The following is a 72,089-nucleotide window of genomic DNA, read 5'->3' on the forward strand; positions in this document are numbered from 1 at the left end:
AAGTAAATTGCTCTGACAGACTAGCTGCCGTTTAATTATACAGTGTCCTCTTTGGCCTCGTCAGAGAATTCTAAAACTCAGTGATAGCGCTTTGTCTCTCCCCAGCTGAGATAACTTCCAAATACGGATCTGTGGGGTTAGCATCACTTGATTAACGACAGGAAGAAACAAAGGTCAAGAAAGTTGTGAGTAAGACCATGTGAATGGCAAGCGCCAACCTAAATCCCAGTCCCTAACCACCCTATCCCACCTCCCTAGGATCTCATAAACACAGGGATCATTGCTGGTTCAAGGGCACTGTTTTTCATTAACAATTAAAGGACACTCAGTACCATATGACTTAGGATCTGAGGTTTCAGTTAGAGCTACCCTACCTACATAAGGCTCTCCAGTATCGTTTGCATGTGCCTTATCCTTGGATTTCTTCAGTCTCCATAAAGCCACCAAGTTCCTTGTTTCCTGTGTCTTTTTCAAAGCTACCAGGATGGGCAGCTTCCTGCTCACACTGCAAGAGAGAGCACAGCGCCCTTTTCCACATTCCAGCCACTGAATCACATCACTCCGTAATGAAGGGTAATTTGCACTTGTCCAGTAGAGGCCAAATTCAATGAATTATTGAGACTGTAATCACAAACCACTTAAAACCACACTGTTCTCTGAGTATTTCTCCATTTCCAAAATACCACTCATGTTTCACTGAAGTCCTATGTTGTTAGTATGGAAGTGTTAGTATGGAAGAAATTATTTCCATATTTTGTATGTTAAACACACAGGCACACATATACAGAGTCTGGTTTTTTATTATTATTATTTTAATCTTTGTATATGTGTGTGAGTGTGTACAAGTGCTTATGTAGGCCAACAGTGTCAGAGCCTCTTGGAGCTGAGCTACAGACGGTTGTCAGCTACCTGATGTGGGTGCTGGGAATTGAACTCAGGTCCTCTGGAAGAGCAGTACATGCTCTTAACCACTGATCCATCTCTCCAGCCCACAGATGCTTGTTTTTGTGTATTGGAATTCATAAGTTATCTGCAGAATTTTGACATAGTCCTGGGCAACAATCTGGGTCGGTTCACCAACGGTAGAGGGCATGGAAGAAAGTGGGAGTCTTTAGGACTCATCCTAGGGTCACTAGGAACAATTTATGCTAAATTAACCTGACCTTGTTTCACAGATAAAAAACAAAAAATGCTAAGTGGGAAAATTATGGAAACATAGGGGGCGATTTAGATTTTAAAAAGGATATATAATAAGATTTCCATGACTTTTTTCAAGGTAGGATGGCAAAATCAATACCAGCGGATTTTAATTCATTTGTTTAGAATATTAAATATCTGTTCTGTAATGGGCATCCTTCTAGGCACTGAGGATAAAAAAAAAATAGCAAACAAGATAGACATGGTCTTGCTTCTCAGGAGAGAAAGTCACTACTCCAAAGGCCAAATAAGGAAGGCACTGGCGAGCTTTTTGTCATGAATACTACGAAGAAAACGAAGACAGAGCAGAGATAACAATGGAGGAATATCTCCTTCAGTGGGCGTGTCCAGACCTCTGAAGAATTCTGAGGGATGACAAGACTCTACTTCTGAGAAAGAGCGGGAGATGAGTTTCAGGAGGGGACAGGAGGGGCAAGTCCTTGGGGTAGGAAGGTCCTGGAGTGCTGTCACTTGGAAGACTGAGGTAACAGGGCAGCAGTAACAGGGAGAGCAGGGCCAGATAAACGGGGAGAAGTTGGAAGGGGCACTCCAAACCACAACATGGAGAGTATGAGTGAAGACTGTCATGGCTTGCCCTTTTGACATGTTTCTTGATGGTTTAGAATCTACTTTTATCTGTTATTTAGAAAAAAATCTATTGTTGGGCTGGAGAGACGGCTTGGAGGTTAAGAGCACTGGCTGCTCTTCCAGAGGTCCTGAGTTCAGTTCCCAGCACCTGCACGGTGGCTCTCAACCATCTGTAATGAGATCTGGCGCCCTCTTCTGGCCTGCAGGCAAAACACTGGTATACGTAATAAATAAATACATCTTTTGAAAAATCTATTGTCATCTTGGGATACAATAGAAGAGGACAAAGGGGAGAAATACTAAATTTGAATTTAAAAATTAAAAAAACCTCCACAGTTTGTAACAAAGAAGAGGTTGGCCTCTGGCCTAGACTCATGTTTGAAGCCTGTCTCTGGCATTCCTGCAGTGACCTTGGACAAGGTACTTAGCTCCTCTAAACCAGGTATGAAAGACAAGGAGAGGATTAGACACAGGTAACTCAGATAAACCTCTGTGTCACACGAGGATCTGCCTCTCTGTCAGGTTATAGATGGTTCGCTGGGCCAGAAACTCAGCAGCTTCCCGGCTTGGTCTTTCCTTGAACACTGCCAGCTTCCAAGAGAATTGGTTCTAGACCAAACCTAGGTCCTCATTCTTATTTTGATATTACTAATAAGTGATACTCTCAGATCATCTGATTACCCAAAAGACTGACAAGTTTAGGACAGCCAAATTCTAGAAAATAATTTGAGATGTTTAGCTCTCTTATCAGGAAAGAAATTGCTAGAAGCTGATACAGTATTTCGATGGCATGATTTATGAATTCCCAGTGTTAGAATTAGTAAGCCAAATGTTTCTTTACTCTTCGGGTGTTACTAAAAATTCAATGGTCTCAATTATACTTAAGGGCACAAAATGTTTGTAAGATAATAAAACTAAAAGTATTACAGTTCAACTGTCTCAAAAACAACTTAGTTTTAAGACAAGTACAAGCAAAATAATTTATCCTGTAAAGAGAGTCAGGATAAAGGTTCCGTTTAAGTGCACAATCGCACCCATTCCACAAAGATGGAAAAAAATCAACATAATGACAAATTTACGTTGTTAAATGACAAAAACAGACTGCCTGGTAACCATGCACCAGCCACCAAGCACAGCTTCCTGGACCAGGCCTACTACAGCTCCCGGAATTCTGCTCCAGGGCCCAACCTTACACAGGCTCCTGAAGCAAGTGGGACCTTGGCATCCCTATGCCACCCGGGAAGTTCCTACATCAGCCCCACAGGGGAAAAGGGACATCTCTACCCCACCAAGACTTAGTCCTTCCCTGGCACTGGAAACACCTCGACTGAAAGAAGAGGAATTTGAACAAAAAGACAAAAAGTCCTTTCCTAACACTGGAAACACCTCTACTGAAAGGAGAGGAATTTGAACAAAAAGACAAAAAGTCCTTTCCTAACACTGGAAACACCTCTACTGAAAGGAGAGGAATTTGAACAAAAAGACAAACGGTCAACCAACAAACTACTCTAGATCGGAAAATCCAAGTCCAGAAACAAGGACAACATGAAAAAAAGCAAGACTTGGTGCCTCCAAAAGTGACTAATCCCATAATAATGGCATCATCTTGACTCCACTCAGGGCAATTTGTTTTTCCTTGTCACAAGTCTTCAGTTTGTAACTACTTTTTACCTCGTGTATTCCCTCAGTTTTCATCATATTTAGCCATATCCTACTCTCGGTGACATTCCTCATCTTTTCACGTCTTATTTCCAAAGGCCCCTCCATAACTAGACAGTAGAATCATTGAATGACTTGCCCATGACCTAACAATGACATAAAACCTAAGACTTAGGGCTGGAGATGGCCCAGTGGTTACGAGCACTGGCTGCTCTTCCAGAGGACCTGAGTTCAATTCCCAGCACCCACATGGTGGCTCATAGCTAATCTGTAACTCCAGTCCTGGGGAATCCTGTGCTCTTCTGGTTTCCAAAGGTACCAGGTACACACATGGTGCACAGACATGCATGCAGGCAAGACGCCCTGCATACAATACACATACAATAAAACAAAACCAAAAACCAATCCTAACCCCCACAGAAGATGCTGATGTGCAGCGTAGCAGAGTACAAGTGCTCTGAAGAGTGGCTCGGGATCTAATTGTTCATCTTCTATTTATCATGTCACATATACTTTATTAACTTCGCCTTTTGGTCATTAAAAACACCAGGAAGCCATGGATGGGAGTGTAACACGTGGATGTTGTGGTTATCTCTGAAAGATTATAAAAATAGGAAGGGTACAGCTGTTCGGAACCTTTCAGGTTTGTTGTTTTTTTACTTTCTTTGAGACAAGATCACACTATGTAGTCCTGGCTGGCCTGGAACTCTCTATGTAGACCAGGCTAGCCTCAAATTCACAGAGATCAATCACAGGCTTGCCCCTGCCTCCCAAGTGCTGGGACTAAAGGTATGCGCCATGCCCAGCTTGTTCAGACTTACACAAGCTTGTATTTATACTGTAAAAATTTGTGGTAGATACATAAGCAAACCTGACATGGAGTTAAAATCAATGCAAGTCTTGACTGTACTTTTTGAAAACAGACTCTATTGAAGGTATACGGTTTTAAAGGAAAAAAAAAAAAAAAAAACCCCAAAAACTGAATAAACTGATACCTTTTATCAAGAAACGAAGATGTTTCTGTAATTACTTCCCTCAGAGAAATGCTTCATCCCATGGAAAATCCCTGTTGCACCTTGCCCTATGTCCTAGATAACTATCTCCCCGGTGTTTTTATGGTTTTCCTTAAACTACATTCAAGTAACCAACTGTGCATGCAGTCTCCATTGGGGTCATAGGAATCTCAAAAATGTATACGCCAAGGCAAGATGTGATCCCTGCCCAATTTGTTCCTGCTTTCCTAAGTCTCAGCCAATGGTGTCTTCATCCTTGTTCCTATCAAAATCTGAGTCACTTCCTTTTTCAGATTGTCTGCTGACTTGCCACAGAGCACTGGCAAGACTTGAACTCATCAAAATCCTCCTGCCTCCACCTCTCAAGAGCTGGGAAGATAGGAATGTGCCACCACGGCCTGCTTCTCTTCTGCACATTCAACCATCACCAAATTTGGTCAGTTTTTGCCACCAAAAATACACCCGGACCCTGACTTGTAGCCATGATCACCAACCCTCCCAGGCTCCCAGTCAAACCTAGTAATAACGTTTCCATCTTGCTCCAGGGCCTGTTCTCCATCCACCAAAGCAATGGAATGCAGACCATGGTGCTCCCCTACCCAGGATCCATCACATCCGGAAAAAAAACCTCACTTCCTCACTCTAAGTATATAGTCCTAAACAGGCATCTTGCCAACTTCATGTCTTACATTTTCCCAGCCACTTTGTGGGTACCTTCTGTGCATATAAACTCACTCCGGCTTTGGGGATATGGGCTTTGTCTTCTAGGTGCTTTTTCAGTCTTGGTGGGTTTTTCCCCCATCAGTCAACGTTATTAATCCTATAAACGGCAGCACTCTGCTCTCACCGTCCGCCTTATCTCGCTCGGTTTCTGAGATCACCTCTTCACTGCCTTCCCTGCTAACAAGCAGTAAGCCTGAAAGCAGGAGTTTTACCTTGTATTCTGATGTTTACCCATTACGACTGGTACATGAGCCTTTGGTGAACACTGATGGATGAAAGGCTCAAGTATGTAGTCAATATTCTCAGGCATGAATACAACTGCCTCAGCTGGTGCAAACCTTTGTCATGGTAGACACCCCCACGCGGCCTGCCACCTATCAACCGCCTCCCACAAAAAATCTCCCTCAAGACTCCTTGGAACATACCTCTTGAATTCTATCGTCCACGGCAGCTGCTGTAATATGATAGGAGAAAACCCAGGTCTCTTATATATCGGTGATATCCCCATCCCTCTCCCCATTCCCAGTTCTCTGGTACTGAACGTTTTCCCTTCTCCTGCTCGTCAGCCCTGTGTGCACATTCTTACTGTTTTTGATGGAGTATGGAGTAAGTGGATGAGCCTGTGTGACTGGTCTTAGGTGAACACACTCTTGGGAGATGGATCTGCTCTGGGTCTTAGGATTCTGACTCACTCTTAGGCTTAGCCTATCAAAGAGCCAATTTTTGCTATTTGCTATAAAAGATTTAGGGCCAGCCTTAATTAAAACAAAAACAAAAAACACATTACCAGGCTAGTTGCAGTGCCAGGAAGCAGAGCGGCCTTGAGATGAGAATGAACAGCAATCAGATCAAAACGTTGAAGAAGTTTCAACTTTGGATTCTGTCAAGCTGAAGCTTGAAGTTTAAGTATCAGTTTTTACCCAGCCACCATCAGCCTTATAAAAATGTCTAAGCATGTAGGAACAGACTGGTTTGTGGAGGACGATGACTTGGACTCGATATTTTATCTAAGAATATAAATGTAATTTGACTTATAGTTGTATTTAAAGCAACTATTTCTTGAAAAAAGTTGTGTTTTTTTTTTAACTGCTTCAAGCCAGAAAATAAAATACTGGTAAGTTCTCTCTCTCTGTAAAGCCATTGTATTATAGATAAGACAACAGAGCCAGGGTCAACCTTTAGGGGCCGATAACAGAATCTGAATGGTACCACCCTCCTCAGTATCTACAGAATAAATGATCTTAAATGGGACGGCAGTATCCTTGTTTAAAAAATCACCACCCGTCAGTGAATAAACATGCATATGTGTAATGCATATTATAGTGTATGTAAGTATGTATAATGCATATACGAACAAAATGAGGAACGGAGAAAGGAGGGTAGGAGGGAGGGAAAAATGAATGAAAGAATGAGGCCACGAACCAAGCATCCCCCTCAACGTAATTATGTCACCGCAATGGAATTATGTCCACCCCCTTGATGTAAAAATGAGCTGCAACTTCTGAAGCATTTCTTGGTTTGGAATAAAATGCACCACCCCAAAATCATAAAACACAAATTTAGTCAAAAGGCTAAGACAGGACTCAGAAAAATACACAAGGAAGAAAGACTTCGGTGCACTTTCATGCTGGTGATTTTTCTTTTTTTAAATGTAAGCTGCTAATATTTTAACAAAAAAAAAAAAGAACCCCAAAGTTGCATATTTATATTGTACACAAACTGAAACATTAAGTGCCTTTTAGCACAGTGTACACATGCTCACAAAACTCAAGTTACACACTTAAAACAATCTGCATAATAACACAGGAAAAGTTCTGAAATACATAAAAGCATTAATATTTTCTATAAAACTATAGTGAGAACATCAATTTGCTACAAGCATATAAAAACATCAAGTGCTTTCTGGGAGTTTCAAGTTCTCTTCACAGCATCACTTGCTCACCAACGTCCTCCTCCAGTACTCAGTATGGACTTTTGCCTTAAGAAGTTGGTTTACTTTGCAGGTACATTAGAAGCTCAAGAAAACAGACCCAACAATTATGCAATAGAATTACGTCATAACAACTTAATTGCACATTATGCTTTGAAAGTAGGTTTGGATGGAGTTCTCAACCACTTTGGTATATGTTCCTCAGGGACTTCTACTACAAATAACAGAAAATCTAAGTTCCTTCAATCCCCGTTCTGCATTAAAATGGACAAGTCTTTGGTTAAAGGTCCACATTTTGGGCATTTATCATCAATTACAATGGTCCCCAAACCGCTAAGTGGTGCTGTGTCCTGGTTCACAGACGTCACATAACCTGTTTCTGATGCAGCTGGATGCTCTGATGTTCATCTGCTAGGTTACGGCCTGCGTCAGTCTTTTGCTACCAACAGAGAAATCACCAGCGTTTCACTTCTGAGTTTTCTGTCGTAAACTGTACACCAATTTGCAGTTAACTACAGACACTTTCACAGAAGGTGATTAAGATTAGAGAGCTAGAGAGCATTCAATTTAGATTTAGCTTATCCTGACAGGTCAGTATTAGGTTGTAGGTGAATCTGCATTAACTACAGTAAGTTGCCAGATAATGCTTATTTAAAAACCCCAAACCATTCCACGTACAAGAGAAACTGTGGCAAATGTATAAAACAGCAGCTATACAAGGCGAACACCAAACATACTTTATTAGCACGAAAAAGCAGCCAGAACAAGGCACAGCAAGCAGAAGCAGACGTTAGCAGTCAACGGGTTAGTGTTGCATACAAATATAGCGTTTCTTTTCAGTAGCCTGGCAATAGCCAGGGGGTTGTAAAATAACCTCTGCAGCAGCTGGCGTGGACCCAGGAGCGCTCACCAGCGGGCACAGAGCACAGTGACAGACAACAAGAATGGACTTGGCTACTGTAGTGCAAATGTCTAGGACAGAGCCGAGAACTCAGTCCGACACTGAGGAGGCAACACTAGACTCTGACGGTACTTCCCGAAGCGGTCACTCAAGTTGTATTACGTACTAGTCTAAGTGACAAGAAGGTGCCAAGGAACGTTATTTACAGACATCATGGTTGTACAGTACCTTTAAATCTGCAATGTAGGTTTTCTGTGAAGAATTAACTGCACTAAAATGCTATAAACTGTACTTAAGTAATTCGGCTATGAACTTACAACAAAGAGATAAATACTGCTGTCCAAATGACTAAGTAGAGTTTAACATAACTCAACATCAGCAACCAGTGTAGTCACTATTATCTGATGTGTCTGGGCATCTTCTGGTCTCCTTTCCCTCTGGGTTCACAAACTCAAGGGCACAGGACAAGATCCAATTCTGATGAAACAATGTGTGGACTGCACATGTCAACTTAGGAAAACAATCCCACTCCAACTGCATGCCTGTCTGCAGTCACGGCGCTCATCCCAGATGAGGACTGAGGGCTTGGAAACACACTCTACCACTAACTCTAAGTCTGAGGTTTTAAGAACTATCCTAGAGACCTTGGCTTACTTCCGAGTCTCCTTCTCTGAGGAGAAAAGGAGACTGACCATAGACCACATCGACAATGCACAATGCCCCGTGGCCAGAAAAGTTGCGTTTTTGTTTTGTTTTGTTTTTCTCAAAAAGGAAGGCAGTCTTTTCTTATTTGTTTTGGACTTTCAAAGCTTGATTTATAGTTAACTACAAACATCACTACTTTTGGAAGGTTATAGAAAAATTCTTAGAAAAAATAATTTCAAACATTAGTCACACTGTTGAAATACCCATCCAATATTAATAATTTGTTCTTCAGTAAGAAATAGAATTCTTCATAGCAAACGCCCCCGAGCTGCCTCCCCACTCGGGCGTCACTGCCGTCTCAAAGCACACTGCTCACTAACTAGCTGTGTCCCCCGGCCCTGGACACCCGCAAACCCTGCTGTTTCTCGGCACCTGCCTGTGCACCGGAAGAGCCCGCTGGAGAGAGGCTAAAGACTAGGCTCACATTCTGGGTGGAAACCCTAGCAGCCGACTCTGTGCCTCCCATGGGTGTATACTGTCAGACGCACAGGAGAGCAGCCCCTGGGAATGCCCCTCGGGGACAAGGGTTACTTGGCCTTGACTGGCTCTCGCTCTAACCAGCGGACCCTGACCTTCTGTTTATAGTGATACTCTTTGAGAAAGTCCTGTAACACTGACGGCAGAGGGAGCCCACCGATCCCGTCGTACGTGGTGCACCTGCAGATCACCGCCCGGCAGATATACTGCAGGCTGAAAGGAAAAGTCCTGTTCAGTGAGATCGTAAGCAACGGTTCAAAAAACATGCAGGAGCTGGGGTCTTTGTAATGCTCCAGGAGGCCCGTGACGGTGGAGGAGTGGAACACACAGGGGTCGTGGGCATCGAAGCTGAAGTTGTGGTTCCACTGCTCGATCCGGGCGTGCAGCGACCTGTTGTAGCGGCGGAAGCTCACGGAGAAGAGGTAGTCCTCCTGCGCAGAGTCCCTGAGCAAAAACGTGCCTTCCGGTTTCCCTTCCAGAAGGGCTTCTGCTTCGTAGCGGTCCATCACACCCCAGTAGCAGGGATTGCCTGTGATCTGCAGCAAATCCGGCACGAGGCAGTGTATGTAATCGATCTGCGTGTGAACCTTCCAAGCCCCCTGTCTGCTCACGTGCGAGTGGCTGTCCCCGGACACCTGGCGCTGCTTCTGTCTCCGCGACTGCAGACACAGGGTGGTGGAGTCCTCCTCCGAGTCACACGTCGGCGGTGGGGCTGCAGCCCCGTCCCCGCTCAGTTCCGTCATCCCCGGGGCTAGCTTTGGTCCCAGTTTACACAGGGGGTTAACCTGCGCGGTGGCTTCAAAGGTGTGTATCTGTGCATTGGGAGGGGGGTCCACCCCCTCCTCGATACTGAGCCGTCTCCTCTCTCGGAGCCGATCCTCTTCATCTTCTGTCGACACCAGGGAGGGATCAAACGTGTCGAAGAACGCCGAATGTGGGCTCACGGGAGCTGTATGCTGCTTAATCAAATGCCACTTCTGGGCTAGATCCGAGCCAGCAGGAAAAGGGCATTTCTCCAGCATTAATTCAGAAAGATGAATTTTTCTTTTATTGGAAAAGAGAGGCTTCGACTGCTTGCTGTAAGTTCTCATGGGGAAACACAAACCCACCGTGTCCTGGAGCCTCTGCCTCAGAGAGCGGCTGCCAACGGCCCTGCTGGAAACGCTGTCCATGTCGTGCACCGAGCTGACCCCATAGCGCCGCTCTCGCCTCTGAAGGCCGCTCCGAGTTCTACCAAACTTCTTCTCGGTATCCAGTGAACTCTGGGTCTTCGTGGAACAGGAATGTTTCTTCTTCCCTCCCCACGGGGCATGTCGAGAGTAGGAGTCTCTTCGAGCAAGCCTGGCTCCCGGGGTGGCGCACAAGTCGCTGTCCTTCTCAATGCTTATTTCAACCACCTGAGGGATCTCGGCGGCGCAGTTTTGGTTTCGTCTTGCAAAGCTCTTGGAAGGGCTTAGTCCCAGCTGTAAGGCAACGTTTTCTCTTAAGGGACTGCTCTGCTGCTGGGGAGCGACTCGCCCAGGCTGATGCTTTTCTCTTTGACAGACAGACACCTGCTGGAGCTCATGTCCACATTCTCTCCGCGGCTTCCTCCTTCATGGTTGAACAGAGCCTGGCACCTGTGTTTCAAGTTGTTCCACATCTTCCCCACTTTATCCATTGATTAGAAGAGCTAAAGAAACAAGCGAAAGAGAAAAACAAGTTAGTCTGCGAGGCCTGTGCAGCTGGAAACTGCAGAAACTCAGTCAAGAACTGGCCTTACACGGCCCAAAGAGGCTCCACAGCCACTCTGGGCAGCACAGTCCACACTTTCATTTCCGTTCAGAGAGAAGTCCAGTTGATTGAAAGGAAGTAAGCTATCTCAAACTACGCCTGCTTTTTTCCAGGCAACAGCTGAATTTCGTTATGACTCTGGCTTGCATCTCTTCACCTGAAGTAACTAGACATCTCAGGTATTGAAAGGGAAAATAGGTATTTAATTTCAAACGTTGTAATAACCAGGTTTTGGTTATTAAGGTTATTTACTAGGTTTATTAATAAGGTGCTCGCTGCCAACCTTGCTGGTATGAGGTCAGTTCTCTGGCCCTACACTGTGGAAAGGACAGGGTCCTGCAAGTTGTTTTCTGATGTTACACACTCACTTATGAACAAACATCCAATGTAATCTAAAGGTTACTTTTTAAAATTAAGTTTTAATAATCAAGATCGCATTTGTGTAAACCCTTAAAATTGGTTCAAAACATTTCAACAGTAATTTCCCCAATATTACTTGCTAACCCTCCCTTGATTTCTACAAGTAACAGGCTCATCTCTTGGTAAAGCCCCATCTTGTGTCCCCCACTCCACATCGTATCCATTTTACCCAGGCTTCCAAGGAAGCAGTTTGAGCAGGAAGGAGAAGGTGAAGGAGAGAAAATACTTTCCGCTTAAAGGCAAGGGCGACACGGTAGCCCCAGCAAGACAGAGGCGCGAGCCAGACATCTGCCAGCTGTTTTCACCCACCCCCAAATCAAAACCACTTAAAAAGACAGTTTATGGTACTCCCCCAAACCAGCGAAGACTCCGACAGACAGCCCTCACTGCAGGGTGAGAGCTGTTAGAGGATACAGAAAACCCACTTAAACCACCTTAAATCACATCAGAGAACTCCCATCACACGCTGTCCGTTCTGTCATTTAACAAACAGCACTTTTAACCTTCCCGCACTCATCAACTTGGTAAGCACTATTCCTCACAATCATCATGAATACTGGGGACCAGCTTTAGGTGTGTTCTGTGATTGTGCCGAGTCAGCAATGCTGACACGCTCATGTGAATTCTTTTGATCATCAACACTTGTTTTTAAAAAGGAAACATGTTACTATTGCATGCACATGTTGGTGTGCACAGCTGCAAGCATGCCATGTCGGGCAGGTGGAGGTGAGGGAACTCTGGGGAGTTGGTTCTCTGCTGGCATGGGTTCTGGCAACCCTTGTAAGCAAGCACCCTGATGGGCAGCCGAGCCATCTCATCAGCTTGTGTTTCCTCGAGTTCAGGGACCAATAGACAATGGTCATTTCTTAAGTTCCTTAGGCATCTCCCTGGTCATTTCTTATAGACCAGGCTTCTGGATCAACAATGTTCTTCACCCAACAGCAACACCAGCATGGGAATGTGCATCTACCCGAAAGGTGCTTTCTGAGGACTCCATAGTAAAGGACATGGTGAGCCCGCAGGATGCGCACGCAGCACAGGGAAGCCAGTGTCTACCGGGTGGGGTTTGAAGCCCTCAACACTAACACAGTTGTGTTTGGCTGTCTCCTCCCGTTCATCTTCTGTTAAATTAACACTTCAGCTCTTTTCTCCCAAGGCCCGTTCCACACAGACTAACTCCTGCCCCGTTCCTGGTGACTACGGTCTTTGTAGGCGTGCTTTTCCAACATCTCAGTCCCACCCTAGTTCCTTCCTTCTTTAAGCATTTAAAAACCTCTGCTCAACTCATAGCTTCAAGTTCAAGTTCTATTAGAAGGCTCTTTGGTTTGAGATTCATTATGTAGCCTAGGCTAGCTCTGAACCTGTGGCAATCCTGCCAAAACCTTCCAAGCAGTAGGGTTACGGGAGTGAGCCACCTCGCCCTGCTCTAAAAGGTTTTAAAGCAAGAAACATCACCATTAGCCACATTCTTCTAGTCATGCCCATCCCCTTACCAAGTTCTTAATGAGCTGTTTCTGTAGGTATTTTTCTGTTTCTGGATAACATGTTTGTAGTGTTACTAATTCGTCTCTTAGTACTGGAGATTATCTGATGACTGTAAATTGAAGATGTTGGGTTTTGATCTTCAGATCACGGTATTAATGTACATTTTCCTTTAACCTTCTTTCCACAAAAGAGCTAAAGCCCATTTTCTGGTTAAATTAACATTTACTGTTTTCACTCTGACCACATGAATGTTGTCCAGAGGCCAGCCATTTCCCTTCCTCACACCACTGCTTCTTTTCCCTAGAATAACTGTCTCTCATTTGCTCTGTCTTCTTGATATCTGAGTGTTCAACAGATCGTCAGCAACCCTCGGTGAAGACCGACAACGGCCGGCAGTGCCATCCTGTGACTCTCCTTTTTTGTTTTTGTTTTTCTGAGACAGGGTTTCTCTGTGTAGCTTTGCGCTTTTCCTGGATCTTGCTCTGTAGACCAGGCTGGCCTCGAACTCACAAAGATCCACCTGCCTCTGCCTCCCGAGTGCTGGGATTAAAGGTGTGAGCGCCACCGCCTGGCGTGACTCTCCTTTTTTATGTTATTCCGGCAATTTATTTCTCTTCTATCATAAACTATCCTATTTCATTCTTGTTTTTTTTTTTTTTTCCTCTTCCAGAATAAAATCCTGGCTTAGAAATAATTTATTCTGGCAAGTGTGGGAGCATCACCCCACTATTTTCCAGCTTCAAGCGTAGCCCTTGAAAACTAACACTCTACCAATTTCTCGTCTTCTCTATGTGACCTGTGTTTCCTTTCTGAAAATAACCTAACTGACTCTCTTCCCAGTGCAGGACCTCCACGTTCCCCGTGCTGAGCCTTCTGATGCCCACCGCCCTCTCCTTTCCTTTCAATAGAATACACTCAACTAGACTTCCTTTTCTACTTGGACAGACTTGACTTTGGTTCCCAACTTCTGTGGTAGAGGTGGAGTCATCCTGAACAAATGTGGCTTGTGACCTGTTTTTGTAGGGACGTGCTCTAAAGATGATTTAATTTTTTAAAATTTATTTTTATGTGTAGGGTTTGTGCGTGTGTGCGTGTGTGTGTGTGTCCACATGTACATCTGTGTATTGTACAAGTGCCTGGTGCCCATGGAGGCCAGAAGATGGTGTTACTGGGACTGACATGAGCCACCATGTGGGTATTGGGAATTAGGCCTGGGTCCTCTGGAAGAACAGTCAGTGCTTGTAACCACTGAGCCAACTCTCAAGTTCCCAGTTTTAAATTTTTAAAGGGATTTAAAAAAACAAAACAAAACAAAAAAACAGGTTGGACATAGTGGTAGATCTCTTTATTCCCAGCACTCAGAAGGCAGAGGCAGGCAGGTGGATCTCTGAGTTCAAGGCCAGTCAGGGCCTATATTGAAAGACCTTTTGGGGTTGGGGTAGACAGGCAAGACATGGACCAAAACCAAAGCCCCACAAAGAACACTTCACAGGAATTATATGTAACATACAAAACCAAAATTTTCTTTCTGGTCCTTTTCAGAAAGTTGACTGTGCCCTAGCTCGACTGTAGAGTTTTGAGATAACAAATGAGGTGCCATTCTAAACACAAAATGAGTTGTCACACTCAAGAAACTCCCAAGTCCAACTTTTTTCTGAGTTTACTGATTCTGTTGCTCTTCTGAAGACATTTTCCTATCAAGCAAATTATACATGAAGAAGTGACCATCTTACAAAACAACCAAACTTAAACCCACACATCTCATGCAGCTGCTCATAAGCTCCATGAACCATTAGGACATGCAGAACACATCTACACCATCAGGGAACACAGGGGTTGTTTGACCACTGTTCCTGGGGAGACCCACAATCCACACCTACCGTTGACCCCAGAAAGGAACTGCATGACAGAAGGTAGTACAGACACCACCAAGTCCATCTTGTGAACCATGAGCAGACTGGGGTCCCTTACAGGTCAGAAATGACCCAAAGGCATGTGATGTAAATCTGCAGCTCTAAAGTGAACGGTATCCCCTGTACAAGTGTTACAGAACTGAGGAGAAAGGTATCCCGGCAGTCAGGAGCCAAGGAATACCACAGTCACACTGCACGACAAACTACACACCAGCAATCTATTGGGAAAGACACAGAGGATGGCTGCCTCTGCTTGGGCCAGATGCTGCAGAGAACTGAATGGGAGGCGGTCTTACATAGGGTTTCTTGGGGGCAGGGTTTTCCAGAGATTTCAAGCTCAGGGACTGGTGGATTTTCAAAGCCAGGAACTGGGCTCAGACATTTTACCCTACAGGCAAGGCATTACTTACAGGGGCAGGAATGACTCAAAGACAGCTGTGTCACCAAGGCCAACCCCAGCATGGGTGACAGCTCACAAAGCTGGAAACATAGCTTGACAGGCTGGAGAGTGGAGAGTATCCTTTCCAGGTACCTCTCAGTTAGTCTAAACTTCTTCCAGGCAGCTTGTCTAATCTCAGTCGTCTGCAGCTCATCTCTGCAGCTCGACTCCACTCATCTGAGCAGAAGTGGGAGTGCATGGGTAGGGCCTAGAGAATCTGGTCAGTTTCAGGGACTTCCTGGAGCTATGCTTAGCTGTTTATCTTCCTGCTTAAGGAGATTGCTGCAGAGGTGGGATGTTTTAATATTGGAGGAAACCGGGACAACATTCTACCCCTTCCTTCCGTTCTTACACTCTTTCTGCTCCCTCTTCAGCAATGATCCCTGAGCCTTGGAGAGGGTGACTACAGATGTCCACCTACGGCAAAGAAATAGGTCACCATGTCACAGTGGCAGTCACCTGTTCTCAGGAGCTTCACACTGCTTATGAGTTGAGCTGATCTATGGACGTAAACATGTTTGGAAGACAGTTCAGACAGTTTGACAGGCACATCACACCCATCTAAAAAGTCACAGAAGTTGCTTCCCCATTGGGACCTCTGACTCCCTAGCTATAGGTCTGTTCGGGCTCCCAGTGCCAGGCTGGACAGGATCCTGCTTGTGGGGCAGGCCCTAAGTCCAATCCGAAGGCTGTTGTTCTTATCCACAGAGCCAAGCCACTAGTACACACGCAGGCACTTTCTGCTGGGCATTTTGGTGTTACAGCATGACGGGTTTGAAGCCACTCGGGAATGTTTGTGGCAGTTCTCTACCGTTAGCCTGCATGGCCCCCTTTGGCACTCTGAGAAACAGCCAGCAGCGTGGGAGTTTCCAGACCAGTCCCAGCTTCATTTCTCCATGTCCTACAGCCAAAGTGTGCTCACGTGGGGTCTTCAGCAATGCGGTCTTAACGTGCAGTTCTGGCATACAACCAACAGCAGTAGCTATAACGGCTTGTGGGGTCTTGGGCTTCCTTGGCCAACATCACAGGAAGGTGGGCCACCCCTGGCATAGGGTTTCCGTTCAATAAGCTTATGGCCTCCGGCAATGCTCTTCTCCACCCATGTAGTGTACCTTTTGGATGTTTTTCTCTCCCTTCGATTAACTGAGTCCCAGGAGGGTGGTAAAGCAGGCAGAAGTACCAGTGCACCTGGGTGTCTCTCTGACGGCTTTCCAAAATCTCAGCACCCAGAGACCAGCATTCCGTCATCTACATAACAAAGTCTTTTCCAGAGGATAGGCAACATCCGGAACCACCATCTCATAAAAACGGTGGAGTTCCAAAGAGAAGCTTGGTGAAGCACTCTGACATTCTTTCTTGCCTGGTCTCAGCAAGGGAAACAGATAGTAAAGTCCTAAACAAGCAAGATGGAAACATCCATTTGGATCAACTGCTTCCTCCACAGATGAAGGCACAAAGCATGGACAGGGGGAGCTAACTTAATTAGTTCCCTGTAATCCTTGGTCAGTCTCTGGGAGCCATTGTGTTCCCGTATCCTGGAGCCCCTCCAAGGAGTCTCCTATTTCTCCACACCTAATGAACTCCCCTACTCGGGCAAAGGGGAGCGCGGTCTTCTTTCCCCTGCTGGCTCCTGGGTCGGGCGGCCGGGCCCTGGTTTGGTACTGTGGATGCAGCTGTAGCGTTTGCCTCCTCATTCACCACACCTGGCCGTTGGGGGCGGAGATCCTGATTGGGCAAACCATGTCCACCCTAGCAGAAGCTCCCCGCTCAGTCTGGGGGATAATTATCTACCTGGGACAGGCTTGGTCATCTTCACCTGTCCTGTTCTAGCATGGATGTCTCCTCAGGCTTCAAGGCCCTCCAGAAGCCCCTGAGCAGCACACAATTTGGCTGTCTATAACTTTTTCCTTAGGAACTCTGGCTGGACACAAATCTTGTCACCTTTGTCTCCGAGGAACCCCGACAGACCTCCTCCTCTGCTTTATCACTTTCTTTTCTGTTTCTTTCTTTCTTTATGTTTTTTCAAGATTGTGTAGCTCTGGCTATCCTGGAACTCACTTTATAGACCAGGCTGTCCCTGAACTCAGAGATCGCCTGCCTCTGCCTCCCAAGTGCTGGGATTAAAAGTGTGCGCCACCACTGTCCGGCAACCATTTTTTTTTAATCACCTCTAGGTTTTCTTAATAAACGAACACTGTCTACACACTGGTCTAAGTTACTGACATCTGTCAAAACCGTTCCTTTTTATCAAGATCTTCCTCCGCTGAGGGCTCAGCAAGGCCATTAAAGCTCCACAGCAGCTGCTCCAACCAACTTCTCTTTAACTCCTCTGTGAACACAGTTCTATCTGGCCCAGTGAACTGGGGTTCAAACACAGCTTCCTCTATTCCCGGTTCCCTCAGAAGTGTCTGCCTCCTCCACGGTCCCTCCCCCTGCTATTTGTAGGACCTCAGAGGGAGAGAAGCAAGTGGCCCTAATGGCCTTGGTGAGCCATCCCATCAGGGACTGACTGCCTCATACAGTCTCAGCCTTTCTTAAGAGACAGTAGTGACATTACTCAGTGTTTCTGTCTCCAGCAGTCAGGCTGGTACCATCTGCTCCCAAGGTTCCACAGCCTCACAAGCCAGGCTGACAGGCTCTTTCTCTGCTTGTTTAAGTCTTCCCTGGCTCCAGCAGCTCAGGTGCCGAGTATTTCCTGACCACCCTAGTTTCTTGCACAGGACCATGGGTGAGGAAGGTCCCCATCTGCACGCTGGATCAGATTTTTCCCTTCTTCTACTGAAGGCTGGATTCGAGGGCTCTCTATCACTTTTACCACCTCTCATCCTCTCGTTCATCTACATTGCTTGTCAAACCAGAGGCTACATGGAGGATGCAGCAGCATCTCCTTGTTTCAATTGCTCCTCTGCACAAACAAGCTCCTGCTGGCCGCCATCTTGGCCTCTGATGCATTTTAACGACACCCAAGAGAGGCAGGCAACCCTTTGCTGTTGCTTAATGACAATCTTGACCTTCATGCTGTAATCTCAAAGACTGAGATTCCCTCTAAACTTTTAACTGTTTTCAGGGCAACTCCATATTCACATGGTGGCCCTGCTCACCAAGCAGGCATGCCACTCCATACCACACGATGAAGACTGCCATCCTGGGAGGAACAGTCCTAATGCTGGTGGCTCAGCCTCAGTTGCTACCCAGAGCAAGAACCGCGAGACTGCTGTGGCACACTAACATGCCATCAGAAAAGGACAGCCCTATCAGAATGGCCTCCAGGGCTGCTCCCGCTCAGGCTGCTCAGTCTCGGTATCGCGTCTGTCACACAGCCAGGCTATGTGCTCACCCCTCTCCAACTCATCTTTGGGCCTGCCTGGGAGGACGCCAATCATGTTGTATGACAAAATTTTTCTTGAGGAGACCCAACACATGTCTACTCACCCCAGATACCATGACAGACCAAAGTACAGATATCACCAAAGTCCATCTTGGTGAACCATGACTGGGGTCACTCATCACCAAAGCCCACCCCAGCACAGACAGCTAGCAAACCTGGGAACCTGGAGCACACTGCACAGCCTACAGACAGCTCAACATGGAGAGTGTGCTTTCCAGGTGCTGAACCTCGTCAGGCAACTCAGCTGGGTTCTGCTGCTTCTAGGCAGCTGGCCAGGTCTCACAGTCCTCTTGGGGCCTGGCTCCACTCATGAAGAGGATCTTCAGCTTTTATTGCTTACTACTGCTGACTCTGGCAGAGCAGAACCGAGGCAATCTGGTCAGTTTCAGAGACTTCCGGAAGCTCTTGAGTTTTTTCCTTCCTGTTTAAGGAGCTTCCTGCAGGATGGGATGTTACAATGGCAGAGGAAACTTACACAACAAGAAGACAGCTTCCAGCACCAAAGCCCCGGAGGTTCCACAGACGACCATGCCAAGTCAGGTCTCTTAATATGGAGACTCTCCAGACTGCACTGTGGCAAAACTGTATTCCACAGACGGTCTTTGGGGAAGGCAGTGGGGCCTACTTTGTTTAAATTTAAAAATTCTGATAGTGATTGATAGTTGAGGCAAAAATTAAGAATGCATTTCAAATATCTTAATGTTACATTTGAGTTTCTGTCGCTAACTTTTTGGAAATGTACTTAGTTTAGAGCAGAAATCTTTTGAGATATACATTACAACTCTTTTACTTTGTGGTTTCATACAGTTATATAGGGTCAAAAGAAGTACTAAATGTCAAGTGTATCTACTTCTAGAACGAAAGTGCACATCTATTACAATCTTTCTTAGCTATTCAAAACAATTCTCTATATAGTTATTACTTTCCTCAAGGAGTAAAAATTTGAAATTGGTTTCATAATGCATTTGTAAGTTAAATGGCATTTGTTGAAAACTATTTAATAGAATAATAAATTAGAATTAAGGAAAATCAGGTCGAATTCCATTACTACAAGAATTCACATTAAAGAAGCTAACTAGTACAAAGGCTCTCTCTACACCCAGCCGTACCTATTACCCACTTTCTAGAAACCAGACGAACTGAAGTAGTTTCCAGGAGTGCACTGCAGTGTGACCGACCACCCCAGGTGTTCTGAGAAATAGATTCAGCAAGTTGTGAGACACTGCATGGCATCATGGGAGGAAAGACTCGGCAGGAGCCGACTCAGCTCAGCACAGCACCCCCCACCCCCCAGCACACGTGAAGCACTTCCACGACAGGAAGGAAAGTAGGTCTAGTGGATGGATTCAAGTCTTTCTGGCAAGCCGGTACAGGAGACGGAAAGTTTTTCTGCTATTCTTCAGGCATTTCAGGGTTTGGAAAATGATACTACAATGTTAATACTACCATTAGGGCTGACCCACAAGTCTAGGGATGCATGGCGGTCATATTTTTAAACATCTTGGAAGAATCTGAGAACTATATAAAAACATGTATTTTTAATTACCTAAACACTATGTGTGACTTTGTTATCTGTTGTTATCCATTAGATGGCTATTTATTATTAGTGCTAACATTAGGCTGAAACACATGCAATAGATCTATATAAAAGTTGTTTTACGAGTTTAAATGATCATATAATTCAACCTCCCAAGTTACACTACTACAATGTACACAATGTAACAATAAAGGAATGTATGTGAACTCAAAAAAAACTATGAGTTATACTGTCAGTTATAATGGGTTCCAAACCTGCTGATGCCACTTATATTAAATGACAGGATTTAATTAATGCTGATCAACATAATGGAATGTGGGAAGATTGGAAGCCTAAGTAGAATGATTTTTGGAATACTCAATGAAAATAGTTGAATGAATTGAAAAATCATGTAGCAAAGACCTATAAAGAGCCTAAATTTAGAACGTATCAAGAGAGTTAAAAAACTTAAAAACTCAAACTGGCTTCTGGTATGTTCAGATAGAGTTCTCTAAGATGGAAGGTAGGGACCCGCCAAGAGATACTCTCATCTCAACCTAGGACCAGCTCCCTTAACCAAAAGCTGACAACCCTGTAATTACATTTGCTAAAAATCAGAGCTAGATTTTAATGTGTGAATCATCTGATTAAAATCTACAGACAGCTGGTCCGGACTGTGTCCGATAAGATCCACTCCTCAGCAAACATTAGGTCTCAATGATGGCAACATTAAATAATACAGTCTTAACCATCACAGCAAGACAGCCTGTCTGCAGTCAGTGACTAGGAACTCCTGGGGAGGTGGTACTCAGAATTTTGTCCTGAAGAATGAAAAGGAATGAATTAGGACAAAGAGAATACATAAATGTTTTGATAGAGCAGAGGAGGGAGCATGAACAACGGCTCAAGTCAGCACAGCCTAGGAGGTAAGGCGGGGGTGCTGAGAGGAAGCGGCAGAGAAGCAGGCTTTGGAATCCATGCTACAAGAGCACAGGACTAGGCTGGGGCCAACTGAAGACCAATGCAAGTACGAGGTCAATTAATAGCTGACGGGGTGGCGCACACCTTTGATCCTGGCACTTAGGAGGCAGAGGCAGGTGGATCTCTGTGATTAGTTTGAGGCCAGCCTGGTCTACAGAACAAGTTCCAGGACAGCCAGGACTACACAGAGAAACCCTATCTCAAATGACAACAAAACCCCAAATCCAAACAAACAAAAAGCTCAGTTAACAACAGAGATGGAGGTGAGATGTTCAGAAGTCAAATCTATAAGGACTGAGGATGCAGAATGAGGAACTGGAAGTGGGCGGGACAACTTGGGCAGGTTTCTAGCTTGGGCAAATGGGTGCTAGAGATGCTTTTTCTGAGAAAGGACATGTAAGACAGAAGTGTGTCAGCAAGTCAGGGTTTGGAGAAAGATAATCAATTTAACTTTTGAAATGCTGTGATTAAGATTATCATACCAACATGTAAGTGAACTCATTAGTCCACACATATATCCATATAACCGAATACTATATTACAGGAGGGAAACAACTTCTATCAATATACAAAGATCTCCACAACAGACGAAGAACAGATCAATACACACATTACAAATACATTTATCTTTCAAACAGTCTCCAAAATGTATTGTTTAAACATACATATATAACAAAAAGATAAAAATCAAGAACATGTTAGTCAAGTCAGGACAGCAGCTGCCTACTGGAGGGAATATACAGAATTAAGAGAGCCACCTTGGAGGCTTCTAAAGCACTGGATAAATTTCCCTTTCTTAGTCTGGGTAATGGGCTCATCGTTTTTTTCTTATTAACTATTCTTTGGATAGCCCTTAAAATTTATAATTTGCCTTATATATATTATGTAATAATTTTAAAATTACATAGGCCTTTTTTTTTTTTTTAACACAATAAAACAACCAGATATCAAATAAGAAACTAGACCAGCCTGGGCTAAACAGAAGACCTTGTCTCAAAACAAACCATTTGTTAAACAGTACACTGCTGTATACTTTTCTATATGACCAGTTAAGTGACAGCAAATGCTCTTTTTAACTTGGTAATTATCCTCCCAGGGCTCCTCCAAACCCGGCAATGTGGGGTTGGAATGAGGCAGAGACACGGGATAGGGAGAAGTGCCTGCTGCCTGACTCGGAGACTCAGTTCAGGCCCCCTGGGACCCACATACACTCCAGTGCAGTGCTGCATGTCTACAGCCTCAGGGCAGGAGGGACAACAGAGACAAGGAGAGCTGGGGCAGGGGACCCCTGGCCAGCTAGTCAGCAACGTGGTGAGCTCCAGGTCCAGGGAGAGACTCGTCTCCAAGAAAAACGTGGGTCATGAGAGGAAAACACCTGGCACGGGCTTCTGGCCCCCACACTTGTCTCCGATGATTCTACCGCCCAGCAGGAGCTCTAACATTCAAATGTGACAGAGGCGGCAATCTCACACTTAACCAGAAGCTCCTGGCTCACGAGTCAATGTTCTCACAACACGAATCCAGAGCAAACAGTGTTATTCACAGCCCTACGATGGATGCTCTGGTTTCATGGTATTTTCTTCCTGGTAATGCTGGGGGGGGGGGTGTTGTTAGACCCAGGCCTTTTACACAGTAGGAAAGCATTCTTCAGTGAGATAATGTCCCAGCTTTGAATGTTCTGGTTCCAGTCTCTATCGACTATGAAAGCCTGCAAGACACCTGTAGTGTTCTGTAACTAATGATTTACACTAAGCTCACTATTGCTAAGAATGTGTTCTCTATCACATGCCCAATTTAAAGAAATGATACCTAAGAAGTTCTTGTATTTCTCCATGCAGGAAAAGGGAGAGAGAAGGGGGGAGGGAGGGAGGCGGGAGAGATTAAGAGTCCCAGTGTTACATAACAATACTCAGCTACAGAAGGACAATTTGAGGTCTTTCTTCTGATTAAACAACTATTATTTTACATTTTTCATTTCTGAAATCATATCCCCAATTCTAACTTGCAGTGACACGTGGTAGGAAGCTCTAGGCCGCCGCACACCCTACTCTTAGGCCAGACCAGCACTCTGCTTCTTGATCTGGCGGCGGCGGAATGGAAAAGGTGCAGGCTGGAAAGAGTTAAAACACTTAGGGGCTGGGGAGGAGCTGCCCTCTGGCCTGACCACTCACACTGCAGAATCGAAGTGGGCTTTTGGCATGATGTAATACCTACATCACGGGTGTGCCGTGACGATCAGAACGCATACACATGAAGCCTTGTGCTCCCGAGGACACACAGCAGAGGCTTGGCCATGCTACAACACTGCCTATCTTCTGGGCTTTGCTTTTTTTCCTTTTAAAAACCCATTTCCCTTTGAGTCTTCTGGGTCACACCACAGACCTAAGTATCTTCCTATGTCTAATACCTGCCAGATTGAGATTTCTATCAATCATTCAAGCTCCTACATTTTTCCTAGGAAAGAGTGTTGAGACTTCAATGTTCCTTAGCAGTTGGAGCTACATACAGCTCATCTACAATATAAACTATGGATGGCTAATCTTTGAGACTTCAATGTTCCTTAGCAGTTGGAGCTACATACAGCTCATCTACAATATAAACTATGGATGGCTAATCTTTGAGACTTCAATGTTCCTTAGCAGTTGGAGCTACATACAGCTCATCTACAATATAAACTATGGATGGCTAATCTTTGAGACTTCAATGTTCCTTAGCAGTTGGAGCTACATACAGCTCATCTACAATATAAACTATGGATGGTTAATCTGTACAGTCCTGGACAAGGTCCAGCAACATAATACTTGCTCCTTTGAGTTTCAAAATTCCTTTTGAGTCTATAAAAACTGCTATAGTTTAAATTGTACTCTATGATACTGTACATTTAGAAACCATAAGATCCTAATTTTCATTCTCTATGGAAAAGTGTCTTATGTGATATATAACCAACATATCGGTCACTGAAATGTTTCTTATCTGCCAGCATCCCTGGCAGATCCTAAGCTCTAACACAAGTAACACATGCTTTAGATTCAGCAGGACCCAGTGTCGTGTTCAAGCATTCATTAGCTGGGTGAGATGTCTCAACCTTGCCATCTAAAAATAGGAACCATTACCACCTCTCTTATGAGGACAACAGGCTACAAGGCAAGTACAGCTCGGGGCTCTACCGTGGCAGCTCCTGGGGCGCAACCAATGCAAGAGCTGCCTGTGTTGGTGACGGAAGCAGAAGGCAAGGCTGAGTACACCCAGGGAGACTGCTGGCGAGGTACTCCGCCTGCTTCCATCTGCAGGGAGGAAGCAAGGCCTGTCCCTGAGCACTGGACCCACGTGTAACTAGGAGAACCATCGGCCCACTCTGTAAGGCCGTTCGTCCCAGGGCAGAAGACACCGAGACCACTTCACATCTCTCTTCACACCAAAAGGCAGTTGAGCAAGAAGCTGGCTGAACAAAGCAAGTGACTTTCCCCCGAAGAACTTAGGGTATCTTACTCCAGCCAAGTGTCTAATCTGGGGAACTTCCTGATAACTCACAAAGACTACTGTGGAGTAAATGTGTTCCGACTGTCTCCTTCCTTCCTAATGCCAGTGATCCAAAGTGTCCAAAGCAACACCACAAGACACATCTAGGAACTCAAGTGCTTCTAAGAACACTGTCCTTTTTATCTAAAATTGCTTAGCATACGTTTACCACTCATTTACATACTTAAGGATAACACTCTTCTAGCCCAATTTTAGTTCCAAAGAGAAATAACTAGCTTCAAATAATTTGACAGCTTGCAATAAATCAAAGGAAGAAACCAATCGGGTAGTTTCTTTTCTTACTTATTTACAGGTGATCTAGCTGCTCTCCCACCTAAGAAAAAAGACTATGTAAATACCTTCAACTTAGTCTGTTCTTCAGAGAGCTGACTGAGAAAGGTACTGGAAAGGGTGAAAGCAAATCAGATGTTTTAGATTCACTTAATAAATGCAGAGAAACATACTAGCTAAAATTAAGATATAAACCTCAAGTCAAATATCTTACTTTACCCATTACCTTGCAGTAATTTTACTCTGAAACAAGCCCATCAAAAACCTTCAGTGTGTTAACAGACTTGAAATAAAATCTGACCCATCAAATGCCAAGAAACAACTAAAAATCTTTTTTTTTTTTTTCCCAAGACTATGTAGATCTTGCTATGGTGACGAGGCTGGTCTTGAAATCAAGGTCCACCAGCCTCTCCTCCCAAGTGCTGGGGCTAAACCCATGCACCACCATACCTAATTTGAATCCTTTTTGATGACTAATGTTTTCTTCTAGCTCTCTAATGTGGAAATGTGTGTGTTCACAGTTGTTCCTAAGCATCTCTGGCAAGCCCTCATCTTGTCTCTGCAAGTGTTTCTCTCTTTAGTCATGGTCTGCAGTTTCTAGACCTAGGTTCAGAAAGATTCTTCATGACATGTGCCAGAAGTCTCATGTATTTTGTAAATACGTAAAAGCATAATGAAGAAAACAGAAATGACCTATTCCACAACGACAAAACAGATGTTTGGGGTAAAGCAGAGAGAAGCAGCTACTGGGTTTGTGAGTTTTCCTGCAAACCTGTGCTACAGGGTACTTCTCCCTCGGTTTTAGGAAGTCCCATTCCCTTGACAGAGCTAGCTCAGAAGACTAGCTCATCAGATGAGAGCTATTCCTGAGCAGGCAGGAGGAACTAAGAACCAGGGAGGCTGTGGTAATCACACACATGCAGGCAAAACATTCACGCACTTAATACGAATGTAAAGAGAGTCGGAATGTGTCCAGTTCCTCCTTTTCAAAAATTTCTACTACTAGCAGAAGGCCTGAGTGGAAGTCCTTAGTTTAAATTCCTCTTCCTCTCTCCCATTGTTTCTTAAATTTCTGAAATCTTTTTATATTTAGATATTAGAACTTTGACCAATTAATTACAGTAGATATCCAAATACTGGTCTGTCAACTATCTATCATCCTTTCTGGAAGTGTATGGTAATAAAACGTCAAGGGACAAGTTTTCTCAAAACCCAAGTAGTATCAAATTGTTGTGGAGGAACAGTGAAGTCAAAGGACTAGAACAACATAATCTGCCATTTAAAAAAGTGGTAACAAGCTGAGCATGGCAGTACATCCCTGCACTTCCAGACTCAAGAGGCCAAGGCATCAGATCAACTGCTACATGGGAAGATTTTGCTTTAAAAAAATAAAATTAAAAATGTAAAAGTTATAGCTGTAAACATTGGAGATGGAACACATCTCAAAGTGATGGGAAAACCCACTGAACCAAAATGCATTAGAAAGAAATCAAAGAAAATCATGAGCAGAGGCTCGGCGAAGCTGGGGTATTGGCCAACACCTGTAATTCCAGCACTCCAGGGCTGAGGACCAATTTAGGAGGAATGTAAAGTTTGAGACAAGACTGGATAAACAATGAGACTTCACCAAACAAACAAACAAAACAAAAATCCTACCCAAAACCACCCAAAACAAAACAAAACCCTCAGTGACTGGATTAGTTCTTTTTTCCTGTTGCTGTGACAAACTGTGTGACCAAGGCAACTTGCAGAACAAAGAGTTTATTTAGGCTGACAGTTCCAGGGGGTAAGACTCCACCATGGCAGACAATCATGGCGGCAGGCAGCAGCAAAAGAGTTGGGAGCTGGAATCTTGAACTGACAAAGAACAAACTCTAAAGGGCTAGAGTCTTTAAACTCTTAAAGCCTGCCTTGAGTGACACAGTCCCTCCAAAGGCCACCTTTCCTTAGCCTTCCCAACAGTGCCATCCGTTGGGGACCAGGTGTCCAAATGCTCACACAAACCACCAGTGACATCAACAAAACACATACCCCGAGGAGAATTGTAAGGTGGAAGTAGAACAAAACATTGTCAGCATATGGCAAAGAGTTAAAATAATCAGATGTATACTCAATAAATATGAAGTAAGGTCATTATATAGGAAATCATTAAAGATGTCAATTGAAATGTGATGCAAGATCTTTACCTACCAACCCGGCAAGCTCTTGTTTCTTTGCCTTTTTAAATTAATTTTCATGTGTGTGGGATTGGATGTGGGGTGTGTGTGGGGTGTGTGTGGTGTGTGTGTGTGTGTGTGTGTGTGTGTGTGTGTGTGTGTGTGTGTGGTGGTGGTGGTGGTGGTGGTGGTGGTGGTGGTGGTAGTGAGCATGTGGAGGCCAGAGGACAACTTATGGGAGTCAGTTCTCTGCTTCCACCATGTGCGTCCTGAGACTTGAGCTCAGACTGTTAGACCTGGCAACAAGTGCCCTTATCCACTGGGCAACCTTGATGGTTTTTAATAGAACTATTTAGTAAGAATATAGGAATTTTGCATTTTCTCATGAGAATTTAAATCCACATAGCATTTTGTATCATATATTAGAACTTCAAAACTATGCAGAACTTTTTCACTCACAGCTTCACAAACTTAACTTTATTCTAAAAAACTAATCAGATAAGGATTTAAGATTTACACACACAGAGCATGAGCAGAGCACTGGAAGACTGTGGTGATATATTGTGTACCCTAATAAACGTGCCTGGGGATCAGAGGACAGAGCCAGCCTCTACATTAGATACAGGGGTCAGGCAGTGGTGGCACACACCCTTAATGCCAGCACTTGAGATCTCAGGCCTTTGCTTGAGAAGCACACACGCCTTTAATCCCAGGAAGTAATATGGCAGGGCAGAGAAAGGTATATAAGGCGTGAGGAGACAGGAACTCTCTCTTTAGTCTGAGGATTTCGTAGACATAGGAACTAGTGGCTGCTGTTCTGCTTCTCTGGTCTTTCAGCTTTCACCTTGGTATCTGGCTCTGGGTATTTTTTATTAAAAGACCATCTGTTGGGTGGCAGTGGCACACACCTTTAATGCCAGCACTCTGGAGGCAGAGGCAGGTGGATCTCTGTGAGTTTGAGGCCAGCCTGGTCTACAGAGCAAGATCCAGGACAGGCACTAAAACTACACAGAGAAACCCTTTCTTGGAAAACCAAAATAAACAAACAAACAAACAAATAATTTTTTTTTTTTTTTTTTTTTTTTTAAAAAAAAAAAGAAGACCATCTAAGATTCGAACAATGGAGTGTGTAATTGGTTCTGTTGTGAGATACTTTCTTGGACTGGAATGCCTGTTTCAGAATCATTGATTATCCTGGAAATGTTCATGATATTAAAAGAAAATTTAAAATAGTGCATCTAAGTTGATTTCAGTACCGAAAGCACCTATACACAAACATTTAAAAATCATTCCTGTGCATGTGAGCACACGTATGATGTGTGCGTGTGCAGGTGCACGTGGTGGTCATAGGGCAACTTCTGGTAACTTTTCTCTTTTTCCCCAAACGTGGATTCCCGGCTTGTGCAACAAGCACTTTGACTGGCTGAACCACCTTGCTGGCCCACAGATCTACTCAACTAAACCAAACTTACTGAGAGCGCCTAGAGGGACCACTCAGCAGCTGGGAGCACTTGCTGTCCACGCAGGACCCAGATTCCTTCCCAGCACCTATCTGGGAGCTCACAAGTGTCTCTAACTCCAGTTCTGGGGGATCCAATGCCTTCTGACCTCCAGGCACCAGGAATACATGTGGCATACACACAAATATGCAGGCAAAACATTTATGTACATGAAATAAAATAAATTTAAAATATTTTTAAACTTATAGACAAGGAATACCACTGTGAAGATCTCTGCATTGTTATTGATTATTGTAATTTCATTTTTTCTTTCAAAAATTTCTAAACATTTGATTCAATGTGTATTAATTTTCAAGTTGGAAAAAAGTGTATTTAAAACAGAAGTAGATCTTGGTAAATACCAACCTTACTTCATATTATCAACCCACAGTTATATGTAAAATGAAAAAAAAATAAAAGAAGCATTAAAAAAAACTTCCCAGAAAAGGGGGGACAAGTGAGTTAAGGAGAGAGACCTCCCTGAGTAAGCTGGATGGGTATGGGAAATGCACTTGTAGGTCACACTTACAATTATTCTTCAAGCCGGGCGGTGGCGCACGCCTTTAATCCCAGCACTCGGGAGGCAGAGGCAGGTGGATCTCTGTGAGTTCGAGGCCAGCCTGGGCTACCAAGTGAATTCCAGGAAAGGCGCAAAGCTACACAGGGAAACCCTGTCTCGGAAAAACAAAACAATTATTTTTCAGTCCGCCAGCAACTGAAAATCCAAGTCAGTTCCAATATGGCTGCTCTTCAATGCACATCAAGCTCACATTATCTAAACTAACAATTCCCCAAAGTGGGATGCCACCGCCTCGTTTTACTGAGTTTTGTAAAAACATTCCTTAGGAGAATTTTATTTTCCCTCCACTCAGCACCATTTATATGACCTGCTGGTCTCCCCAGCCTCTCATGACGCAGACCCGCTCCTCTGAGAACAGTCAACAGATGCAGCACCTAAGCCCAATATTCACTTACTGCCATCTACGATGCTCATTTCACAAAACCTAACTTCTTATTCTGGAGCTCCTCCCCAACTCTGCCCTCCACCACTCAAATTTATTTTCACACCCACATCATGTTCTGCTGTCTCTGTTGATTTTTCAAAAAGAATTTACATTTAATACCACAATTCATTCTTGTCTTTTCAGAGAATTTCAGGGACATCAAAATCATCTCCACAGAAAAAATATTCCAAAGAGGAAGGGCACTCTTATATTCTTTTTAGTAACCTCAAACACCTAGGTGAGGTGTAGAAATTTATACCCAAGTTTTAAACGGAAAACACAAAAAGGGCTTCCGTTGCCAAGGGCTTCGGCTGTGGCCGTGGCTCAGGCTTCTGAACTGTAACTCATATCTGTGGGTTGGCTGCTGAGCTGTGACGCAATTCTGTCAAAATGACTGACGGGAAGCCTCTACCGTATGCATCTGAGCTGACCAGTCCAGTGTTGGAAGCTGGACCAGACTGGTTCGTAAGGGAAACTGATTGCTCTTCTGTACTACATACCTACCAGAAAGAGGACCTGAACCAGAATTTTCTAGGCATAAGGCAAACCACTGACAATCAAATTTCCAATAATTACTGTCAATAATCTTCCATCTGAAAGCAAAGGAATGAAGTTAATTTAATTTTCTTACCTGCCAGAAAAAAAAATTATTCTCTTTAATGCCAGAGAAATTTCTATAAACGAAAACCCGTGAAGCTACAGCTGCCGTTTTTCCTTCTCGGTGTCTACTCATGGCAAACACTGTACTTCCAGTGAACAGGAATACACAGACTGCATCCTGTACCGTCAGACCTAACCCACCAAACCCTTAAGATGAACTTGTCTTCCTGTGAAATGCCCTGCTGGACTCCCCCATTCCACCCTGTATTTACCTTTCAGATGGGACCCAGGGTAACCGTCATCACAATTTCAACTTTACCTTCCTTTATACTTCAGAAATTGTTACTGGGAGACACAGTAGAAACTTCTGGCAAAGGAAGTTCTTAATGCACATGATGGTTTTCTCTCCACTGCCCTTACCTTCACTGTACTTTAAATGTTTCCTTTTGAAAAAGTATCCTAAGGAGATGGTTGGAGGTAATAAATATTCTTGACAAATACTAACAGAGTGATCTCTCAGAGAAAAACCACCTGTGCAAAGTAGTGTCACAGGCCTTCACTCTAGGAGATGTTCACCAAAATCAAGCACTATTAGCATTCTATAACACAGTTGCCAGCAATAGCTGTAATTAAAGCGAGAACAGCTTTAAGCCTCAGGCTGAACCTTCTAAGTGGAAGAAAAAACCTTCTTTTAAAAATTAACAATTTCATGTATGTAAACAGTGTGTCCTGATCATACCCATCTCCCAACTCCCCACCTCCACTTGCCCTGGACACCTGACACATCCTTCAGAAACCCAATCCTCTCAACAATTCCTGACTAGCAGCCAATGCAAAGCAGGACACGCATCACTTTAACTACTTTATTTAGCTCTCACAACAATCAGAGGAGATGAGAGGCCTAATGATGCAGACCTATAGTCCTAGCTACTTGGGAAGCTGAGGCAGGAGGATCACAAGTTCAAGGCCTGCCTGGGCAATAGAATGAGTTCAAGGCCAGCCTAGGCAATTAAGTGAAAGCCTGTCTCAAAGTAAAATAAGGGCTGGGAATTTCCACATTGGCCCAAGGAGACAAGTTTAATCTCAGGACCATAAAACCAAATGAAAATCTACACAGCAGCTGGTTATTATCAGGGTTTTGATGAGGAAATTGAGGCTCAAGATACTAAACGGTGTGCCTACAATACAGCCCTTCACAAAGTCTACCAATAAATACAGGCAAATGAGCCACTGTCTCCAACCCTGAGGACAAGAACAAGCTGTGATGGCTGGCAGACCCAGATATAATAGAGGTGTAGGCTACTAGACCATTTCCCCAGGCACAGTGAGTTTCTGGATCTGCAACTGCTAAAGAGACTACATTCGAGAGCACTCACACTCAAGTCGTTTCTTAACGACTATCTACAGGAGTAGATGGTGCCACCCTAGAGTCTACTGTTCAACTACATTCTTGTCTCTCTCAACATTCTCTCCATCTAAGAGATTCTATGCATAGCAAGTTTATGAATCTGAGCCACTAAAGGGACTTTGTGAAGAATTTCCAGGTCCAGATGCCCAAGATGCTGGGGACAGTCTCAGTATCACCTACTCAGGACTAAAAAGCAAACTGCAGCTCAGTGAGAAGGGCCCTAGACAAAATCTCCAGCACCAGAAACAAAATAGAGAAACCAAAAGGAAAATTAGGGAGGCCCACGCAGGATGAAACCAAGTCCAAGATCGGCCTGGGCTTTGCTAATCACCAAAGGAAAAGATGAGATGAACTACACTCCGTTCCCAGGTACTGGGGTTAAAGGGACTGGCTAGACCTCCTGTATGACAAGCCTAAGTCAGGCCCTACAGATGGTCCCAGTTGATGGCCGCTCAATTTAGGATTTTCTGACTTTACAAAGTCAAATGATGGTTTCCCATTCAGCAGAATCTATACTTGAAAGTCTTGTCTTTTCTCGGGTTTAGCTACACACAGGGATATTCTTCCCATGTCAAAAGTGAAGACAAAAGATCTGGCCTGCTAATTATGAGTTCTAGAAGTGTCTTCCTGCTAGAAACACTAACAAAGAACACTTTTGAGACTAGGAAACAGGTGATAGGAAACAATCCCTGAGAGGAGGAAAATGAGTCAGGTTCTTAGGAAAATGCTTACGACTGCATCAGCTGACTCCTGGAATCTCAATACAGGAGGGAACCCAACGGCCAGTCTGCCTGACCTGAGGCGCCAAGGCTCAAGGTTTGTGGTATCCGGGCAGAGCACACAGGGCAGAGAACAAGAGAAAACTGTGAGAAGAGTGGAGAAACAGGGATTTGAAAGTAAAAATACTACAAATTTCTTGAAAATACTTCCGCAGAAAAGTACACAGTACTGCTCAAGAACTCAAGAAACCAAATAAACAGAGATATACAGCATTGCCGCAGAGGACCCAGAAAACTCTAACATAAAAGAAAATACTAATAAAATGAAAGACACCATCAGGAACAAGCAAGCCACAGACTGTGAGAAAAAGCTAAAATTTAGTAAATAGACAATGGGCTGTCTTGAACAAAGGGAAACATGTTCACGACAGAGTACTCAGTTATCAATAATTGCTACAAAAGAGAAGTTCACAGCACAATGAGCTACCCTCCCCCATCACTGGATCACAGTGGGGAGGGACGATGCACAAACTCTCAGACGGCGGGTGAGAGGGTGTGTCAGCCAGTTTTATGTCCCTGTAACAACTACCTAGGAGAAACTCCTTAAGGCACTGGTTCTCAACTTGTGGATTGCGACCCCTTAAGATCACGGGAAAACACAGATTCTTACATTACAATTCATAATGGTAGCAAAATTACAGTTAGGAAGTAGGAACAAAATAGTTTTATGGTTGGGGGTCACCACAATGAGGAACTGTATGAAAAGTTTGCAGTGTTAGGAAGGTTGAGAAGCACTGCCTTTAAGGAGACACATTTATTTTAGATCACAGTCTCATCCCACCATGGCCAGGAGGGCGTGGCTAATGTCATCAGAAGCCACCTGGCCGAGAAGAATGCCTGCACCTGGTAGTGACCCCCACATTCAGGGTGGGGCAACCTTACACAGTTCCCAGGAGGTGAGTCTTCTAATCTAATGTCGGGGGGTGGTGTCTTTCTTGATGCAATCAGGCTGACGGGAAGCCAACCATCACAGACTGTCAAGTGGGAAATCCACCTCAGAAACTATCTCCAGCAATTCCACTTGTAGGTATTCCCTGAGAGAAAGGAGAACTCGGCACTTTACTCAGAACAGTCCAAAGCTGGGAACCACCCTGTCCACAACAAATCACATGTAATCCGAGTTTGCAGCTGAAAAGAAACACACACACAAAACGACCCTCCCTGTAACGCAGGAAAACCTCCAAACATCGCCCTGATCAAAAGTACAAGAGGATGCGCTCTGCACTGCTTCTCTCTCACGTCTACGACGACGACGACGACGACGACGACGACAGAAGTTCTTTTTCGATGTACGATGTACGTGTGGTGTGCACATATGAGTACCTGGGCATGGTGTCACGTGTGAAGTCAGGTATTGACCAGGCATCACCCTCTACTGTGCTTCACCTTTTTTTGAGTCAGGGTCTGTGGCTGGACCTGAAGCTTGCCCTTCCATCTAGACTGGCTGGTCATCAAGCCCTGGGACCTACTGTGGGGTTACAGACACATGCAGTCACACCTGGCTTTCACATAGATGCTAGGGACCCAAATTCAGGTCCTCATACTTGTTCAGCAAGATCTTTATACTGAGCTACCCTACACAGCTTTCAAAATCATCTTATGGTGGGATAAAAAAAAATCAGAACATTGATTGCAGGTATGGAAAAAAGAGAACACAAGATTGAAAAGCACAGGGATGCTTTTGGACTGGTGGAAATTGTGAATTATATGATCTATCAATTGTCAAAAGTACAGAACTGGAGGTTATGCCATGGGAGGTAGAGACAGGGAACCAAAGCCAGGCCGGTACATGAGACAGGTAAGAAGTAAAGAGGGAGGGGTACTTAACATGTTTGTATTTACTGCATGTATATTTGTCTCTGGTTCTTAGTTGTTTAAAGGAAAACAACGACCCAAAGCTGTGGTTCTTACTACCTGCCCACTCTTTAGAACGGTCCTTTGCGAACTCTGGCCATATGTACCAGAGTCACTTAACTTACCAAACCAGAATTTTGAAATCCATAACACTCTCAAGTCCAGGAACTTTTAAGAATCGCTGTTACAGCGGTCCATAATAACAAAATGAAGGAGATACACGGCATTTAGATTGTACATAGAGAACTGGTGCTGTCTAGACTACAAACAGGCATCACAAACAGAATAAACATAACAGCTATTTTAGTGCTAAATTGTTCTTTATATGTTATCATCTCTGTTCATGTTCAGTTTTCTACTAAATTGCTCCTGGAAGTTCCAACTGCAAAGTTTAGTTTTCAGTCACTGACCTAGTCTAGTTTCTCACTAACCCCAATTCAAACTGCTTTAGTTTGGAACAGAATGCTCTCTAGTCAGGAGCATCACAGGAAAACACACAGAAACCACTAGCCTGGCTCGTGGGAACCAACTCCCAGGGAGCCTGCATGGGACCGACCTAGGCCCTCAGCATACATGGGACAGCTGTGGAGCTTGGTCCAGGTGTGGGACTCCGGTACTTCAGTTGGCTCTTGGGAACCTAATCCCCATGCTGGAGTGCCTTGCCCAGCCTGAACCCAGGGGCAGGGGCTTGTTTTTATGGCAGCTTGATATACCATCTTTGCTGAAGCCATGGGAGGCCTGCCCCTTTCTGAGTGATTATGGAGGAAGGGTGGGCTAGGGGGAGGGCGGGAAAGAGGAGAGGGCGGGAGTGGGAGGCTGCAGTCTTGGGATGTGTTAGAAACAATGTCCCCCAAAGGCCCAGTGTTAAAGGGCTGATCTCCAGATGGCATTATTAGGAGAGGTGACTCTAGGGGAAGGTTCTTAGGTCACCAAGGGCATGCTCTCAAAGGGGATTATGAGATTCTGGTCTCTTCTCTTTTTTGCTTTCTGGTCAAAAGACAGGCAGGTTCACTCACTTCCACCACGATGCATTCCATGACTACAAGCTCAAGGCAATGGGCCCCCCAATCACAGACTGGACTTCCCAGCACTGAGACAGAAAAGCCTTTCGTCTTCCTAACCAAGTAATTTGGGTGTTGTGTCACAGTGACAGAAGACCGTCTGCAATCACCGACTCCTCCGGCTCCTTCGCTTTCCTCCTTAGCGCTCTTTCTAGGCCAGTGTCCCCTCTTTCCCAGCATCTTTCCTTCCGCTCCACAGTCTCATCTACTTCCTTCCAAGCCAAACCCAAGTTCCTCTTTTCCACCAAACTCAATCACCACCGGATTCTTCGCACATTCCTCTCAGGGCTTGAAGACCTTGCTTTACTGAAAGTGGGCATCTCAACCTGACTGTTCCCGAGCTGGAGGACCATCCCGAGGGAGAGCTGCGAACTGCCAGCCCTCTTCCAGCCTTCCTCTCGGGGCCTTACGCACTGACGCACTGACGGCTGGAGGGTCAGGGAGAAAGAGAAAAACACGGTGGCTCAGGGGTGCTCTGTACTAGATTGAAAAAAGCCTTCCCGCTTCCATGTCTGTTCAGAGGACCCGACAGCCCAAGGCAACCAATATTCTGAAAGGGAGCGGATTCTTGGCCAGTGGCACACACCTTTAATCCCAGCACTTGGGAGACAGAAGCAGGCGATCCCTGTGATTTTGAGGCCAGGCTGGTCTGCACAGTGAGTTCCAGGAAGCCAAGGCTACAGCGAGTAAGGGTTTGGGGTGGCAGTAACAGGCAAGAATTTTTTTAATGTTTATACTTTTGTTTTCATGACTTTCTACTCTGAATATATTATCATTTAGAAACTATGCTCATCTGCATGCTTCATGATTTTCAACAATGAACTATATGCCGTCTCCCAGCTGTGTATGTCCCATGGTCAGGCTCTTGATCTAGACCTGTATTTGAACTGACATCTTTAACTGTGTACATGCAAACTCAACATTCCCCTCTCTGGACTTTATATCTGAACTCTACTGCCAGGCCTGCCTATCCTCAACTTTTACCACCTGCAGGACCAACCCAAGGCCCGAGACTGAACCCAGCTGTCCTTTCCAGTCTACCACAAATTCCTTGATTCCCACTATCAGTCTCGGCCTTATTTAAATGGCATCCTGGATTGTGATCTCCCAGAGAGAAGTCACACGGGAATGTCTCATTCGCTCGCTCATCTTGTCATATGAAATAATTACTTAGAATAAGGTCTCCAGGCTTCTTCCCTCCAGAATATTCTATTCATTAGCTCTATGGCCATTTTTCTAAAATGCCAACCAGTGCTACTCTCCTATGTATACAGCCAAATAAAAAGTCAAACCACTCTAACCTGGCACCTGGGGCTCCTCTTCATTTGTTCCACTCTACCTTGGATCTAGTCTATTCTTCATTTTTCTTTTATACTCAAACTTTACCCTCCCCTTAAGCACACTCTGCCCTTTCATTTTTAATAATACAGATTAGACAGCAACCCAGCCCAGCTTATTTTATGAGCTCCCTTATACTATTAAAGCCATTAGCTACCCTTGTGCAGAAACGAGTGAAGAACAGTCAGACAATATAGCCAATTCTCAATTAGTTATTTTCACATCCGTATTAACACTATCTGAATAAACTAAAAAGAAAGACACTTCAACTATAGGCTGAGCTCTTCCTTATATAAGAGCAAATTCTGTTACAATTGGTAACTTATTGATTTGTGACTTTCAATGAGCACTTAACTCTGTTCACATCTGTCTCCTGCTGGACTGGGGTTTTGTCTGTTTGTTTGTTTGTTTGTTTTTGTTTTTTCTAAGACAGGGTTTCTCTGTGTAGCTCTGGCTGTCCTGGAACTCACTCTGTAGACCAGACTGGCCTCGAACTCAAGAGCTCTACCTGCCGAGTGCTGGGACTGTGGTCTTTGCCCGCCCCCACCCCACCTCCATGTGTCTTCTACGCTGGTTTCTCCTGCGTGTCTTCCTTCACAAGAGTGTTTCTTTATCCACCACTCTCACGTGCACGACACTTCAAAGTGACACAAGACTTTCCACACTTACTTGCTCACTGTAAAGTCACTTCCACACGTAACAGTACAAATGTGCACATATAAAATTTAATGTAATGTAACCCATGTACAGGGGCTGGAGAGATGGCTCAGGCGGTAAGAGCATTGACTGCTCTTCCAGAGGACCTGGGTTCAATTCCCAGCACCTACGTGACATCTCATAACTCTTTAACTCCAAGATCTGATACCTTCATACAGACATTCATGCAGGCAAAACACCAATGCAAATGAAATAAAAATGAATAAATTATATTAAAAACTATGTATAGTGAGAGCTGTCCTGGTACTTTCTTGTGTTCTGTCTCAGCGTTGAGACCATTCTGAGGCTCAATGATTCATCTAACTTTCTGCAACCCCCCACCACCCCGGCATTGATCCACCTGCTCTGCTCAAGCCTTCCTTTAGTCCAGGCCAACTTCAGCCCACCCCAATTCGACCCTAACGTTTGCCCCTCACTACTCCCTACTCCAGTGAGCCACATCATGGACACTACCTTGGTGCCTTTCCTAGTAAACATTTTCCTTGCTAAGGACCATTCATGATTCAGAATTAAAGTCAACCAAAGAACTATTTTATGGGTAGCCAAAACCAACCTACCAATTTCAAAGGGCAAAACTACACAGCAAAACATCCCTAGTTTTTCTTGAAAAGGTGTTTTCTTTTTTAAAAAAATTTTAAATTTTATTTTATTTTATGTGCATTTTTTATTTATGTGTTTTGCCTGCATGTCTGTCTGTCTGTGCACTATGTGTGTCCCTGGTGCTCATGGAAGCCAGAAGAGGGCATCAGATTCCCTATGACTGGAGTTATAAATGGTTTATGATCTGTCATATGTGTGCTGGAAATCAAACCCATGTCCTCTGGAAGAGCAGTCAGTGAGTTTAACCACTGGGTCATCTCTCCACCCCACTTTTCCTTCTGTTCAAAGTTTTACTAAGGCTATGTAGCAGTCAGGCTGGAGTCAAATTTGTGATGCTCTTGTCTCAGCCTCTGAATGTTAGTATTATAGGCCTGTCCTACCAAGCTCCTAAATATACAAAAGAAGGGAGTCTGAGGCAAAAAGATCTCTTAAGTTCAAGGCAACACTAGGCTACATAGAGTCAGGACAACCTGAAGCTAGAGTCACACACACACACAAACACAGAGGGGGGGGAGGGAAGGAGGGAGGAGGGGAAGAGGGAGAGAGAGGGAGGGAATATAATTTAAACACGGTCTACAAATCCTTTCAAAGTATTTATATACACTCCTTAGGCAAGGAGTTAAAAGTACTTCATAAGCCCTAAATGAAACTATTAAGAGATGTTTTTAATATCCTGAGATATGTGCAGGATTAACGATCAAAAGGCTAGAGCCCTGGTCCCAAATCCACCACATAATAGCTGTCTTGGGAAAGTCACTCCGTGTCCTTGAGTCAGTTCATCTGGATAAACTGGATAATGCCACCTACCTTTCGGACTTGTTGACAAATGAAACGAAAGAACAGCTGTAAAACACCAGGTAAAAATGGGAACCTTTTGATAATTACTGTTTATTATTATTAATTATGCACAATACCACTTTTGTTTGCAGAACCATGCCCAACAACTCTCAATATATTCTTGGACTTTCTGGCCCAACAGCAGCTATAATAAATGCCTTCAAGGAAGCCATCGATGCAACTTCTGGATCCCCTTCCTGGGTCACAGGTCAGGTCCTAAAAGTAGAATTTGGAGTATCTTCCTGCAAATGTATTATCTCTATGCTACCTGAAAACGCATCCAGGGACATTCCTGAAACTTCTCCTGCTGGCTTGGCCTAACTACCTGGAACAGCACATGGCATCAGCTACAAATCTGGCAACTTTCACTACAGTCTTTTAAATTACTTTAAAAAATATAAAATCAAACTGGTCCTTGTACTGATCAAAATGAAGGGTAAGTGTTAGACTGCAGTCTCATGTAAACATGAGATGTCCTATTTAATGTTTAGATAGCCTTTAGATCTAAAACAATCAAAGATCAGTTTCCCGGGGGATCAGTTCCCAGGATCTCCCATACAGAATGCAAAATAGCATAACATTTGCATATAATCTATATACATCCTCCCATTCCCTCCCCCTTTTTTTAAAGGCAGGGTTTCATATGGCTTGGGCTGGCTTTGACCTCCATATAGCTGAGGATGACCTTGAACTTGCTATCCTCCTACTTCTGCCAGGTTCATAGATATACTACTGCACTCTGTTTATGCAGTGCTGGGGATCCAGCACTTTGTGTGCATGCTAAGTAAGCACGTAACAAACTGAGCTCATTCCCAGCTGCTCTATAATACTAATAAAGGTAAAAGTAACGTGACTAGTTGTTACACTATTGTTAGGGAGGAGATGACAGGAAGAACAGCCTATACATAGTCATTACAGATACACTTTCTCCCGCTCCGTCACATTTTCAACTCAAGCTTGATGTACAGATGAAGAACCTGGGGCTTAGCAGGGCAAACTACAGGCACAAGACAGTGCGGCAGAGGAGGGCCATGTGATTGATGTTTACATAGTGCCCTATAGAACAGCAACAGAGGGCTTTGGGAGGTGGTGGCAAGAAGCCCTGGGAGGCTGCCCTGCCACAGAGCAAGGCACTTAATAACAGGTTGTGTTGTTCGGAAGGTGCTGAATAGGTGATACCCTGTGGCAATCTGTCTGAGTGAGGTGTAGTCCTCTAATCTCTCTTCCTGATAAGATCTTTCCTAGATCCTCCTCTAAGGAGATAAGGGAGGCTCGGAGAAGACTCGCTTGCATCACTGTTTACTAGTGTAGATTTCTTTTAGAGACGGAAATTTCTTCTACAAAAAGACAGCTCCTTAAAACTATTCCAGTGTCGACAGTTTTTCTAAATATGCCAAAGAATTATATTTTAGGGTGGCATATTTTGGTTCTCCACAGTGTTAAAACACATATATGAACGTGTGGAAATGGAACAGTGTCATTATGGTCTCTTTCAAATCAATTATTTCAATTGTTCACCTACACATCAAGGCAGGCAACTAATTTTCCTTTAAACTACCCAAGTAAAATTTACCCAATATTAACACAGCCAACAATTCAGCCTAGTTACCCTTCCAGTTCTTCTGCTCTAACCAGATGCAAAAGCCCCTTTCTCTTCAAAAAATAAGATAGTTGGCCAATGCAGATCAGGAATTTATTATGTTGTATACTATCTCTTGCATTCTCTAACATCTACACTGAGGCTAAGAAGGCATTATGTCTACTCAGCCCATGTACCCTGAATGATGGACCATTCTCAATGTCACACAATTTTTAATATTTGCTAACACACATATTCTCTCCAATCTAACGGGAAAAAACCCCTGACCTCATGCCTCTTATACCTTAATGACAGCGTATGTGAATATGTAATAGACCCAAAGAAAACCTGTTTTGTTTCCACAGATTCCCAAAAGATGTCATGAATCCAACAAGTGTCCTTTTAGACTGTGATAACATCATATGTCTACAATAATCAAAGGATCAGAAGTTGGTCAATTTTCAAACATTAAAATCCTATCAAAGTGAAAGACAACTATAACCCTAGGAACATTTGATGGTTCCAGGTGACTCTGAGGTGACTTCAGTGATTCTGGGCCTGTTGATGATAGATAATAAATGTCACCATCTGGAACATGGTAAACCACATGGCCATATAGTAGTGGGGCCTGAGACACAGCAAAGTAAAAGAACTCTACATCTTAAAGCTGGAATTACACAAACTTATCACTAAAACCCAGCGGTGTGATGAGTAAAGCTCTAAAACCAATTCAGTTGATAAGGCCAGAGAGATGGCTCAGCAGTTACTGGCCCTTGTGGTGCCAAGCCTGGAGGCTTGGGTTCGCTTCTCAGGACCTACACAGTAGGAGAGAAGTGATTCCTACAATTGTCCTCTAATCCCATGCCTGCCATGGCATGCACATGCTCACACACATAAGCACAGTAAATAAGGAAATAGTTGATGAGGAATTAACTTACAGACAACAGAATTCAATGATTTTATCATGGTGCCATTAGCACAAAATAGTTGCAATCAATAATGGACCTTATGAACTTGATTTCCTTATCTAAACTCACTTAGAAAGCTCTAGAACTCAGTATTTTCTTCAGAATACCTGCAAAGCAGCATCAACACCTTTTTGTTCCAGAATAATGAACTGGAATGAGGGTTTCTTGGAGACACTGGAGAACAGGAATTTTCTTTCCCAGACCCAATGTTTGGTATTGGAGTCTAATTAATTAAAAAAAAAAAATAGCAATAGATAAGCAAGAGGAATGGCATACAAATTTATAACTTGCATGTGTGGGGGCCACACAAAAGATGAGGCTCAAAAGGGGGCCAGAACTGCGTGTGTAACTAACTCACTGGTGGAGTATTGGCTTGGCTTGCCTGAGACTCTTGATTACCAGTCAGCACTGAGTTTATAATTTTGAATGACATAAAAGGACAGGGGCTTGAGAAACGAGGGATGAAGATAATAGGTTATGGGAGGGTGAAATGCACTTCATAACAAAGACTGTCTCATACAGATAAAAGTATCTCAAATAAGAGCCTCAAAAGACCATGTGACATCCTCAGAGTATGTGACACCATGTGGTAATTTGGAAGGAGGTGAGGGTATCATCCATTCTCCCCTAGATCCAGCCATGGCAGATAAAGGAGTCTTAAGGAAGCCTTAGAACTTCATTTCACTAATAGGCTTTCTTTATAGATAGATACATTTCTCCCACATACAAGGACAGCTTTTCAGAGCTATTCTCTATGTGCCCTGCCAGGCAGAAGAGCCATCTGGAAACGTGCCAAAAGAGCACACTTTGGGATAGCACTATTTAAATGTCCCCCACCATTCAGAGAAACGTACACATTAACTTGATATGCAGATCCAATTAACGTCCAAGGCAACCCAAGACAGAACAAAAACCATAAGCTTGCCATTTCCACTCAATGTCCATTAAGGCAAATAATTATTTGTGTATTTATCTAGGAATTTTTTTTTAAGCCTAGAAGAATGTATTAACAGCAGGGGGAGGGAGAGCATACATCCTCATTAAACCTAATGAAACACAGAAAATAATGTGTAATATTTATTGTGCCCTTTCTATGTGCTAGGCACAGTTAATCTTCACCAATATGTCACAAGGTAGGTACTCCTTTTTCCTCCCCCCTCCAGCTAGGATTTTACCATGTAGCTCTGGCTGTCCTCGAACTGTGCATCCGTAGCCCTGGCTGGCCCTTCCTAGTGCCTACCCGCCCCGACCTCCCAACGCTCTGATTATTGATTACTAGTGTACCACACCCAACCAGGGCCGCTTCATGGTAAGTGGCTGGAATACAACTCCTGTCTCTGTTACAACTATAGCATAAACTGTATTTTCACAATTATGTAATTCTACTTCCTTTTAAAGGAATTAAAATCCACTTTAACATAAGAAAAGCCCCACACTTAGAAAATAATTTTCACACAGTTCACTTAAAAATACAAAAACCCTTTTGAATTCTAAGTCTAAATTAATTTTAGCACAAAAACAGAACGCTAGCTTAATCTAAGCTGCTCATTTAATATTTTAATCTAGATGACAGTTTTGTCTCTTTGCACTGAGGAAATGATTAGCATTTTCACTAATAATGCAGCACACTGTTTTTAACTTTTAATAAAAGCTTATGCAGTTCTGCATCATTTCATGTATAAAATAGTCAAAGTTCTCTATCAAAGGACCAATATCACAAATAAGCCAAAAATTATTTACAGTTGGCACTAAAAGGCTTTAGAAATAAACAATATGGATGTGATAGAGTGGGAAAATAACCCAAGACCACTCCAGAGTCAGGCCCACCAATCCTGGCGCCAACAGCAACTAGCAATTCGGTCCCTTCAAACGCTCTCGGCCTTGGTTTCCTAATCTACAACATAATCATCTCCACCTTCTACTCTTCCAGCTCTAGAAGAAATGACTCATCGGCCTCTCCTCTCCAAGCCTCTCGTTCTCATCTTGTGTAAGTTATTACCATTACTTCACAGCCAGTGAATTGTTTCGCTTTAGGTCCACAACAGTAGGAAACAGCCCACTCCAGACAAGGTGAAAAAGGAAAGCGTTCCCCACTACTGGTCTGCCACAGATGATTCTCAAGGTGAACGATGCAGAAGCCATTATAATGTCAAAAGGTGTTAGGTTTCAATATTTTAAGCTGCTGTTTTGTATGCCAGTACATTCTCCCTCAGGACAAATAGTAAAATTCAAGGACAATAAGGAGAAAAATATGTAATTATTCAAGCACTTAGAAGGCCAATTAAAAACATTAGCACCCTTTTGCAGAAATGTTTGAATCACCTGGCAAGGTATGCTCCAGAATTTTCCCCCCTAAATTTTAAGTACTCCCTAATCAAATGAGTTTTCATTTTGTAAACCATAGAGGACTCAACAAATGTATGAAAAGGGTAATATAGATGTGACTTATAAAAAAAGACTAAAGAGCAGCCATGCAATTCTCAGCTCCACTCCTTTCAATGGAAATGAAAAAGGCAACATTCCTGCAGGACAGCCACAAAGGTGAACTCTGGACAACAGCCATTGCCTCACGCTTGTGTGTCTCGCTTCCGTCTCTAAGCCTGTCTTAAAAACGGACTATGAATACGAGACAATATATTAAGACTAAAGTACGCATCTGACCAAGATTCCCAACTGTGAGAACACTCTGATTTTAGCACTGCTTTCTAATACCAGCATCCTTCTTATTTCAACACTTAAAGAAAAGCCATTTTAAACTTCTATAGAACATGTAGTTCAATTTTACACGGTCCTGTAAAGAAGCAGTAAAAAGCAAGTATGACTTAATGATCTTCTAGCATAAATGTCAGAAAATCACAACTGTACAGTCCAGCCTAACGTTAAACTTTGAAAGAAGCAAGCCTCCAGTGCAGACGCAGAAGCTGCTACAAGCGTTTTAAACGTGCAGTTTTAGGAATGTCCAGGGAAACTGCTAACTGCCAAAAACCCGTCAAATATACACATACAATTTAGAATAAAGGATCACCGACAAAGTCCAGCAGCAAGCCGCCTTTTGCTTGGAACGCCAAAATGTCAAAACCTCGTGACTGACTTCCCAAGCCTTCAAAGTTGAGAAGCAAACCAAGATGTACTTACGCCCGTTTCTTAGCATCCTTCTGTCAATGCAACTCCCTCTCCACAAAGTCACTCCGCTTCAGCCACTCGGATGCCCAAACCCCAGCACCAAAGAGCCATTTATTAAGAGCCCAAGATATTTGAAGCGGGGTCTTCTTCGCGGCCACCTCCGCATCCTGTACTAACCACCCCAGGTTAACCCCGGGGAGATGCTCCAGTCTTTTCCCGCATCCACGGTCCCCGGCTCCTTCTTTCATCTCGCGGTAGACCTTTTACCGTCGACCTTGAGGACCCTCAGGTCGGAGCTCCGGAGCCCCAGGTGAACGGGCTGGTACCCTCTTCTCTTGCAGTGGGGTGCCCGACGACCTCCCCCACCCAGTCCCGACCCACCAAGACCCCGATGACGAATGCCCTCCAACCAGCCCCAGACGACCCCTTCTACCCTTTAGGTGCCCTGACTCCAACCGAAAAGCAATGCCTCCGAAAACGTACCGAGAGCCTCCTGCGCGCAAGCTCCCACTACGCGCGGTACCGTGCGCAGGGGCTCAATGCCCCGGCTTGTCTTCCTCTTCCCGGTCGATCCATCCCGGCCCAAGGGCCGTGCCGCCTGCGCCGAGGTGCGGAGGCGCCCGCCCGGGGAGGACTGCGCCGGGCGCGGGGACCCGGGCAAGGAGAGGCGGCCGCTTGCGGGCGCTGGGCGACCGCGGGGGGACACTCAGCGGCCGGGGCGCACGGGGCGGCCTCATCCAGGGCACCTGCGGCCGGGCAGGACGAGCCGGGGCAGCGCAGTCCGCGACAGGGCGAGCCCGACGCCCGACCGCTCGCCCGGTCCCCGTCCTTCTCGGCTCCTGCCCAGCCGGCGCAGCCTCGCTTCCTCCGGACGGAGCCCGGGGACCCCCAGCTCGGCCGGATGCCCCCGCCAGCCCCACCCCTTCCCGGCCGCCTCCCCCTCGTCACCCTCTCCCCTCCCCCGCCCCCCAACCCCCCACCGGAATGGAAAATACCTCCCGGGGCGGAGGGGGGGGCGGGCGGGGCCACGCCTCTCTGAAGGGCAGCCTACCGTGACCAATGGCAGGCGGGGCTCTGGAGGGGCGGGATTCCCGGCGGCCAATCCAGAGGCGGGTAGGTGAAGGCCCGGGAGGGAGGCTGGGAACGGGCGGCGAGGGGAGGCCGGCGAGTCAAGGAGGTCCGGCCGCGCGGGTGCGCGCCGTGCGCGGCTGCCATTTTGGAGTCGGGCAGCTGCGACAGCGGCCGGGTTCGGCCGAAAAAGGGAGGAGCCAGTCAGGTGGGAGAGAGGCTGTCACGTGGGCGCGGTGGGCGGGGCCGAGCCGGCTAGGGCTGGAGGGGAGGGGGCGAGGCTGGCGAGTCTCGGAGGCTGGGAGGGCGGGGGTGGGGGTGTAGGGTCACGTGGACGCGGCCGGGGCTCGCGGTGGGCGCCAGGGTGGAAGGTCGACCCGGAGGTGCGCGGGTGGGAGGGAGCTTTTGTTCGTTTGGGCTCCGCCGGGCGAGACCGAGAGGCAGATGCTGAATGGAGGCTCCGGAGTGAGTGCCGGGTAGGAAAAATGTGAATGAGTCTCCCCGGCGCCCCTGCAGCATGGAGCCATCCGAGTCACTGAATTCCAATATTCACGGGAACCGGGCACCTCATTGAAGTCAGCTCTTCCCAGGCAGGCTCTCAGCTGCCACGGAGATGACTCATACACGCGGGGGAGGGGCCTTGTAGCTCCCTCCTCTTGCCGGTCGGTACCTTATGTGGATCGCCCCCGCTATGGAAAGGGCTGCAAGGACAGACGAGTGCATCTGGGAGATGGTGATGCCCGCGAGACTCCTCAGCTGGCCCTTTTAGAAACTTAGTCACCATTCATAAACTAACCGACCACTTAACTCTTAAACACACCTAGGATCGCTTTCCAGTGCGCTTCCCGTGGACTTCATTGATTCAAACGCAGTCTGTTCTCCCTGCGAATCTCCTGGAAGTGGTCCTTACATTAGTGACATCCGCAAGGTCAGGTTCAAGGGTCACTTTTTAGTCTGTTTGTTTGAAACAGTCTCACTATAGCCTAGGCTGCCTTGGAACTCACTGTGTTGCCCAAGCTGGCCACTCTTTAATGGTGTTCGTACCAGCCTGCTCTATATTGGGATTAGTGACCACTTTTAGTCTTTCATGTCTTGCCGTGGAGACTGAAGACTCTATCTTTCTTGAAGGCTTTTCTTGGACTCTTTCAACCCCCCCCCCACCACCACCTTTCTTCACATTGTACACCTCAGATAGTCCTTTTCAGTTATTTTTAATGTCTGTCTGTCCTTTATTGACTCCTTGAAAGCCCCAGGGCCTGACCCTCGGCCCTCTTCGCTGGAAGGCACACTTTCCTACTGCCCACCAGTTGTTGTAACCATTCAGATAGAATCAACAGTTGAATGGATGGTCTTGGGGGGTCCAGATCTGCATACGTAAGGGGCTTTTAGACACCTGTCTATTGGAGTAATATACCCACATTGGAGCTCATACCTCCTGAAGTTCACAAAGCCTGCTCCTCTTTTCCTCGTATTGTTTTATGGTACCACATTAACTCCTCCCCTGAGCTCCTGTTCCAGCGTCCCTCTATCTGCTATAGTTTGGATCTGCAATGTTCTCCACCGGCCTATGAGTTATTCTTGGTCAGTGGCTTACAAAGATGATGGAAATCTTTAAAAGACAGAGAGGCTAGTGGGAAGCTTTAGGTCATTGGGAGGTGTGCCCCCACAGTGCGTTGTGAGACCCCCCATCTCTGTTTCACTTCCTGTCCATGATGTGAGGAGCTTTATTTTGCAGTGCATCCCCCCTCATTGTCAAGTTTAGCTTCAGCTGTCAGCCTGACACGCAGCAGTTACCTGAGGGGGATCTCAAATGGAGGACTGCCTTGGTCAGATTGGCTCATGGCCATTTTCTTGATTGATCATGACGTAGGAAGGCGGTGAATTCCCTGGGCGGTGAGCCTAGTCTATAAGAAAGGCAGCTAACTGAATGTGAGCCTCAGAGCAAGCCAGTAAGCAGCTTTCCTTTGCCGTTTCTGCTTCGATTCCTCCTCAGATCCCTGCCCCAGCTTCCCTTGATGATGAGCTGTAAGAACCAATAAACCCTTTCCTCCCTGAGCTGCTTCGGGTCATGCTGTTTTTCACAGCAGCAGCAACAACAACAAAAGGAGAACATGCCCAGAGGTGCTTGCCCTTCACCCCACAAAAGGTCTGTAAAGAATAAGGCTACCAGATCAGGACTGGAACTTCCAAACTGAGCCAGCCAGAATACACTTGTTCCCGTCAGGAATTGTGCTGTGGGATGTTCTGTATGGCAAATGTGTTGCTCTGATTTGTTAATAAATAAAACATTGATTGGCCAGTAGCCAGGCAGGAAGTATAGACTGGACAAGGAGAGAGGAGAATTCTGGGAAGAGAGACGCTACCAGCCACCGTCATGACAAGTGAGACATAAGGTACTGGTAAGCCATGAGCCATGTGGCAACTTATAGATGAATAGAAATGGGTTAATTTAAGATAGAAGAACTAGATAACAAGAGGTCTGCTGCGGCCATACAGTTTGTAAGCAATATAAGTCTCTGTGTGTTTACTCGGTTGGGTCTGAGCAGCTGCGGGACTGGCAGGTGAGAGAGATTTGTCCTGACCGTGGGCCAGGCAGGACTGGAGAAAACTCCAGCTATAGAGTTGATGCTGTAGTGACACACAGCTGCCCGACTCACGGATGCTTCTCATGGCGTTACTTTGACTGTTCACTAAGTGCCCTCTCTCCCGTCACTTCCTCGCTTGCGCCATTTATTCGTTAGGCCAGTATTTAGTGAGCATTTTAGTATTAATTAGCTCAAGATTTAGTGGTCAACAAGACTGACAAGCTTGCTGAATGAGGCAAGGCAAACAGTATAGAGTAAATTGATGATAACTCGGGAAGCCGGGGGAGATACGCATTACAAAAACTCCAAGAAGGGAGGCCTAGCAGAACCTCCTGGGGTTGCTGACCAGCTCTTCAGGGCAGTTGCCCGGCCTGTCTCTTGCTTCCCTTCTTCTCTTCAGAGGGGACTGCCGTGGTCCTTTCACCTGGTCTTGCTTTCATTCATCTTTCATTTTCATTCAGGAGAGTTTGTGCTATTTTCTATTACTGCTGCCTAAATGAAAGTCCTCTGCATAGACCAGTCAGATGGGGCACTTGAGGGTTTTGTTTGTTTGGAGGCTGGTGGTTTTGTTTTTGTTGTTGTAGTTTGTTGTTTTTGTTTTTTTTTTTTTTTGAAATGGGGTCTTACTCCGTAGCCCTGAAACTCATGGTCGTCCTCTCGTGTCACCCCGAGTGCTGAGATTACAGGTGTGAGCCACCGTGTCCAGCAGGAATAATGTTATATGCCTTTGTGCCTTGACTCAGAATAGGTGCTCACAAGAAGAGTGGTAAGTGATCTGATGAGTCCCCTGATGCTTGAATCAGGCCACCACAGAAGCAACCCTAGCCCAAATCAGAAGGCAAGGTCAGTGACCTTACCTAATTGAGGGTGGTAGAAGTGATGAGCTAAGAGACAGGCTTATGAATGGTATCACCTGGTTTGGTACCTTCTAGGCCCGGGACTCTATGATGTGGTACCCCACGTGGGACAGCATTTGCTTCATAAGTACTGCTTTCCTTGGCAGTGCTAAGTACATGTGGAGGATTTTAAAGTACTCTTTGTTTCACATGATGAGCCTCCAACCCAAAGAACTCTGGGTGAGTTGCCAGGATAGGGCCTGCAGGAGGCTGCAGTTACCACTTCACTTGGTATTTCCAGGCCCTTGGGTATTGCACCCCAACAGGGAACAAGCTGTTGCCAGTTCCGTCATAGTCTTTGTAATTAAATCCAAGTCTGGCAGAGGGCAGTGCATAATTATGAAGTATTATTATGGTTTTTATCATTATTAGGCACCCAGCTGCCCATCCCAGGAAACCACAGTAGTAAAACACTGAGAACCAAGCTCCTCTCCCAGCTGGCATGAATAAATACCAGGTGTATTGGCACCGAGTTTTGCAGCTCCACATCCATCAAGATGAGACCTTCTGTCCCCTCCTTTTGGCAAGATACAATTTCAAATGAATGGGAAAAGGAAATGCAAAGACCTTTGCCACCACCTCTGAATCAAATTCATTTTTTTTCCCATCTCCTGAGAACAGTTTCTTCTCATCTACATATTTATTGCATAAATCTTTTCCAACTTCATCCTTGACCTGCACACTTCCTAAACATCATTCTACAATGTCTCTGGAATTTGTGAGGGTGCTTGCAACGAACACAAAGAAGGAATGCTCAGAAGGCATGGCCTCGTGTTTATTGAGCTCCTACTCAGTGCTGGGCTTGGCATTTCCACTTAGGTTAGCTGACTCCATCTACAGCACCCTCCAAGGTAGGTTTCGTTACCCCTACTTTCTTCAAGGTCACAAAGACTTAGTAAATGACAGAACCGAGATCCCCAAACAAACGCAAGAAGTTGGTGATTATCCAAAGTGACTTGTCCATACTGGTAGCTGAATGGAAGTATCGTATTTCACCTCTTTCTATCAACTCAAAAATGGTTTCCTGTACAAAGTGGGTTTTAAGTTGAGCACGGAAAGGACAGTTCGGAAGTGATGTTGAGAGAACAGTGCCAAATGAAGACACTGTATTGGCCATCAGCCTAAAATCAATCAATAAGAAAGAGTTTTGTGTTACTCAGAGATGAGTCATGTTCTGTTCTTCAAGTACCTTCCCTGTCTCAGCTGCTCCAAAGTGGGAAAGTCAACGGGATGGCACTGGCTGGGAGAGTGTGAGCAGGGGTGAGTAGGGATTGAATTCCGCCAGTTCCCCACATGGCTAGTGAACCAGCACATCCAGCCGTGGCTTTGGAAGCAGCTAGAACTAGGGCAGACTACTGCACATTTTCGTGACTGATATGTGCACAGCAGTATCCTGGGTTGTTTTTCTCTAAGTCAATTGTTGAACAGTTTTTAAAGAATTTATTCAGTGCTCACTATATTTTGTAAGGAATTATACTTCTGCTATCTTTAGCGCTTTTTGTGGGGATTTAAAATTCAATAAAATACACTCATTTTAAATATACTAGTTTGTTCTGTTTTTTGGAACCACCACCATTATCAAGAAATCGAGCATTTTCGTCACCCTCCGAAAAGGCTCCCAGGCCTGTTTGCAGCCGGAATTTTAACTCAACATCATCTATACGTATAGGTTCTGGGGCTCAAACCCAGGGCCCTGCCCATACTAGGCATGTGCTGTGGATGCCACTCACCTCCTTCCCTCCAACTGTATTCAAATGGCTCTGAAATCTAGATTTGTCAGCTTCTAGCTTGCTTTCAAAATCTAGATTTCTATTTCCACACTGGCTTCATCTACCTTCCTGGATGTTACAAACAGGTCCTCAAAGAAAACCAAAAAAAAAATGGCTAAAGCTTTAGCTTAAGTACAACAAAACTCCCTCTCCTGCTGCTGTTTCCCTTCCAGATTAGTCTGATTGTTGAGGTAATTGTCATCTTTCAAGTCATATTCTCCGTGTGTGTGTGTGTGTGTGTGTGTGTGTGTGTGTGTGTGTGTGTGAAGAATCTTTCTCCTCCCTGTCTTCCACCACCCAGAGTCAGTAGGAGAATCTCGTGTACACAGACGTTCTGACTAGCCCCCCCCCCACTTTCTACGGTCCTCACTGTTGTCTCATTTGCACAATCGCACAGAGCCCTTAACTTCTTTCTTCATGCTCCAATTCGTCCAGCAATCTGCCATTGTCACTTTCTTTCGAAAACCCAGATCTGTCTATTTCAATCCCCTTTCCCAGGCTGCCCAACAGCCTGTAAAATAGCACTGAATATTTTTTGCCGTGTTGCCCCTTCTGGACTTTCCTGCGTCTCTCTTTATATATTTACATTTTTTTTTTCTGTTTGTCACTGCATTTTTACCCCGAATTATGCCTCCTTGACTTGAAAACTGTTTCGTTTTTTACAGCCCCATTTAAAGGACCTTCCCTGGGTGAAGCCTTTGTGGACGGACCTCTGCCCCTCTAGAGGAGACGGTCCTCTCTAGCATGTGCTCTTTCCCTGAATGCTGTACCCACCTTTCTGCTGCTGGTGAAAGAGAACAGGAAAGCTTCAGCAGAAAGCCTTGGTGGGAAATCTTGATGCTCATTGGCTGGGCTCTCCTGCAAGTTAGAAAACATCTTCAAATCTTGCTCCTTTCTCTTAGAGAATGGCCGTGACAACTGTAGCTCGAAGCTGTCTCCTGATGGATTTTGAGCAGCGCACCAACATCTAGACATTTTTCTGTCCTTTTCCCCTAGATCTTCTGTGCCTGCCTGTTCTGTAGACTGACGTATGGCAGAATTTAGTTTTTAGAGGAGTGTTTTTCCATTTGTTACCTCAGTTAACGCTCTCCCCCAGTTTTCTGTATTGTTTCTTCACAAGCCAAGCATGATGGTCTCTCTGCCCTTTTTATAATTATTTATTGGTTTTATAATTAAGTAGTCACATAAAAAGTTCTCAGAACAAACACAATAAATATTTGTGATATTTGTTTTAGAAAGCTTTATTTACTCAACAGCTTTTTAAAGTCGTTATCTGCCAGCCCTGTTCTAGGCACTTGAACATACAAAGATGAACAAGAAAATCTGTAACATTTACATCAGAGGTGTGCTGGGGGGCGGGGGGGGGGGCAACAAATACAAACCGTGAAAGATTCTCATCTGTGTAGTTAAAAGGTGCTACAAATAGCTCAGGACACTGATGAAACTGGAGTGGTCCGGGTAAGCCTCCCTGAGGAAACAGCGTTCGGTCAGAAGAAAGCACACGAAATCCAGGCGGGAGAGCATTTCAATCCAAGGAGAAGACAATGACCTGCTCCACGGCAGGAGCAGAAACCTAAAGAGAACAAGGGAGGAGCCTGCGTGTTGGGATTACAGAGAAGCAGGTGAGGCCAGATCCTATGAGGCTTGGAGGGCCACAGTGAAGCATTTACATCTCGCTCTAAATGTCACCGTAATCCTTGGAAGGATTTTGAACAGGGATATGATACGATAAGACCTATTTGCTTGTTTGTTTTCTAGATCACTTTTAAGTGATTATAGTGAATATATTCTCAGGACAGTGGGGCAAAGGATCAGAAGGCAGACCAATTGCTTTGGTCCAGGCTACAGGTGATGACCATCTGGATTAGGCTGGCAGTGATGGAGATGGCATGAAAGAGAAGATTTCAAGATATCTTTCCAGGTAGAACTGAACAGTTTCACTGATGGATTTAGGAATGGCAAGGGGAACCCGTCAGGTCTAAGTAATTTGGTGTGTGAAAATGAGGTCTATTGAGTACTAATTCTGTGGCAGGCTCTGAGATTATAAAACATGAATAAGACACAGCCCTTGCCCCCCCAAAAAATTCACCATGGGAAAGAAAACATTGTAGTCTAGTCACATCCGTGGAGTGTTCAGGCATGAGCTGTACGCAGATTTTTGTGGAAGGGTCCCTGGCACAGTCCAGTGAAGTGGCCAAGAGTCCTGTCTTCTGGAGAAGATAGAGATCAAAGTCTCAGCGTTTACAGTTATAGGCAGCACATTTTAAGGAGAATGTTTCCTTCACTTATTTCTGCATTTTCGCTTTTTTTTGAAATTGCTTTCACTGTGTCGCCGGAGCTGCCCTGAACTCACAATCCTTCATCAGCTTCCTGAGTGTAGTGCTTACGAGTCGGTACATAATCATTGAAAACGGCATGGTCCACACGGATACAAAACCCATCCAGGAAACTGGAGGTATTGGAAAGAACAGAATGTACAGCTATGGGGAAGGAGAACCAGTATGGTATAGATGTCTCCTGCAACTGCCTGCTTGAACTCCACCAACAATATACCTTGGATCATTGATTTGGGATTTTTTTTTATTAATAGCGACTATAACTTTTATGAAATTACCTTATACCTCCTGAATGATTTCTCTTAAACTTTATTTTTTATTTCTTTTTAGTGTAGATTTATGATTGATCAACCAATATTCTCATGTGTCATGAATCAAAACAAAATAAAGAGGTATAGAGTGGTCTCGTTCCTAGCCATCCCTGTTTACTCAGTTCTCATTCACCATTATGAGTAAAGATAATGATTTAGGTTGGTCCTCTGTGTATTTTCCGTGTTTCTTCAAATACAAGCACTTCTTGTATATATTTTCTCTTCTCCTCCATGAAAAGAGACAGGTTGCCTTCCTTATCTACACACTGCTTTTCCCTCCAGCATTATAACTTGGTGATTTCGCCGCCCAGTTCGACCAGAGCGTCCTCATTCTTTGAAACAAGTGTATAGTACAGGATATGCCACAGTTTATTGAACCATTTCTTTATCCATGAACACTTGCATTGTTTCCAGTCTTTGTTTATTACAAACAATTCTGCAGTAAATAATCTGGCATGAATATTGGCAAGAATGGCCTTCAGATCAATTCTCAGAAGTTTCTCAGACTGTAATAAACTTTAATAAAAAATTCTGAAGGAACATTCTAAAATGGTATGACTGGACTGCCAAATTAGAACCTCAGCTTTCCAAGGAAAACTTTGACGTTCCATTGAGAGTGCTTCCTCATTCTTGGCCTGTAAATGTCATGTTCGTATTTTTTCTAATAAGGAAAATTTTAAATATTTCAACTGCCTTTCCTGCAGCAAACAATAGTTAGAATGATGCTTTCAAAAAAGAAGAAGAATCTGGAGAGAATACGATGTTCTGAAGTGACTGAATTGTAAGCTCTAGAGCATCTACATTTTTTTAATTCATCATGCACTGCATTTCTGAAATGCAGTGTCAGACAGGGATGCTGGCTTTGGAACTGAAGACTTGTGAAATGGATCCTGATCCAAACAGCGTTAGTGCCTCCCTCGCCCGGGTCAGATAGCCTTTGACGGTTTTTATTGACAATGCTTCTTATTTCCTCATAGCTGAGACTCTCTTCTCCCGAGAAAATGTCTACTTAAACATTCTCTTCACCTTTGGCTAGTACAGGGTCCCCACCACCTGCCAAGTCTTGGGTGCTAGCCTCAGGATATATTCAGAATCCCTTCTTAAGTGAAAATGATATTGGATGAAAGTCTTTGTCTTCCTGGTGTCTGAATGTCTGTAGAGAACACCACTCTACTGACTACTCTTATTTTATTTGGGGGGACTATGGTACTTATTCTCAGCCTTGAGAATAGTGATGTCCCAACCCTAGCCCCCATCTCCTTGCCGCAGAAGTGAAGCAGATGGTGTAAACCATAGAATATTTACTATTCCTTTGGGTACAGTGAGCAATTCTAGACATTCTAAACTGAGTCCCCATTGAAACTGGAGTAACTTGGACACATGCAGGAAAAGCTAGCCTAAGAATGGAACTAATATCAAAGATGCTTGATTGAAAAATGCTTAAAAATTCAACTAAAGTTGTTGAATCTCAGAGTACATAGAGAGAATCAGGTAGGTCCTGGGAGCCATATATGAAGCCTGTACAAGCTTCATCCGAACTAGATGCTCTAAATTATTCATATTGGGTTGTGTTACTTACTTTTCTGTTGCTGGAGTAGAAGACCATGTCCAAGGCAGCTTATAGAAGGAAGAGTTTATTTGGGATTACAGTTCCAGAGGGTTAGAGTCCACCATGGTGGGAGAGCATGGCAGCCGGGAGCAGGAATGGCGGCAGGAACGGTACCCAGAGCTCACATCCTTTACTGCGAGCAGGAAGCAGGAAGGGCAAACCGGAAATGGAGTGAAGCTTGTAATCTTAAAGGCCACCCCCAGTGACGTAACTCAGTGGGCCGACAAACTCACCCTTTGATTTTACTTTATTGTGTGTGTATGTGCATGTGACTATGTGTATGTCTGTGCACGTGTACGTGTATGTATGTAGAGGACAGATGTCTAACTTTCCTTGATAGCTCTCTCTCCTCACCTCTGCCTCCCCAGCACTGGGGTTCCAGATGCATGCCACCATGCCCCGCTTTCATGTGGGCACCGGAGACCCAAATGCACCCTTACATTCATGTGTCAGGTGCTTCCCTGACTGAGCCATCGCCTCAGCCCCAAATTTACCTTTTTGATTAGGCCAGTTTGGCTAACACATTTTTCTCTTTGGCAACCAAATCATTTTTAGCTAATGCAATGTTTTCAAACAGGATGAGATGCACTAAACTCATGTTGTTGCCAGAGTTTGACTAATGATTTCCCCCCAATGAATTCCCAGAGTCCTCTTTTCTTGGTAAGAGTGATGCTAACCATTGGGCCATACCCAGGGGCTGGCACCAAGCCAGCATCCTCTTCTTCTTCCTTGAAGTCTCTCCATAAGCCCAGCTCACTGGTAAGGCTAAAAAGATGAAGGGAACAAATAACAGCCTGCAGGAATCACGCCTGTTTATTTGAGGGAATCGGTTCACCTGCAGAAGTGAATGAAATTGTTGGACCTCATTTCTCGTTCTAGCCTGTGATCATCTGGACTGACTGAGAGCTCAAGGGAACAACTGCCCAGAGGGTTACCGTCTAGTTTCCGTTGTTGAGAACTTCAACATGGACTCGACTGGAGCCTAGCTTATTAGGCCTTTGGTACTAAAAGCTAGCATCTGCACTGGACGGAATGAGGGCTGGTTAATAGTACTCTTTTTTTGGGGGGGGTCAATGTGTGTGTATCTGCATACATGTATGGGTACATGAGTGTGGGTGCCCGTGGAATTCAGAAGATGCTATCAGATCCCCTGGAACTGGAGTTACAGGTGGTTGTGAACCACCGTATGGGGGCTGTGAGCCCAACTGGGGTTCTCTACAGGAGCAACAAGTGCTCTTAATCGCCGAACCATCACTGATGTTCTTTCTTCTGCAATGTTTTGAGGCAATGTCTCAAGAAATACATAGCTCAAGCTGACTTGGAACTCTGTATATAGCCTAGCTGATCAGGTCCTAGCCTCCCTAGTAGAAAGATTGCAAGCATATGCCACCAGCCCTGAGTTCTGGCCTCTTTTTGGCCAGACTTTTCAAAGGTAAAACGCTTGCAGCCTCTGTTTGAAAATTTGCTGGGCATAGCCACACATCTTTAATCCCAGAGGCAGGCAGATTTCTGTGAGTTTAAGGCCAGCCTGGTCTACAGAGTGAGTTTCAGAACAGCAAAGACTACACAGTGAGACCTTGTCTTGAAAAAAAGAAAGAGAGAAAAATTTATTTCTAACTATAGTGTTATTCTGTCAATGTCTTGAGGCATTAAGCTATAAATGGCCATTCTTAGGGTAAAATTATTCTCTAGAAAATGGCCTTTAAAATGTAGGCTCAGAACATTAATTAGATCATTTCAAACCTATTGTGACCAATAGAATGGGTAGGCTCTGATAGGAAATATCCTTTGTTTCCTTATTTCCATTTCAAAAATTCAACACATAAAATGCTTCACTTGTCCTAGGTTATATTTTTTGAGTAGGTGGCATGCAAACAAAAGAGAGAGCAACAGATGCCACCTATATTTTACCCAGCACCTCTTGCTTAGGCGTGTGCAGCCAGAGGAGTGAATGGACCTGGAAAAGGGACGTCTCACACTGATGGAAGACCTAAGCAGGACAGAGCTGCCAACATGGACGGGCCATAAAAGCGGCTCTCATGAGCACATCCACATCAGTCAGACCTGGTCTCCTGCAAAGAAATTCACTTAACTCAGTTTAGGTCTCCCTAAATTCAGGACAGCCTATGGCCACCCAGATGGATCGCATATTTCCCTGGGTTCTTCTGCTTTGCCGTGTGTCTCCTGACTGGCATTCAAAGTTAAAGGCTGAAATCCATTTACTTAGGTCTGCAAAACACCATAACTATAATTAATTTTATAGCATTAAATTCATTGGCCATGTGCTTTGCACGGAATAAACATGTGTTCTGCAGAAGGGCTTGGCTATACAGAATTTCAATGCTTCAAATGATGTAATTTTCTATAATATTTAGCCTGCCATTTTTAGTTCAGCATTCAGATAATAGGAGACTTCGAAGAAAAAAGCTAAAGAGGGACTGATTTGCTGGTAGTACTTCTGTTCTTTTGTTCTTTTCGAATCTAAAATTAGCCAACATCTGCAGTGTCAACAAGGACTCCATATGGCATTCAAGTTCGTACTTTTCCTAAAGAATGCATCGGAGGCGATGTAATCGGAGAGGAGCTCTGAGGTAATGGTGGATGGAATATTGTATATTGTGTAGCGCTTCAGAGCTGAGAAATGATTTAACAGATAGGACCTTAGTGAATCCTCACCAAAGTGTTAAGAGTCCAGAGATCAGGTATCTGTTATTGTCACTTTATGCCCACTGACCAAATGAGGTACCAGAAGCCCCCAGTGCCAATGAAGCTTGAACAATGTCACCAACCTGGAAAGATACAGTGTCAGAATAAAGCCAAGGCCACCTGATTCCTAAGATGTGCCCTCTCTACTGTTTTACCAGGGTCAAGTTCTTGACAGCCCATGTTAAGATAGAACATTTTCACCCGAATAGACTCCACAAATAACTTGCAGGAAAAAAAAATTGAGAAGGAAATCTCAGTACCAGAAACTAAATAACTAACAAGCATGTCTGATCAGTTTAATTAGTCAATTTCTATAGAAGTTGGTTTAATTACTCCTCTGATTGTCTCCTTTACCATCAAAACAAAAGTTTTCACCAAGACTCTTGTTTTCCTGGATGGAAAACTTACATCTTACATCTATTCGAAGTCCTAACTAGATAGTTCTAAAGCTTTTCTGTCAGAACTGCTAGAATGAAGTCTTTCCTTTCCTAGTAAGTATGACCTGTGTCTACCTGAGGTCTGAAACATTTTGTTTCCATTCAGACATCTGTAAATTGTTGCATCATAGCAATCATACAGATTGCCTATGAAGTTCAAGGGTGTATCATAAATATAGCTTGAGGTTGGAACATAGGCAAAGAGTTAAAAGGACCTTTGTGGCCAGGGAGTGGTGGTGCACACCTTTAATCTAGCCTAGGGAGGCAGAGGCAGGCAGATCTCTGAGTTCGAGACCAGCCCGGTCTATGGAGGAGTTCAAGGATGGCCAGGGGTACACAGAGAAACCTTGTCTTGAAAAACAAACAAACAAACAAACAAGACTATTGTGTTTAAAGCATAAATAATGCCATTGACAGTCTTACTTTATAGAAATTTCTTCCTATGTCATATAAATGCTTCTATATTAAAATGCAGCAAGATCCAGTTGCTTCCATTTCTTGGACATTGGAGGTTTTTGAATGTGGGACACTGTGTTTGTAACATCTGAAAGGTGCTGACATTCTTCAACATTGACAGGCAGATAGATTTCCAACAGGTGGAAACACGGGACAACATTGGCAAAGGAGCCACCAGCGAGAATTTGAATCAGGGTTTGGCCCAGCCACTGCTGGTTCTGTGGCTGCTTCACAAGGCGCATCTTTAGGAAACATCTTCCACCAAGTGGAAAGTTGGCAAGAAGCAGCATTCGATATTATTGACAGCAGAGCCACGCCAGCTTACTTTGAAAGCTTTGAGAGAACCGTTTCCATTAGTTGTGTGGATGTACTCAAGGAGCCACACACAGAAAAGCAGTATTTAATTCTGACGGTGTCCGAAGATTCTTGAGACTCTAAGAGGCTACCCAGTCTCTGTCAGAGATTGGTGGAAAGAAACTAACCAGCTTCAAAAATGTTGCCTGACCTGAACAGAAAGTTCTCTCCATACTGGGCCACGGGCGCTATAAAAAGGGAGACTGCTATGGGCTATTACACATAGGAGGGAGGAGATGAGGGGGGCTGAGAGCCTTGAGAAGGCAATGGGATGTGTGAGGAAGGGGCCATGGGAGACAACGGCAGCGGCCGTGCCAGCAACAGTCAGTGGTGAACAGATTGTAGGGAGGCCAGGGCACTGCCAGGACCCCCCCTACGGCAGTCTTTGCTTCATCAGCCTGATCGCAGCTGGTGGTTTGTGTTTACTTTTTGGTTTGGGTTGTGGTCCCCCCCCCCCCATTGCAACAAGAAAAACCTATGTCCGCAGGCTCAAGTGTGGTTCATTTAGGCTTTATTCACTCACTGAGTCATGTAGATTCGGAACCGGCGATCGTTAGTTAACAGTGACCTCAGCACTAATCAATCAGAGTTGGAATGATAGGAATTTGTTCCCATTCATGACCTCAGGTCTCTGTGTGTAATGTGGTCCCTTGGCTAGTCTGCTGCTGATAATGGGATAGATGAGGAAGTGTTGGAAGAACTCCCACGGCTCCCACAATAGTCCAACGCTTTTCTGCCTTAATTTGTGTGTGTGGAGGGGGTATCATGTCAAGCCAAGTCAGCCAACATCTGTACTGATGTTTTTGTCTGTCCAAGTAGCCAAGCGCAATGGAGAACAGCCTGTTCTCCAAGATCAGCATTAGACAAATGAGAACAAATATGTAAGGGACCATGCCTAGAACATACCGAAGAGTTAGAACTTTATTCTAATTATCCCTGCCCTGGCCAGTGAGACCTATCAATTGCACATTGATACAGTAACGATTCTCAGTACTTCTTAGTACTTCTGTGTCTTCCTCTCGCTTAGATGCAGCTGAGCAGTTACTCTTGGAGACTATGGGAGAAAAACATGGCCTTGCCAGCCAGATGATGCTGAGAAAGACCAAAGATTCATCCACACACCAACAGTTCACTAACCTGCCTTTCCCCAAACAGCCCGTCCATATGCATCATTGCCACAGGAAGAATTGGGTCCCCCAAAGGCCATCCTTGGGGGTGTCTGTGGAAGGTGATTGTGTCTCTGAGATTTTGCCTTGCACCTAAAGGTGACCTTTTATATCCTGGGGACCCTCGGGATCTCCCTTCTCCTGTGTGAGAATATGGAGAACCAGGAGAAACAAAACACAGCATAATTTTTCCCTGAATCCCTGTAAGGCCTGCTGTACAGTGCCGTGGAATGAAGAGATTTTGACAAACACAAGTAAGTCAACCTTGAGTAGGTCCATAGTGTTTCAGTGAGACTTTCTGGCTGTCAAGATGGTTCAGTAGGGTTGAGTCACTTGCTGCCAAGCCTGATAATGTGAATTAGACCCACTGGAGCTGTATGGTAGAAGCAAAGAATGGATTCCTGAAAATTGTCCTTTAATTTACACATGCATGCCAGGGTGCATGCACATGCTCATGCATGCGCGTGTATACACACACACACACACACACACACACACACACGCACGCACGCACGCACGCACGCACGCACATGCATACATACACATATGACACACACTAAATAAATAAAAATGTAATGATATATTTTTTCTTTTTGAGTCAAGATCTCACTATGTAGCTCTGGCTGGCCTGGAATTCCTCATATAGACCAGGGTAGACTTGAACTCATAGAGATCTGCCTGTCTCTGCCTCTCAAGTTCTGGGATTAAAGGCGTGCATCCCCATGCCTGGCTAAAGAAAAAATACATAAAATCCTTCCACATGTTTCCAGGGCACTATGTGGGGTCTCTGTGGGACATATGACTCAATTAACGAGGCCGGTGGAAACTGAGGCAGAGATTAGGATTGGGGAGGAGGCTAACGTTACGATGCAGCAGGGACAGCCAGCGCCATAGTAACCAGCTGGGGCCTTTGGCTTTTATGCCCCTGTCTCAGTTACCTCAACTCTAAAATGGGATTGGTAACGCAAGGAGTTTCAGTTTAGAAATGACTCTGAAGAAAAACTTTCCTCCTTCCCTTTTCTGTCCTAGCTGGCTCTGTGTGTCGTTGCCCCAGGAGTGGCCTGTGGCTAGACTTCCGGGCTTTAGTCCTGAATGTGTCTATGGGGGAGATCTTTATTCTTTACCCAGACTAGAAAGATCTATCATTCCAAATGCAGCACGGGCATCCTCTACCTCTTGTCAGAACCCGTCTTCTTGGGCCATCAGCTGAGGGGTGACCCTAAGGGACTGCACAGACTGGGACTTGCCCTTGTGATGGGAAGGACCACCCAATGGGCCCTGTACTTCTTGAGACACCTAATCCCAGGGCTGAGGATGTAGCTCAGGGACAAAACATTTGCCTAGCTTGCACAAAACCCTGAGTTCAAGCTCCTCCACACCCAGCCACACATGCTGGACCCCTCGTCCTTCCCAGAGCATCAGCTGATGTCAGAAAAGCCGCTTAAGGCCACACCACACGATAAGAGGCCCGGGTCTCAGGTCCCCTCATGCTCTGGAGCCATGTTATCTTTTAAGGCTGCCGATCAAATAAAACAAAATATCCTCATGTGAATCTCCCGTGTGATCATATTTTACTGCTGCTGTTGGTGGGGAGGGGGGTTTTGGAGCCTCAGGACTGTACTGCAGCCGAGAAAGGACCAGTGCTTTGTGAAATCCCCAGTCCAGCACAGGGGTGGCCGGCTTCCTCATCTCAGAGTGTTCATTTAACATCAGCTCTTCTTTAGTTTCTTGTAGAAGACATAAATAATTACCGTGTTCTTCCGAGGCCATTTTCCTGATGTAGCTTGCTTGCTTCGCCCCTTAAATATTTTAGGAGGAAATGGAATGTGCTGTTTGTTGTCGTGTCTTTTTTATTTCTTTGTGGTTCAGAAAGCCGGTACTCTTGATTCAGTCAGAATAATCTTTGGATCATTTTGTGTTTCATGCCAAACACAGAAACGCCGGACCTGGATCACAAACTAAACTGGTGCACAAAATCTTTCCTTGTCATCTTTCCCTCTGCATCACACTGGGTTTTTTTGTGGGGAGGAGGCCCCCTCTAATTCAAGGCCTCCAACATATGGGTTACCTATAGTCTTCCATCTAATCTGAAATGTCTACAAAAATTAATGCAAAAATTATTTTCCAAATAGAAACTACTAGCCAGGTGGTAGTGGCACTTGCCTTTAATCCTAGCACTTGGGAGGCAGAGGCAGGGGGATTGCTGTGAGTTTGAGGCTATCCTGGTCTACAGAACTAGTTCTAGGACAGCCAAGGCTACACAAAGAAACAGAAACCCTGTCTCAAAAAACAAAACAAATAAAAACTATTAAAAATAGTTACATGATTTATTTCTTAAAACAGAATTTATTCATTTTTCTCCATTCAATAAGAAATAAAAGGATGCCATGCAAAGCTTTCAGAGCAATAGCTGGAATATAAAAATATGTATTTTTAGCCAGATACATACCACTGACAGACAGGCAGGGAGGGTGGGGGAAGGGAGCTGAAGACGTAAGCAATATGAGGTCTTACTCTAATAACATCTTATCCTGCAGTCAAAGCTGAAGAGTGAGGAAAAATTCTAAAGAAAGGTAAAGGAATGCAGACAACAGTCCAGAAAACAATTATCTGTGCAGAATAACACCAATGTCTAGAATGATTCTTAATGAAATTACTTTCAAATTAAAGCTTTTTCAAGTCGAGTGAGTCTGAAAAAACTCATTGCCAGAAAAAAAGTAACAAGATTTTTTTTTTTTAGGTCCCTTTCAGCTAAGCTTTCTGAAGCAAAGTTAGATCACTGGAACGATGAAACAAGGCCCAGTGACACAGTACATTCCATCATGGCTTTGCCACATTTGCCCATGTGAGAAATGACGCTCCCAAAGGCATTACCAGGCCTGTGTGATCTACTTCCAAAGGGGAGTGATTGCCTAGTCAACTATATTGGTTGCCTGTTGCTGGGTAACAAGCACCCCCAAACTGGAATCTCAAAACAGCATTCATCGTCATTCTTTGTCCAGGTGCAGCTCGGCCGGCTTCGCTGCTTCACACTGAGGCTCTCTCAAGACTGCAGTTCTGGTATTTGCTGGAATGCCGCAGTTATCCAAAGGCTCCGTTGGCTCAGGATCAGTGTTCCAGTGCCTTATGCTTCAGTCCCCCACAGGCTATTGGACCCAGGACCCCAGTTCCTTGCTGATTGCTGGCCAGAGGTTGCCTCGGTTCCATGCCATATGCCAGGAAGACCTCTCTCCAGCTCCTACGATATTGCAACCGGCTTCTCTCCAAGCCAAAGTGGAAGGGAAAGCCAAGACAGCGTGAAATGAAGATGGGAAGTCACATTGGTTTGTAACCTAATCTGGGAATTGTTGTCCCATCACCTTTTAAGGGTTTTTATCTCTTAGAATCAAGCCACTAGGACCCGCTCACACTCTGAAAGACAGTCTTCCAAGGGTGTGGACACCAGGGAGTAGAATCATGGGAACCATCTGCAGGGCTCCTACCACATCAACCTTAATTTTATAATGTAGTCATAATAAGCTTCTGCTTTAAGATTAAAAACAAAATCTTTGGAGAAAAAAATGCTCCAAAAAAATCTATGTGGCTCATAATCTCTTATATCCATCAGTAAATTGTTTTTGTTTTGTTTTATTTTACTTTGTATGATCCATATGCCACTGAGAAGTCCAAATCATCTTGCCTGCAATGCAAACTATTCCAGTCAGTGAAGAAAATTCTCAGCTATGTGGTCAATGGGTGGGTGGGTCAGCTCTCTGAGGACAGGACTTTATCTGTCCTGTTCTCTATTGTACCCCCAACACTACCTCGGGGTTTGATACAACTACACACTCAACAGAGAGCTGATGAACGAGTGACTTCAGCTATATTTATTATAGTTCTACATCATGTGTTGCGTGCTTGACTAACTCCTTTACAAAGTGAGCAGCAGAAATATTTGCTTTTGCATCATGAGCAGGAGGAAGACGTTGTTAGAACGTGGGGTTTTCAAATGCAGCCCTAGCCTTGATGTTACTAGCTTTATAACGACCTGGGGTTTCTAGTAAAAGAAGTGCTAACTCCATGTGATGGCTGTTCTTGGTTGTCAATTTGACTGTATCTGAAATTAACTAAAACCCAGGAGGCTGGGTACATCTGTGAGGGGTTTTCTTAATTCTATTATTTGAAGTGGGAAGAGTCACCTTTAATAATCTGGATCCTTTGAGCTAAGAACATCCACCTTTCATCTGGACCACACCTCTGCTGGCAGCCTGTTTAAAGGACATGGAAGAAGGAAGCTTTTGCTCTGGGCCTGCTTGTTCTTACTAGGGAGCCCATTCCTTCACTAGTATTAGAGCCTACTTCTTCAGGATTCCGGTGTATACTGTAGACCAGACCAGCCCTCCAGCTTTGCATATTCATTCTATCAGTTCTCTTCTGTTAGAGAACCCTGGCTAATACACTCCATTTTCTCATGAAGGCAGAAAGATCGTTTCTCCTGTAATAAATGTCACTTCCTGGGTCCTATCCCCCATTCACTGAGATGTTGGCAAATTACCACAAATTTGAAAAAAGAAAACAAAACAAAAAACAGAAAACAAAGTAACACCACCACCAACAAAGCAGTTGGCTTTTAAAACACACAAAGAAAACACAGGTATACTTTTAAAAATATAAGAGCATAGAAAATCCTCACATTTGAGCCCATTCCCAGTCCTATCCTATCTTCAGAGGTAGAGTGTAGCGGTTTCTTAGGTAGCCTTCCAAATATTTCCACATGTAGATGTTGTCTTCCCCTTCTCACATTTGGTATATAATAACGTTATATACTTTGCTCCTTTTATATTTAACAATATGTTTGGAGGGCTGGCAATGTAACTTAGTGATAAAGAATGCTTACCTAGCATACTCAAAGCCCAGGCAGGGTTCATCTCCATCACCACACATGTAAATGGTATGTTTGGGTAGCCATATAGACCTGCTTCAATTCCCATGGTGCCAAAATATTCCATCGTATGGATGTAGCATGAGTTATTATTCAGAGTCCTTATCTAGTAGGAATTTGCTTCTATGCCCTCTCAATTCCTTAGCCATTATAGTGGACACACTCACCTTTGTGCGTTTGAATAGCTTTATCTTATTTTTAAATCTTTTATTATTTTATGTTTGTGGGTGTTTTCACTGCATTTGTGTGTATACCACATGTGTCTCTGGTGTCCATGGCCAGAAAGGACACAAGATCCTAGAAATAGAGTTACAGATGGCTGTGAGCCTCCATGCAGGTACCGGGAATCAAACCCTGGCCCTCTAGAAGAGTAGCCAGTACTCTTAACTGCTAATCCTATTCTCCAGCCCCTGGGTTTATTTTATAGGCAGATCCTTAGTCACAGACATGCTGGCTAAGGGTTGTGTGAATTTAAAGCCCCTTTGTGAATGAAATGAAATATAAATGTCTAAACAAAACAAATATGGAGTTTACTGGGTTGTTCTAAAGCATCCCCAGCTCAAGAACCAGAACTGCTGTTGAGTGCATCCAAAGCTTTCTTTGTGGTCTGTGGTGATCCAAACCGTTTCCCTCGGCCCCAAAATCACCATTTACTGGCTTTGGGAATCACTTCCTTCCATTGATTTTGTGGCTTTTCTGTCCAACTAACATTTCTAAAAAGGTTAGTTTCTCTTTGCCAGTTTTTAAAAAACTTTGATGTCTTTGGAATCTTTTTGTGCCCACGGTTCCCCTACACACTTTCCCAAAGAGTTGAACCGTGGAAGCCCCTGGAAGCTGGAGTTTGAGCCTCAGCTTCCTACCCTCAGTATTAGCCTGTCCACTTGTCCCTGGTATGGTTTAACATGCTTCTCTGTCCTCTGTGTTTCCTGCAAATACAGAGCATTTATTTATTTTTATAATAATATTTAAATAAGTAATATTAATTATTATTCCTGCAAATACAGGGCAGGGGGTTGAAATCTTGCTGAGACTCAGGTGTGATCCCCTGGCATGGCCGCAATGGTGGTCCACTGAGAAGCACATGGCGACTGGTTGTCTCTTTGTGACTTAAAGTAGAGGTTGATGCTAACTTCCTAGGTTTATTAATTCACTGAGGGCCATATTCTAACTTGTTACTTCTTAATTTACTTGCTACAAGAATTCTGTAAAACGATGCATCTCTCCCTCTGTTGTTTCTTTAACCAGGGGTGCATTTTTAAATGCCTGCTTCATTCCCCATGTTTACATGTTAACAGTTAATGAACGTTTTCTTTCACTGCTCAAAGCTAACTTGGTTTATTTGTCTTGAACTTTACGTATATGCACGTGTTCACACATGCATTTGACATGTTTTATGGCTTCCAAACCACCTGCAGATTGGCGTGTCTCATGTCTGGCTTAGTCTCTTCCACTGGCCCTTGAATCCTTTTGAGATGACCCAGCATTCTCGATGGCCTCCTCACTATCTGATATGACTCGGTTTTAGGATCACCTTCGACCTCTCACACTACAGACCTGGAATCTGGAATCATATTTCCCAATCAACACAATACCCTGGTTTTCTGTATGTGCGCTTGAAATCATTGTACAGTTGCTCAAAACCGAATCTGTCGAGTACGACAAACGTGTCACACTGTAAATACCTATTTTTAAAGACCAAATAACTCCTCCAGGAGTGGTGGTGCTCACCTTTAATCTAAGCACTTGGGAGGCAGAGATAAGTGGAGCTCTAAGTTTGAGGCCAGCCTGGTCTACAAAGTGAGTTCCAGGACAGCCAGGGCTACACAGAGAAACCTGGTCTTGAAAAACCCAAAAATAAATAAATAAATAAATAAATAAATAAATAAATAAAATAGTTCATTCTGATATTCCAATTCAAATTAAAAAACTACTAGGTTTTCACAAACGGCTCAGAATAACAATGCTATCATTTCTGCAATCAAGTGGATGGGTAGATGTCACACTCTTTCCGCTTGCTGTCTGTATTTACCTTTATTTTTCCAAAGTAGTATTTTCCTATATCTACATTGTCTGAGTATACAGCCAGTGTACACAAAACATGCTCCCTATCATCCTTCACTTAATCTTAATTCTACAAGTGGTCATATATTAAATATTCCCTCTTAGCCTTGGAGTTGCTATATCTGGTTATTTTGACTTTGTGTTTCTGACATGTCCACAGGAAGACTCATGGGAACTCAACTCCCTGAATCTTACATATTGGTAAGTGTCATTGTCCTTTGTGTCTGGCAGATTTTCTGCATATAAAACTCTCAGCTTTTGTTTTCTTAAGACCCTGGAAATTGTTACTCCACTTATCTCAAACATTCTGAAGCACCTGAAACTAAGCTAATTAATTTTCTTTCCCTGGCTCCGAGGTTCAGTCTTCACAAGCCCGCCTAAAAGTTCCCAGCCATGTGAGCATGTCTTGGTTCATCATTCTAAGTCAATATCCTATTCTGTGTTCTTCCTAAACACAGGTGTCCCGTTGCTCACTGAATTTTGATGCCGACAACTGAATTCAATAAGCATGTGCTCTACCACGGAGCACATCCCCAGCTCCTAAATATGTCATTTTTCGTTTTAAAATTTTATGGGGTGGGGTGTTTCCCCCGGCATGTTCTGTGCTCCATGTGTGTGCCTGGTGCCTTTGGAGGCCAGAAGAGAGAGTCGGTTACCATGGGACTGGAGCTATAGAGTTGTGAGCTGCCACATAGGTGCTGGGAATGAAACCAATGTCCTCTGGAAGAACAGCCACTGAGCCATCTCTCTGCCCCACCCCCCACCTTTTTTTTGATTCAGTATGAAGGTTCTTGGATATTTTTAAAGAAATGCCCTGAACCCAGGTATAAAAGTTCATACCTATAATCTCAGCATGCTTGAGGCTAAAGCAGGAATACTGCAGCAGCCTGGGCTACATAGTGAATTTCAGGCTAGAGTGAGAGACCCTTGGCTCAAAACAAGTACGCGTGAAGCATGGGGGTGGGGGGGGAGTGGCAAAGAATGTTTATACTGCGCACTTTCTGTGGTTTTATACTTTCGGGACTCCCATAGTTATATGTTAGATTTATTCCTCTCACCAGTAGTTGCTAATTTCTTTTACATCTTTTAAAACAGAGTTTTTAAACTTATTTGTTGTTTATGTGTATGTGTGAGTGGCTGCGTGGGGCTATGCCACATGTGTGCAGAGGACAGTAGAGCGTGGGAGAGCCCCTGGAGCTGAAGTTACAGCCAGATGTGAGCTGCCTGATGTGGCTGCTGGGAAGGGAACTCGGGTCCTCTGGAAGAGCAGCCAGTGCTCTGAACCTCGGAGTTACCTTTCCAGCCCTCTTTTGAATCTCTATTTTCATTTTTTAAATTTTCCTTTTCTTTTACCTTTGTGTACCTAATGTGTGAGTTGTGTTTATTTGCTCTTGTGTTCCTTTTCAGTTTTATTTCTGAACTAAAAATTTCCTTTAATTCTTGAGTTCTTTCCCAAGGTCTATCCCATCCTTTGTAAGTTTTCAGATTGTGTTTATATTCGCCTTTCATGTGTGTATAACTTTCCTAATGCTTTTCACTTCTGTTTTGAAATGGTAGGTTATGGTTTTGATCTTGTGTGAGGACTTAACCTTATTTAGCTCCCTATTCTCTCTTTATGAATAAGCTTTTATGCAACTTGACCCTGATCCTTTTCTGCTATTTATTTCTATGTAAAACTCGTCTTGACCCTTTAGCAGAAGACATGCTTTAGTTGAAAGGTGTGGCTCTGAAGTCAGAAAAGCTGACTTCACAGGGTCCTGCCCTGTAGTGTGTGTGGTGTTTGCAGGCCTGAGGTTTCCCGGCTCTGTTCTTTGCCCTGGCTTCTCTTCCTTCATCTCTGCTGCCACAATCCACTTCGGATTTAGTTCTGCTTCCCTAATGGGGAGTGCTGGCCTCTCAGTTTCAAGAGTCCTTAGGGACTAGAGACCGCTTCACCCCTCCGTTATCACTGTGGGCTCCATGCTCTCACCCACCAGAAAAACATCAAAATCCCTCCACATCCAGCTGCTGTTACCATGTTGGTCCATGTTCCCCAGCAACTGTCTTGGCCACTTGGGGCTTTCCTGTTCCTCTTCCACTAGATCCATCCTTCTTCCATGTGGCTTCTTCCTGTACAGCTCTGTGCCTCTCCCTTCTGCTAATGTTTTGAAGTCTATGCTAATGTTATAAAATATATATGTATATACAGATGATTTATTTTTATCATTTATTTGTGTACATCTCTCTCTCTCTCTCTCTGTGTGTATGTACATGTGCATGGGTGCCTGTGGAGGCCAGAAGGTATCAGATCTCCCTGAGCTGGAGTCAAAGGTGGCTGTGATCCCTTCTCCCCAGTGTGGGTGCTGGGAACTGAACAAGGATCCTCTGCAAGAGCAGCAAGTGTTCTCAAACACTAAACCATCTCTCCAGTCCCACGATCTGTTGTAAGACGATTGCTAAACAGTCTTATTAATAAAAAAAACCCGGAGCCAGATACTGGGGTGAAAGCTGAAAGATCAGAGGGCAAGCCAGCCACGTCTTACCTCTAGGAACTCCTCAGCCCAAGAGAGCGCTACTTCTTGTATACTCACGCCTATATACCTTTCTGTGCCCTGCCATCTTACTTCCTCTCTCCACCCAGCTACATCACTTCCTCTTTCTGCCTGTCCAGACCTCCAGACCTCTATGGGATTAAAGGCATGTGCTACCACACCTGGCTCTGTTCCCAGAGTGGCCTTAAACTCACAGAGATCCGGATGGATCTCTACCTTCCCAATGCTGGGATTAAAAGTGTGTGCTACCACTGCCTGCCGTCTATGTTTAATATAGTGGCTGGCTTTTTCCTCTGATCCCCAGGTAAGCTTTGTTGGGGTATACAAATAAAATATCACCACATCTATATTTTTATCATAAATCTTACCAAGAGTTTTGGTCTTTCTTATCTAATTACTGTTTGTGTCAAGGCAAATTTCAAGTAATGCTCCTTCTCTGCTCTCTTTCCAGAACCTTCTTTGACTTTAAGAAGTTGATAGATGTTGCTGAATTTCTTGGAGGATGATATTTGGAGGATGATATTGCTATGAAGAGAAATCATGACCAAAGCAAATGATCAAAAAGAGCATTTAATTGGGGGCTTGCTTACAGTTCAGAGATTCAGAGAGTCAATCCATTATCATCACAGCAAGGAACATGGCTACATGCAGGCAGGAATGGTGCTGGAGAGGTAGAGACTGGGCCTGGCATGGGCTTTGAAACCTCATAGCCCACCCTCAGTGACACACCTCTTCTAACAAGGCTACACCTCCTAATCCTTCCTAAATAGTCCTTCAACTGGAAACCAAACATTCAAGTATAGGAGCCTATAGGGGCCATTCTCAACTTAAACAATATGCTCTATGTGGGCATTTTATTTAAATTAATAGAGACTTTCTGTTTCTAAACAGCAAAGGGGAATTGCTGAGCATTCCTGGAAGAAGTTGTATAGCCTATGCATTCTCCTTCTGAAGCAAAGTCTGGGAACAGGTACCAAAGAGCTTGGTAAATGAGGGTGTGGACTTTGGCAAACTCTTATAGGCTGCCCTGAGCCAATGCAGCTGGAGGACAGGAAAACATGCTGACTTTTGGAGACCCAGGCAGGAGACAGATGCATATGAATCTTTCCATTATCCATATTTGAAGCAGAAAATGCAGATTGCTGTAGGCCAAGTTTGAATCCAAACATGCTGGAGAAGTTTATTTGGGCATTTCTCAAACCACAGGTCACATGTCTGTGTTTCTTCAGATTCCTTAAGAAACCAAGTCATCTGAAAAGGACAGCTGTTTTTATTACCCCTCTATTTCAACAAGCTTCTTGTTAACGGTAAGGAACTTTTGACATTTTCAGACTTTATATTTACTTTATCTGTATACCATATGAATATACCCAAGGCCTCTGAAACTAGCAATTGACTCAGAATCATCTTGTAGAAAAAAACAAAACAGTCTATATTTGACTTTTTCTTCCAAATTGGGGTGTGGATCAAGTCTGCTTGTTGGCTAATTACATGTTTTAGAACATTAGATTCAACAGGCTTTGTACGTTTGTGTCAACATTTGTTTTTGTGAATTTCACGTTTACTCCCAACTCACTGAACGCGGTGCATGGCCTGATCACGTTGGGGAGGGAATCCCACCTCCCTCTCCACACATCCCACTTGGCGCTGTACCTGTCACTTGGAGCCTTCAGACAAAAACTCAGAAGAAACTCTTTCTTTTAGTACTTCTAGGCTGATGATGAACCTCCAGACTAGATTAAGATTATGTGGAACTGATCAATTCAGTGTAAGATCAAAGGCCCTGCTGAGCACAATTTTCTTTCTTCGTTTAAAGTTTTTCTTAATGAAAATGTTGTATTTTACAAAGACCCATTAAAGAATAATAGAAATAGCTATTTCTAGAAGTCAATAACAACTAAATCTATAGCACTGTTAAATCGATATGAATTTTATAGACTACTCACCCACAGACCATCGAGATCATTAATAGTCCCCAAAGATTATTACCTCCTAAAAACCATACACTCTGTTCCATTCCTTCTAAGTCCACCATGTGGTTTCCATCCATTCATTAAAAAATCCATAAAATTATCCAAGCTTCCACCTATCAGGAATCTACATAAAGTATGACCCAGAAGATGGTGGGATATTTCTCATGGGGTTATCAGAGTAAAGACCACTGGGTATTTACTATGTACTTCCTATTCACAAGTACCATGGTAAGTCATATACAATACTGTGAGGTCTAGTTTCAGAGGAATTAGTCCCTAAATGCAAATCTTTCAACTGGCTTTTATGACATATGAAATGTCAAAAGCTGTATATTTAAGTTCTTCACTTGAAGACACCTGTAATTGCTAGAATTTATTTAGCTTAAGAGGCCTGTCTATTCCTCCATTAGTTAGTTACACTTTAGCTGGGGGGAGGGGACGTTTCCCCTGTCCTGCATTTAGACAGACC

At 44.3% G+C, this 72,089-nt stretch overlaps 1 protein-coding gene and 3 long non-coding RNA genes across 5 annotated transcripts in view; 3 read left to right on the top strand and 1 right to left on the bottom strand.

Moving 5' to 3' along the window:
- Window positions 1-6,724: 6,724 nt before the first annotated feature.
- On the bottom strand, window positions 6,725-45,576 carry Socs5 (suppressor of cytokine signaling 5). The gene is given in 3 exon segments (XM_037197971.1): window positions 6,725-10,703; window positions 10,706-10,865; window positions 45,493-45,576. Coding segments are annotated over 2 exon segments (1,608 nt in total). The 5' UTR covers window positions 10,854-10,865; window positions 45,493-45,576; the 3' UTR covers window positions 6,725-9,243.
- Window positions 45,577-45,628: 52 nt separating this feature from the next.
- Window positions 45,629-50,522, top strand: LOC114709167. 2 transcript variants are annotated; one of them, XR_005089719.1, is made up of 3 exons: window positions 45,629-45,717; window positions 48,729-48,860; window positions 49,363-50,522. It is a non-coding gene; the product is annotated as an uncharacterized LOC114709167 (long non-coding RNA). The 2 variants fall into 2 exon arrangements; XR_005089718.1 differs by lacking the exon at window positions 45,629-45,717 and having other exon boundaries at window positions 48,067-48,860.
- A 16,446-nt stretch (window positions 50,523-66,968) lies between these two features.
- Window positions 66,969-70,196, top strand: LOC114709154. The gene is made up of 2 exons (XR_003736890.2): window positions 66,969-67,317; window positions 70,099-70,196. It is a non-coding gene; the product is annotated as an uncharacterized LOC114709154 (long non-coding RNA).
- Window positions 70,197-70,439: 243 nt separating this feature from the next.
- The window catches only part of LOC114709160, a 13,277-nt gene continuing 11,627 nt past the window's right edge, over window positions 70,440-72,089 (top strand). Inside the window, exons 1-2 of the long non-coding RNA XR_003736891.2 lie at window positions 70,440-70,632; window positions 70,877-70,954. This is a non-coding gene — a long non-coding RNA (uncharacterized LOC114709160). The remainder of the gene's footprint in view (window positions 70,633-70,876; window positions 70,955-72,089) is intronic.

The sequence above is a fragment of the Peromyscus leucopus genome, chromosome 22, assembly GCF_004664715.2.
Source record: "Peromyscus leucopus breed LL Stock chromosome 22, UCI_PerLeu_2.1, whole genome shotgun sequence".
NCBI classification, from domain to species: Eukaryota; Metazoa; Chordata; class Mammalia; order Rodentia; family Cricetidae; genus Peromyscus; species Peromyscus leucopus.